General features: G+C 50.1%; 1 protein-coding gene across 1 annotated transcript; it reads left to right on the plus strand.

The window, feature by feature from the left end:
• Positions 1–25,426: 25,426 nt before the first annotated feature.
• On the plus strand, positions 25,427–59,219 carry LOC146839492 (keratin, type I cytoskeletal 19-like). Its single transcript, XM_085651533.1, has 8 exons — positions 25,427–26,361; positions 38,030–38,112; positions 38,764–38,920; positions 40,521–40,682; positions 40,783–40,908; positions 41,297–41,517; positions 43,908–43,936; positions 58,201–59,219. The coding sequence occupies exons 1-8, from the start codon at positions 25,888–25,890 to the stop codon at positions 58,221–58,223; spliced, it is 1,275 nt and encodes a 424-aa protein (XP_085507659.1). The 5' UTR covers positions 25,427–25,887; the 3' UTR covers positions 58,224–59,219.
• The last annotated feature ends 12,870 nt before the right edge of the window (positions 59,220–72,089 follow it).

Raw genomic sequence — 72,089 nt, forward strand, 5'->3', positions numbered from 1 at the left:
AACGAAAGAGGTCAGTTAGAATTTAAAAAGAAAACGTTGCTCTCATAACCAAGAAAAGAGAATAAACATGGTTATGGGAAGCGTTGGAGAAACGTTACTTGTAGAATATGTGTTCTATTGGTCATACATGCAGTGCACTGGAACAATGTTCAGAGTGGGGGTGCTGACCTCAATGTTACATCACTGAAGTCATAGGAATTGTGAACGATGCAAGCATTACACTAAGAACAAATATTGCACATGAGCCACTGCTATTTAGCAGGGCAGTGGTATAGGTGTGGTATGCAGCTGGTGGTTCGTTTTAGAGCACACTGTCGCGAATATATCACCAAAGCGTGGTGTAGCAGCGCACTGTCATTTACAGTCAGCACATTTTCCACTGAAACGCGCACAAAATTCGCACCAATATACTATACTGTTGTACTGATTGAACCGCTTATCGCAAACTATTGTGTGTAGAAATCGGTTTTCTGCTCATATGTACAATTTCCACATCACCATGTAGTGTCTTGATTTGTTTTGATCCTGATAAAAATCTGTGCCCATCTCAGAACTTTAAAAAAAATGTGCGTCATTTGAGCTTATTTAACTTGATATATTTATAACGTGTACAGGAATTTTACTGGTGTACAGTGCAGTGGTACAGAGAAGAGTAGTGTGTTTGTACTCTCTGTTCAGGGGCCGACGCTGCTTGTCAGAAGACAGCGGGGCAATATAAACACCGAGGCTGGAAGCTGCTGAAAGAAGAACTACACATCTACGCTCTTCCTCTCCGACGCCATTGTTGTCCTAACATCACCGCTTTATGTATTACTAAGTGCAAGTCCCTCTGGACCTATGCATTGGACAGACTGCCAGTTACATATTGCGACAGAGGATTGTATCAAATAACCCTTGTTCTGGTGTTGTTGCCATTGCTACTACTGGTGAGTACGCCATGCCAACTGAATCAAGCTGCTAAAAGCCAGTCAGCAAATGTGAATTCTGTAATGTCGCCTTATCTTAATACAAGCTTATATGGTAAAGTTAAAGGTCGTTTGTCGAATGCTATATTTTAATTAAACTTAAACTGTTCCGATCATCAAAAAGGAGAACAGTATTACAGGCCTGCGCATGCGCACATACGCAGAGTACAAGTGACGCAGAATCAGCGTCTATTTCAAGAGTCCACACATCCGATAAAACGGACACCAAGACCTCTGGCAAGGATGGCTGGAGCACACGCTTGAGTGTGAGAGTTTACATTAGTAAACCCTCTCAATCATTTCTGGGCGACCCATGTTCTTCTGATAGATCATCCCAGGCACATCTGAACCCTGCCCTCTGGGCTCTCGGTGATGAAACCTTCAAGCGTAATGAAAACCCACCATCAAGAAAGAAAAGAATCTGAACAACACCTGCCTCCAGGGGAAGCCACGCCCTTGATTGACACCACGCCTTGGAGCGCTCCAGTGCTTCCCATGTGCCATTAGTGCAGAAGCCCTCCTGGAAGACTGGACAGATTAAGCAAACTCATCTTTAAGATCCGAGTCCTTCCCTTTCAACCTCCACACCCTCAGTCTTTCCAAGGAATCATGAGGGTGAGGAGGACACTGCAGAGGAGATGGGGAGATTGAAGCAGAATCTCTTGCGACACCATTGAGATCAGAAGAGGATCCCAGCAAGAGATAGGGCCATGCCAGAGCGCCGGCGACACCATTGAGATCAGAAGAGGATCCCAGCGAGAGTAGGGGCCACGCCCGAGCACCTGCAACACCATCATTGAGATCAGAAGAGGATCCCAGCGAGAGTAGGGGCCACGCCCGAGCACCTGCGACACCATCATTGAGATCAGAAGAGGATCCCAGCAAGAGATGGGGCCATGCCAGAGCAATCAGAACCACTGAGGCCATCTGTTCCCTGACCCTGATCAAAAACCCAAGAATCAGGGGGAAAAGGAGGAAAGCCATGAGGGAGTCCTTGAGGTCAGGGACAGGAAGGAGCATCCACTCCCCATGTCCCCTTTTCCTTCGTCCTCAACAAAAAAGCATCATACGGCGGCTCTGACGAGACACACGCAAAAAATACGGTTAGCAGACCCCCCCCCGCTTGACAAATTCATGAAAAATGTATATCACCACCAATGTTCCCTCTAATTTTTTTCCTCTGTGTGCGGCAGCCAAGGCTATGTGCGCCAGGAAGCTGACCACACACGTGGGTGCAGCGACAAATATCAACTGGAGATTGTGTGAGTATTCGTGTTAATCGCAGCACCAGTCATGTGTTGCAATTAACATAAATTCTTTCTCAGAGGCACACAATGTTCCCCGCACGGGGATGGCCTTAGAGCTGGTGGCGGCTTGTGCGACAATGTTTGTTGCCGCCCATCAATGACCACCCTCGCCAGTGATTCCCTCACTATTACCCTTCAACGGCGCCCCTCAAGTCTCCGTCACCACACCCTCTGAGATGCATTTAATTTGTTTTATAACGTCTCTCATACCAGTGTAGGGTGCACTTTACATTGCACACACATTAAACAGAGACAATCATAGGTATGAAATCAGTGTATACGAAATGTTACATATGACAGATGTGAGAAGTTGGCCTGGTATATGATGCTCACTAGTTAAAGTGATCACCTTGTACCATGCCAAGCAACCCTTATGGTGTGGTTGTAAGTCAACCTTTTCGGACTAGCTGCCCTAGTGGTAGCGTAGGCTAAGCAGTCTTTGAGGCTAAACTCGTGATGCGTGTTAAGCCAGCTGTTTTACCAAATGCAACCCCCTTTTTATACCAATGAAAGGACACCACACAGATATATATTCAAAATATATATGTATTTATTTCTCAAAGTAACCCCTAGTCTCTTTATGAGCAAAGGAGCACAAATCGTCAAACAAGATTATCACAGAATACACAGAAGTTGCACTTTATATGGATAGGCCCTGGTGGCCACTGGAACCATATACTAAAATAGTGGTATAAGTACCACGAACAGAAAAGGGAAAAGGCCTAGGGCCTCTAGAATCGCTGAGCCTACAAGGAGCTAACTTCAGTTAGTGACCAGGAGGTCCACGGGTGGCGTGTGCAGAGCAAATAGTCACACGCGTGCTCCCATAGGTTTCAATGGGTGCGTAAAAAGTACAAAGTTACTGCAAAGAGGATCTTCCGGATGGACTAGGAACTCAAGATTTGGAACACAGGCACTAGAGATGTAATACTACACTTGGGCACAGGTGTGCCAGCTTTACCTCACCCACAGGAAGCGGGTGCATAGGCCTCGAAGTGCGTCGGGTTTCTTCTATCTGTTCCGTGGAGCCTGAAGACAAAGATGCTGCAGGCGGTCGGTCCGGGAGAGATGCAGTGGATCCAAGAGTGGATCGGAGATGTTGAAGACCTGTAAGCAGAGGGGACAGTGTTCACAGTCACTAGCCAGTGACCAGCGTGGCACCAGGTGGGTACCAGGCAATGTCGGGTGCAAACAGGAAGAAAGGTGTAGCTTGTCTCTGCAGCCACGTGGTCCCTGGAGGTCGACGACGTCCAGGAGTCGGTTCACGAGCTGTCCCACGCAGGCTCTCGCTGTCGGCGGTGTCGGCGACTTGATCGAAGCAACCAAGCCTTGGCAAAAGCAATTGTTGTGGAAAACGAAATAAGCTGATAGTTCTCACCAGCAAGGTCAGAGGGACTGCTCCTTTGGAGGGGAGCAAGGGCCAGTCTGGAGCAACCAGACCAGCGGTGTATTTCTTGAAGTTCGTCGCCAAGATGGCTACTAGCCAGCGGGCCAGCAACCGGTTAGGCGCGTCGAGTGGCAAAATGCAGAAGGGCCCCACGCAGATCGTGGAGATGCTGGAGGGCTCACCTTTGGTGCAGATGCTGCTCGGGTGTTGGGCTTCTCAGATCCCAAAGCACAACTTGGAGGGAGCCTCGGTTGTTGCACTTGTCAGCTTGTCGTAGTCGTTCCAAGATGGCTGGCTCCACGTGTCTCGGTGCCTCCACGGGTCTCCTCTTTTCAGGGACTGTGGATCGGGCGGTGAGAGGTCTGGAGGTCCAGGTCTTGTCAGTCTCTGGGCTCGGGCTCCGGCGGGAGGCGGCGGCAAAGCAGACGTTGATTCGCTGGATGGTGCTTGCGTTAGCAAGGTGGTCACTCCCTGACCACAGGGGAGATTGGCTTCAGTCCTCTGTGCAGCAGAGCGTCGAAGTTCCCGTCTTCTTCTTAGTGTTAAGTTGATTCCAGGATGTCTGAAGTCTTAGGACACAGCTCCTACCTTTAAGCGGATTCTAGGGGCCGGACTACCTGCTAGGTCCCTCCCTATGGGTGGGACCAGGAAGGGGGGTGGTTACACCCCCAATCCTTTGTCCAGCTCACCCCAGGCCCGGGACTGGTGTGCCCCAGGACCGGTTTGAACTGGCATATGCACCGAGGCTCCTTGTGAGCCACAGGCATGTCTGGTTTCTTTCAAGCCCTACCTGACCAATACACAAAATCCTGTCTGGGGTGGTGCACGCACCTCCCCTGGCAGGAAACCCTTTGTCTACACCTCCCAAGCTGGAAGGACTCCCAGCAGCAGGAGGGCAGACTTGTGTCTGTGGTGGCAGCATCCATTTTGTGGAGCTGAGGCTATGTCTGATTTTACCCGGGTTTCAGGTACTGTACATGTCGTGTCCCTCTAGAAGGGTGGAATGCTAACCCCGTCGCCAGAATTGGCGAGGGGTTAGTATTCCAATTCGTATGACACCTTACTCGACATGTTTTGATAAAGCCAAACCAACGATAGCATTTAACCGCGAGGTTCATAATGCACTTAAGAGTATATGGTATGACGATATCTGGAAACAGTAGAAGGAAGTTGTTCCGACCACTGCAGACAGGCTCAGCTCATGCCAGAGCACCATCTCACATGGAACCAAGCACTCTGCCTTCAGGATTGTTAAGGCCTGCCATAGGAGTGACTTATAGGTTACCAGGTGTCCCATTTAAGGTTAGGTATAGGTATACTACACCTAAGTAAGAGGTGATTACACCAACTTACCCCAGCTGAGTGATCAGCCAGTTGTGTCAAATTGTTAGGCCACGCCTGGGGTGGCATAATACATGCTTCAGCCCCTGGCAGGCCTTGGGTACACCAATGCCCTGGGTACCTAGTGTACACTGGTACAGGGGCTGACAGGGTGATCCAACCAATTGGGTATGTACCTAGGGTACATGGAGTCCATTTTAAAGAGAGAACAGCCAGGCTGAGATCCTGAATAGCAGGATCTCAGGCCAACTAAGTCGAAAAACCAGCTAGACACTAGGCAAAAATTTGGGGGTAACCATAGTCAGATATCCACCTTCCTACACAACCCCCCCCCCAAACGAAGGGAGATAAGGCTGACCTTGACCAGGTAAGCCTATATTGCCCAAGTGGCCATATAAGGAGGAACCAGCACTGGCATGGTTACCCCCTGTGTCATGGTCCACTAAGCAATCCCTCACCCTAAGGGTATCAGAGGGTCTCCACCATAGGGAATCTCTACCTTTGGTGCGTCTTGGCAAAGTAAAAGGCTGGTGTTGAGATGGAGTACTGAAGTGAGTGTCCTCAAAGTGAGGCCTCACCTTCCTCCAATCCCCCTCCACCATGGATGCCTTTCTTTCCTTAACTGAGTTGCACTGTGCTCTCAGGGTCAGCCTCTGGCTACCTAAAGCTGGAGGCTGGGTCCCTTTGGTGGGCTTACTGGAGGGACAGGTCAGGTCTGGGGCCCTAAGGTCCCATGTTTGCCTGTATCCAACAGAATCCCTCTGGGGGAGGTCCCTAACTACCTGTAAAGGAGATCCCTCAGGAATGTTTTTACCCATCACCTGACTAGGGCTACTAGCCAGGCAATCCTCATTCTTTTGATGGGGGGGTTCTTGTGGACAGGGGCCCTCTTGGGGTCCACTGGCCTCCCTGACCTCTGCAGCCCTGGGCTGACTGAGGCAGGGTAGAGAGAGGCAGGCTACCTGCACCAGACTGGGTCCCACCTTGGAAGGGGCTACTGACATCAGAGGCTCTGCCAGGCCAGGCCTGGCTACCTCTGGGGCAGTTCCTTCACAAGGGGTGAGGTCAGCTCCCTGAGGAGGCTGACTTTTTCCTAATGTCTGGGGAGAGGGAGACTTTTCTTCCTCCCCACTACTCTCTGTTTGTGTGGAGTGATCCATAGTTTCAGGCTTCACTACACCTATGTCAGTCTGAGTATAGGCTGAGACCATTACAGCCTTGCCAACCTTTTCAGGGAGGCACTCAGTTTGTGTTTGAGCTGTGACTGTCACAGCTCTGCCAGTCTCTACAGGGAAGTCTGTCTGTGCCTGGGCTGTGGCTACCACTGCCCTTCCAACCTTTCCAGGGAGGAAATCTACTTGGACAGGGGTTGTGGCTGGCACAACCCCACTACCCTTTTGTGAAAGGCCTACCATCTTAGAATGGGTGTCTTGTTCAACTCCAGCCCAAGCTGAGAGTTCTAAGTCATTCCCCAGTAAGCAGTCTACAGGCAAGGTTGGGGACACTGCCACCCTTTTAGGGCCAGTGACACCTCCCCAGCTGAGACATACCTCTGCCATGGGATGACTGTTCTGTTTGCCATCAATGTTGGTCACCTGGTAGGAGAAACCAGGCAAAAGCTGCTCAGAGGGAACTAGCCAATGGGCCACCATTGTGATGCTAGCTCCAGTGTCTCTGTAGGCCTCAGCTTTTGTACCATTGATGTAGGGCTCCTGTCTGTACCTACCCAAAGTGTTGGGACAGGCAGTGAAGTTGGCAAACCCCATGCCACCATCACAGACAAGAGTATCTGCTGCAGGGGAATTGGCTAAGCCAGGGTCCCCCTGTGTTCCCCAAGTAAACCCACCCAAATTTTTGGGGGCACTCCCACCACCTGGGGGATTACTGCTGACAGTAATAGGTGGTGTGACAGGAGTAATTGGAGGAACAGTTTTGTTTGTAGCCCTTGGGCAACTGCTGTCAGTTTTCCAATGCCCAGGAGTTTTACACTCATGGCAGTAAGGCTTTTTACCTGTGGTAGAGGAGGGAGCTTGGGACCCACCACCCTGTGTGGAGTTTTGGGGCCCTGAGGAAGATTTCTCTTTTGCCTTATCCCCTCCCTTCTCTTGAGGTTTGGTGGTATCTTTCTTTTGGTCACCACCCTGATTCTTAGGCCTGATCCTGGTCCTGACCCATTTGTCTGCCCTCTTTCCCAATTCTTGGGGAGAGGTCAAATCTGAGTCTACCAGGTGTTGATGGAGGAGCTGGTTTTGACAGTTACTTAAAATCTGTTCTCTCATCATCAAATTGTACAATCCTGTATAATCAGATACCTTGCTTCCCAGCAACCAACCCTCCAAAGCCTTAGTGGCACATTCAACATATTCAGACCAGTCCTGAGTCTGTGTCTTCTGGGTGTCTCTGAACATTAACCTGTACTGTTCAGTGGTTAAGCCTAACCCATCAACTAGGACACTCTTCAGGACTCTGTAGTTTCTGACATCCTCCTCCCTAACAGTGAGGAGTCTGTCTCTGCCTCTTCCTTCAAAGGAGAGCCAGAGGATTGCTGCCCACTGGTCTTCAGGAACCTGCTGTACTTTGCAGGCTCTCTCAAGAGCAGTTATCCATTTGTGGATATCATCCCCACTTTTGTAGGGGGGCACAACCTTAGACAGGTTCCTATTATCAAAGACCCTATCTTTGTCCTTAGGGACAATGCTGCCACCAGTGGGTATAGACCCACTCTCTCTAGGTTGCCTAGCCTTCCTCAGTTTTTCTTCCATCAGGGCTACTTCTAGCTCCTGCTTCCTGATCCTCAGCTGGGCTTCCTGCATTCTGGCCTCATGTTCCCTCCTCTGAGGGGTGGTCATCCTTTTCCTGGAGTGACCTTGAGAGCCTCTAGAGCCATGAGAAGCATTGGAGTCACCTGAGCGTTTCCTTTGCCTCCCAAGCCCTGTGTTAAGTCCACTGGGGAGATCCAATGGGGTAAACCCATTGTCAGTCCCCAATAGCCTTAGTTTAGCTGGGCCAAGTATAATACTTGGCACTGGGCTAGTTCTCCCTTCATCATCACTACTTTCTGTATCCTCACCACTTTCCTCCCCTGTAGTATGATTCTCATCTAAGGGATGGCTATTGGAACTGGGTACCTCTGTAGCATCTTCAGAAGGGGGGCCTCCTGTTCCTGACCCTAAGGGGGCTAACTGGGAAGCTTTCCTGAGTTCTCTCTGATTCTCATCATTTTGCAAGAGTTCTCTGAGCTCAGCAGAGGTAGGGTTCTTGGGCTGTTTAAGGCCTCTAAGAGTTGCCAAATGCCTGAGCTCATTCTGGTTAAGGGTAGCAAAGCTGGATGGTGCCCTCTGGGGGTCACTCTCAACAGAGATGGGTACAGTGGACCCCTCTGCCCCGGCCATTGCTCTTAAGTGTGGGTGGATGTGTTGCAATCTACCTACACTTGGGTTTACCTACTAAACCTATCTAGTAGTTGTAGTCAGGGTGTGCTACTCCCTTTGCTCTACAACAACTAAGTTCAGTAGAACTTATGTATATCTAATCTTGTTTTATATGTACCTACAGGTACCTATGTGATCTTTCAATTGGTAACCAAGAGATTACAATGGTAAAACACAGCAAGCTCAAATCCAACCGCTGCTCACCAATGTGAGAAGTTGGCCTGGTATATGATGCTCACTAGTTAAAGTGATCACCTTGTACCATGCCAAGCAACCCTTATGGTGTGGTTGTAAGTCAACCTTTTCGGACTAGCTGCCCTAGTGGTAGCGTAGGCTAAGCAGTCTTTGAGGCTAAACTCGTGATGCGTGTTAAGCCAGCTGTTTTACCAAATGCAACCCCCTTTTTATACCAATGAAAGGACACCACACAGATATATATTCAAAATATATATGTATTTATTTCTCAAAGTAACCCCTAGTCTCTTTATGAGCACAGGAGCACAAATCGTCAAACAAGATTATCACAGAATACACAGAAGTTGCACTTTATATGGATAGGCCCTGGTGGCCACTCGAACCATATACTAAAATAGTGGTATAAGTACCACGAACAGAAAAGGGAAAAGGCCTAGGGCCTCTAGAATCGCTGGGCCTACAAGGAGCTAACTTCAGTTAGTGACCAGGAGGTCCACGGGTGGCGTGTGCAGAGCAAATAGTCACACGCGTGCTCCCATAGGTTTCAATGGGTGCGTAAAAAGTACAAAGTTACTGCAAAGAGGATCTTCCGGATGGACTAGGAACTCAAGATTTGGAACACAGGCACTAGAGATGTAATACTACACTTGGGCACAGGTGTGCCAGCTTTACCTCACCCACAGGAAGCGGGTGCATAGGCCTCGAAGTGCGTCGGGTTTCTTCTATCTGTTCCGTGGAGCCTGAAGACAAAGATGCTGCAGGCGGTCGGTCCGTGAGAGATGCAGCGGATCCAAGAGTGGATCGGAGATGTTGAAGACCTGTAAGCAGAGGGGACAGTGTTCACAGTCACTAGCCAGTGACCAGCGTGGCACCAGGTGGGTACCAGGCAATGTCGGGTGCAAACAGGAAGAAAGGTGTAGCTTGTCTCTGCAGCCACGTGGTCCCTGGAGGTTGACGACGTCCAGGAGTCGGTTCACGAGCTGTCCCACGCAGGCTCTCGCTGTCGGCGGTGTCGGCGACTTGATCGAAGCAACCAAGCCTTGGCAAAAGCAATTGTTGTGGAAAACGAAATAAGCTGATAGTTCTGACCAGCAAGGTCAGAGGGACTGCTCCTTTGGAGGGGAGCAAGGGCCAGTCTGGAGCAACCAGACCAGCGGTGTATTTCTTGAAGTTCGTCGCCAAGATGGCTACTAGCCAGCGGGCCAGCAACCGGTTAGGCGCGTCGAGTGGCAAAATGCAGAAGGGCCCCACGCAGATCGTGGAGATGCTGGAGGGCTCACCTTTGGTGCAGATGCTGCTCGGGTGTTGGGCTTCTCAGATCCCAAAGCACAACTTGGAGGGAGCCTCGGTTGTTGCACTTGTCAGCTTGTCGTAGTCGTTCCAAGATGGCTGGCTCCACGTGTCTCGGTGCCTCCACGGGTCTCCTCTTTTCAGGGACTGTGGATCGGGCGGTGAGAGGTCTGGAGGTCCAGGTCTTGTCAGTCTCTGGGCTCGGGCTCCGGCGGGAGGCGGCGGCAAAGCAGACGTTGATTCGCTGGATGGTGCTTGCGTTAGCAAGGTGGTCACTCCCTGACCACAGGGGAGATTGGCTTCAGTCCTCTGTGCAGCAGAGCGTCGAAGTTCCCGTCTTCTTCTTAGTGTTAAGTTGATTCCAGGATGTCTGAAGTCTTAGGACACAGCTCCTACCTTTAAGCGGATTCTAGGGGCCGGACTACCTGCTAGGTCCCTCCCTATGGGTGGGACCAGGAAGGGGGGTGGTTACACCCCCAATCCTTTGTCCAGCTCGCCCCAGGCCCGGGACTGGTGTGCCCCAGGACCGGTTTGAACTGGCATATGCACCGAGGCTCCTTGTGAGCCACAGGCATGTCTGGTTTCTTTCAAGCCCTACCTGACCAATACACAAAATCCTGTCTGGGGTGGTGCACGCACCTCCCCTGGCAGGAAACCCTTTGTCTACACCTCCCAAGCTGGAAGGACTCCCAGCAGCAGGTGGGCAGACTTGTGTCTGTGGTGGCAGCATCCATTTTGTGGAGCTGAGGCTATGTCTGATCTTACCCGGGTTTCAGGTACTGTACATGTCGTGTCCCTCTAGAAGGGTGGAATGCTAACCCCGTCGCCAGAATTGGCGAGGGGTTAGTATTCCAATTCGTATGACACCTTACTCGACATGTTTTGATAAAGCCAAACCAACGATAGCATTTAACCGCGAGGTTCATAATGCACTTAAGAGTATATGGTATGACGATATCTGGAAACAGTAGAAGGAAGTTGTTCCGACCACTGCAGACAGGCTCAGCTCATGCCAGAGCACCATCTCACATGGAACCAAGCACTCTGCCTTCAGGATTGTTAAGGCCTGCCATAGGAGTGACTTATAGGTTACCAGGTGTCCCATTTAAGGTTAGGTATAGGTATACTACACCTAAGTAAGAGGTGATTACACCAACTTACCCCAGCTGAGTGATCAGCCAGTTGTGTCAAATTGTTAGGCCACGCCTGGGGTGGCATAATACATGCTTCAGCCCCTGGCAGGCCTTGGGTACACCAATGCCCTGGGTACCTAGTGTACACTGGTACAGGGGCTGACAGGGTGATCCAACCAATTGGGTATGTACCTAGGGTACATGGAGTCCATTTTAAAGAGAGAACAGCCAGGCTGAGATCCTGAATAGCAGGATCTCAGGCCAACTAAGTCGAAAAACCAGCTAGACACTAGGCAAAAATTTGGGGGTAACCATAGTCAGATATCCACCTTCCTACACAACCCCCCCCCCAAACGAAGGGAGATAAGGCTGACCTTGACCAGGTAAGCCTATATTGCCCAAGTGGCCATATAAGGAGGAACCAGCACTGGCATGGTTACCCCCTGTCTCATGGTCCACTAAGCAATCCCTCACCCTAAGGGTATCAGAGGGTCTCCACCATAGGGAATCTCTACCTTTGGTGCGTCTTGGCAAAGTAAAAGGCTGGTGTTGAGATGGAGTACTGAAGTGAGTGTCCTCAAAGTGAGGCCTCACCTTCCTCCAATCCCCCTCCACCATGGATGCCTTTCTTTCCTTAACTGAGTTGCACTGTGCTCTCAGGGTCAGCCTCTGGCTACCTAAAGCTGGAGGCTGGGTCCCTTTGGTGGGCTTACTGGAGGGACAGGTCAGGTCTGGGGCCCTAAGGTCCCATGTTTGCCTGTACCCAACAGAATCCCTCTGGGGGAGGTCCCTAACTACCTGTAAAGGAGATCCCTCAGGAATGTTTTTACCCATCACCTGACTAGGGCTACTAGCCAGGCAATCCTCATTCTTTTGATGGGGGGGTTCTTGTGGACAGGGGCCCTCTTGGGGTCCACTGGCCTCCCTGACCTCTGCAGCCCTGGGCTGACTGAGGCAGGGTAGAGAGAGGCAGGCTACCTGCACCAGACTGGGTCCCACCTTGGAAGGGGCTACTGACATCAGAGGCTCTGCCAGGCCAGGCCTGGCTACCTCTGGGGCAGTTCCTTCACAAGGGGTGAGGTCAGCTCCCTGAGGAGGCTGACTTTTTCCTAATGTCTGGGGAGAGGGAGACTTTTCTTCCTCCCCACTACTCTCTGTTTGTGTGGAGTGATCCATAGTTTCAGGCTTCACTACACCTATGTCAGTCTGAGTATAGGCTGAGACCATTACAGCCTTGCCAACCTTTTCAGGGGGGCACTCAGTTTGTGTTTGAGCTGTGACTGTCACAGCTCTGCCAGTCTCTACAGGGAAGTCTGTCTGTGCCTGGGCTGTGGCTACCACTGCCCTTCCAACCTTTCCAGGGAGGAAATCTATTTGGACAGGGGTTGTGAATGGCACAACCCCACTACCCTTTTGTGAAAGGCCTACCATTTTAGAATGGGTGTCTTGTTCAACTCCAGCCCAAGCTGAGAGTTCTAAGTCATTCCCCAGTAAGCAGTCTACAGGCAAGGTTGGGGACACTGCCACCCTTTTAGGGCCAGTGACACCTCCCCAGCTGAGACATACCTCTGCCATGGGATGACTGTTCTGTTTGCCATCAATGTTGGTCACCTGGTAGGAGAAACCAGGCAAAAGCTGCTCAGAGGGAACTAGCCAATGGGCCACCATTGTGATGCTAGCTCCAGTGTCTCTGTAGGCCTCAGCTTTTGTACCATTGATGTAGGGCTCCTGTCTGTACCTACCCAAAGTGTTGGGACAGGCAGTGAAGTTGGCAAACCCCATGCCACCATCACAGACAAGAGTATCTGCTGCAGGGGAATTGGCTAAGCCAGGGTCCCCCTGTGTTCCCCAAGTAAACCCACCCACATTTTTGGGGGCACTCCCACCACCTGGGGGATTACTGCTGACAGTAATAGGTGGTGTGACAGGAGTAATTGGAGGAACAGTTTTGTTTGTAGCCCTTGGGCAACTGCTGTCAGTTTTCCAATGCCCAGGAGTTTTACACTCATGGCAGTAAGGCTTTTTACCTGTGGTAGAGGAGGGAGCTTGGGACCCACCACCCTGTGTGGAGTTTTGGGGCCCTGAGGAAGATTTCTCTTTTGCCTTATCCCCTCCCTTCTCTTGAGGTTTGGTGGTATCTTTCTTTTGGTCACCACCCTGATTCTTAGGCCTGATCCTGGTCCTGACCCATTTGTCTGCCCTCTTTCCCAATTCTTGGGGAGAGGTCAAATCTGAGTCTACCAGGTGTTGATGGAGGAGCTGGTTTTGACAGTTACTTAAAATCTGTTCTCTCATCATCAAATTGTACAATCCTGTATAATCAGATACCTTACTTCCCAGCAACCAACCCTCCAAAGCCTTAGTGGCACATTCAACATATTCAGACCAGTCCTGAGTCTGTGTCTTCTGGGTGTCTCTGAACATTAACCTGTACTGTTCAGTGGTTAAGCCTAACCCATCAACTAGGACACTCTTCAGGACTCTGTAGTTTCTGACATCCTCCTCCCTAACAGTGAGGAGTCTGTCTCTGCCTCTTCCTTCAAAGGAGAGCCAGAGGATTGCTGCCCACTGGTCTTCAGGAACCTGCTGTACTTTGCAGGCTCTCTCAAGAGCAGTTATCCATTTGTGGATATCATCCCCACTTTTGTAGGGGGGCACAACCTTAGACAGGTTCCTATTATCAAAGACCCTATCTTTGTCCTTAGGGACAATGCTGCCACCAGTGGGTATAGACCCACTCTCTCTAGGTTGCCTAGCCTTCCTCAGTTTTCTTCCATCAGGGCTACTTCTAGCTCCTGCTTCCTGATCCTCAGCTGGGCTTCCTGCATTCTGGCCTCATGTTCCCTCCTCTGAGGGGTGGTCATCCTTTTCCTGGAGTGACCTTGAGAGCCTCTAGAGCCATGAGAAGCATTGGAGTCACCTGAGCGTTTCCTTTGCCTCCCAAGCCCTGTGTTAAGTCCACTGGGGAGATCCAATGGGGTAAACCCATTGTCAGTCCCCAATAGCCTTAGTTTAGCTGGGCCAAGTATAATACTTGGCACTGGGCTAGTTCTCCCTTCATCATCACTACTTTCTGTATCCTCACCACTTTCCTCCCCTGTAGTATGATTCTCATCTAAGGGATGGCTATTGGAACTGGGTACCTCTGTAGCATCTTCAGAAGGGGGGCCTCCTGTTCCTGACCCTAAGGGGGCTAACTGGGAAGCTTTCCTGAGTTCTCTCTGATTCTCATCATTTTGCAAGAGTTCTCTGAGCTCAGCAGAGGTAGGGTTCTTGGGCTGTTTAAGGCCTCTAAGAGTTGCCAAATGCCTGAGCTCATTCTGGTTAAGGGTAGCAAAGCTGGATGGTGCCCTCTGGGGGTCACTCTCAACAGAGATGGGTACAGTGGACCCCTCTGCCCCAGCCATTGCTCTTAAGTGTGGGTGGATGTGTTGCAATCTACCTACACTTGGGTTTACCTACTAAACCTATCTAGTAGTTGTAGTCAGGGTGTGCTACTCCCTTTGCTCTACAACAACTAAGTTCAGTAGAACTTATGTATATCTAATCTTGTTTTATATGTACCTACAGGTACCTATGTGATCTTTCAATTGGTAACCAAGAGATTACAGAGGTAAAACACAGCAAGCTCAAATCCAACCGCTGCTCACCAATGTGAGAAGTTGGCCTGGTATATGATGCTCACTAGTTAAAGTGATCACCTTGTACCATGCCAAGCAACCCTTATGGTGTGGTTGTAAGTCAACCTTTTCGGACTAGCTGCCCTAGTGGTAGCGTAGGCTAAGCAGTCTTTGAGGCTAAACTCGTGATGCGTGTTAAGCCAGCTGTTTTACCAAATGCAACCCCCTTTTTATACCAATGAAAGGACACCACACAGATATATATTCAAAATATATATGTATTTATTTCTCAAAGTAACCCCTAGTCTCTTTATGAGCACAGGAGCACAAATCGTCAAACAAGATTATCACAGAATACACAGAAGTTGCACTTTATATGGATAGGCCCTGGTGGCCACTCGAACCATATACTAAAATAGTGGTATAAGTACCACGAACAGAAAAGGGAAAAGGCCTAGGGCCTCTAGAATCGCTGGGCCTACAAGGAGCTAACTTCAGTTAGTGACCAGGAGGTCCACGGGTGGCGTGTGCAGAGCAAACAGTCACACGCGTGCTCCCATAGGTTTCAATGGGTGCGTAAAAAGTACAAAGTTACTGCAAAGAGGATCTTCCGGATGGACTAGGAACTCAAGATTTGGAACACAGGCACTAGAGATGTAATACTACACTTGGGCACAGGTGTGCCAGCTTTACCTCACCCACAGGAAGCGGGTGCATAGGCCTCGAAGTGCGTCGGGTTTCTTCTATCTGTTCCGTGGAGCCTGAAGACAAAGATGCTGCAGGCGGTCGTCCGGGAGAGATGCAGCGGATCCAAGAGTGGATCGGAGATGTTGAAGACCTGTAAGCAGAGGGGACAGTGTTCACAGTCACTAGCCAGTGACCAGCGTGGCACCAGGTGGGTACCAGGCAATGTCGGGTGCAAACAGGAAGAAAGGTGTAGCTTGTCTCTGCAGCCACGTGGTCCCTGGAGGTCGACGACGTCCAGGAGTCGGTTCACGAGCTGTCCCACGCAGGCTCTCGCTGTCGGCGGTGTCGGCGACTTGATCGAAGCAACCAAGCCTTGGCAAAAGCAATTGTTGTGGAAAACGAAATAAGCTGATAGTTCTGACCAGCAAGGTCAGAGGGACTGCTCCTTTGGAGGGGAGCAAGGGCCAGTCTGGAGCAACCAGACCAGCGGTGTATTTCTTGAAGTTCGTCGCCAAGATGGCTACTAGCCAGCGGGCCAGCAACCGGTTAGGCGCGTCGAGTGGCAAAATGCAGAAGGGCCCCACGCAGATCGTGGAGATGCTGGAGGGCTCACCTTTGGTGCAGATGCTGCTCGGGTGTTGGGCTTCTCAGATCCCAAAGCACAACTTGGAGGGAGCCTCGGTTGTTGCACTTGTCAGCTTGTCGTAGTCGTTCCAAGATGGCTGGCTCCACGTGTCTCGGTGCCTCCACGGGTCTCCTCTTTTCAGGGACTGTGGATCGGGCGGTGAGAGGTCTGGAGGTCCAGGTCTTGTCAGTCTCTGGGCTCGGGCTCCGGCGGGAGGCGGCGGCAAAGCAGACGTTGATTCGCTGGATGGTGCTTGCGTTAGCAAGGTGGTCACTCCCTGACCACAGGGGAGATTGGCTTCAGTCCTCTGTGCAGCAGAGCGTCGAAGTTCCCGTCTTCTTCTTAGTGTTAAGTTGATTCCAGGATGTCTGAAGTCTTAGGACACAGCTCCTACCTTTAAGCGGATTCTAGGGCCGGACTACCTGCTAGGTCCCTCCCTATGGGTGGGACCAGGAAGGGGGGTGGTTACACCCCCAATCCTTTGTCCAGCTCGCCCCAGGCCCGGGACTGGTGTGCCCCAGGACCGGTTTGAACTGGCATATGCACCGAGGCTCCTTGTGAGCCACAGGCATGTCTGGTTTCTTTCAAGCCCTACCTGACCAATACACAAAATCCTGTCTGGGGTGGTGCACGCACCTCCCCTGGCAGGAAACCCTTTGTCTACACCTCCCAAGCTGGAAGGACTCCCAGCAGCAGGAGGGCAGACTTGTGTCTGTGGTGGCAGCATCCATTTTGTGGAGCTGAGGCTATGTCTGATTTTACCCGGGTTTCAGGTACTGTACATGTCGTGTTCCTCTAGAAGGGTGGAATGCTAACCCCGTCGCCAGAATTGGCGAGGGGTTAGTATTCCAATTCGTATGACACCTTACTCGACATGTTTTGATAAAGCCAAACCAACGATAGCATTTAACCGCGAGGTTCATAATGCACTTAAGAGTATATGGTATGACGATATCTGGAAACAGTAGAAGGAAGTTGTTCCGACCACTGCAGACAGGCTCAGCTCATGCCAGAGCACCATCTCACATGGAACCAAGCACTCTGCCTTCAGGATTGTTAAGGCCTGCCATAGGAGTGACTTATAGGTTACCAGGTGTCCCATTTAAGGTTAGGTATAGGTATACTACACCTAAGTAAGAGGTGATTACACCAACTTACCCCAGCTGAGTGATCAGCCAGTTGTGTCAAATTGTTAGGCCACGCCTGGGGTGGCATAATACATGCTTCAGCCCCTGGCAGGCCTTGGGTACACCAATGCCCTGGGTACCTAGTGTACACTGGTACAGGGGCTGACAGGGTGATCCAACCAATTGGGTATGTACCTAGGGTACATGGAGTCCATTTTGAAGAGAGAACAGCCAGGCTGAGCTCAGGCCAACTAAGTCGAAAAACCAGCTAGACACTAGGCAAAAATTTGGGGGTAACCATAGTCAGATATCCACCTTCCTACAACAGAGGACTGCAAGGTGTAGGAGTGACATGTCATTCATACTGGTAGGCAGGATAGTTTAAGAAGCACAAACACGGAATTTAAAATGCAACACCATGGTTAGGGTTTCTCTTTAATAAGAATCACTTTGTACCCAAATGAACCCTTTTTGCAACATTAGGAAAATGAATGGCTGAGAAAAAATCATAACCCTCTGATCTCGCTCCAGGAAGAACATTAATCACCGGAGTTATCCGGACATTTTTATTGTTGTATTAAAATTGCTGGATGCAGGGAAAGCGGTAGCAGGTGCTTCCAAAACAGTAACATGCTTGCAAACACCGCGCCCCCAGAAGTCACCCTAGAGCCGGCCCGAGTAGAACAGACCAGGCTCACACAGGGTCCAGTATCGAGACAGGAGCAGGCGTAGCTCTGGCAATGGGCCCGACCCAGAGCTCATTGCAGGTCCGGAAAGGACGCTTGCTTTCAGGGGATTCTAGACTTGCTGCATTTCTTTTGGTAATAGAGCCAAGGCCGGACTGGCCGTAGCGGGCACTGGGCGATTCCCCAGTTGGCCGCTAGGGTGAGGGCCGGATTTGGGCCCCTGGGGGGCCGTTTTTGTTACTGGGGGTTGGCAATTTCGCCCCCCTCACCCATGTAACAAAATCGGATGAAACCGGCCGTGGCAAACTGGTCGCAAACTCACCCCTCGCAAACTCACCCCAGGGGGCGCCAACCGAGCAGTTTGCCAGGGCCGGTTTCGGTTCCCAGTCCGGCCCTGCTGCTGAACGCCTGATCTCTAGCAGTCACAGCCTGGTCAGGAGAGGTGGGTGAGTGAGACAGAGCGCACCGAGGCCGCCATTTGGAGAGTGTGTGCCGCACGGCGCTTTAGACCCCGGCAGTGCAACCGGACACCTGTGCCCCCCTCAGCCTCTCAGCACACGTGGATGGGAGCTGGGAGGTGATAGTTTATTTTAATCTGGTGGAGGGGGCTGTAGAACAACCTCCGACCACATCTGATTAAACAGTGATTTGCAAATAGCGCTCCTTGTTACCAGCTGCTTTACTCTACTTTGGACCGTGGCTTCTAGGTGTTGCAGTTAGCGCTCTAGCGTTAAACGCTAGAGCGCAAGAGGATACTACGCAATGCGTACGCCACAAACGTGGCGTACGCCGATGTATAAATTAAAGGGGCGCGGCCTGATGAGTCAGTCCGCGCTGAGACCAAGACACGTAGTGTGGTGTCCTTCTTTGCGGCTGCGAGCGTGCGCAGCGAGGGCCTCCAGCAGCGCCAGCGGCCCCCACAACACTGGCGACGAAGTACGGGATAATCGACCCCGTGTGCCTCAGCTGCAACCCGCGCCCCGCGGCAGTCCCGCGCGCGCGCACGTGGACCTGACGGCCCGACTGGAACCGGCTCCTCCCCCCCCCCCCGGCAGTGAAGCTGGGCCCCACGTGTTTGATACGACCACCGGTGAGTGCACGTGTGCACCAAATCACGTCCATTTCGGCAGATGAACATTCCTGCCTCCTGCCTGAGTGACTTTGTTTGGCAGCTGTGCCCTGGCTGGGCCCTGAAGCTCTCTAGCCATCCCGGGTGTGGGGATCTTTTGACTCTGCGGCCTCCTCTGTCTACTCCCGCTGTGCTGTGTCCCAGGGAGCCATGGGTGATGATGAGCGCCCCGCCCAGGCGGTGCCACTGCACCCCGCGTCCGGCGTCCTGCCGCCCTTCAGTGAGACTGCTGACCCTGCCACTGCCGCCCCACGCTGGCAAACGTGGATTGGCCGGCTCAATAATTATTTCGCTGGCACCAGAGAGACCGACGGAACCGTGAAGAGGTCCCTGCTGCTCCACTATGCAGGGGAGGAAGTATATCTCCTATTCAAGCATCTTCCTAACACCGGGAACGCAGACGACTATGATGCAGCCGTGACGGCCCTCAATGCACATTTCGACCCACAGTTGAACCCGGATTTTGAAAACTTCAAACTACGCCAAGCGAGGCAAAGGGAAGGGGAGTCGGTGGATGCATTCCACGCTCGACTGAGGGTGCTAGCGGACACGCACCTCGTCGGTGATAGAGCCAAGGAGGAGATCAGAGCACAGATAATCTGCGGCATACGAAGCAAAAAGTTACGAACACTCATCCTCCGCCAACCAAACATCCCGATGGCGGACATCCTGGTGCTGGCACGGTCCCATGATCTGTCCGACGCCCGCGCGGAGGAGATGGAGATGGCGCTCACACGAGGGGCCGGGTCAGGAGTGACAGTCAAAACGGAGCGGGCCGACGCAGTACAGACACGTGAAGCGCCCCGCCGACCGGCGGCCAAGAAGCCTGCGGCCTCGTGTGGGTACTACGGGTATGACGAGCACGGGGGCAGGACGTGCCCCGCAAAAGGAAAAGCGTGTGACAACTGCGGCGTGATGAACCATTTTGCGTCTGTTTGCTGCAAACGATCCACGCAACGAGACCGAAGGGGAAAGAGGCCAGAGAAGAACATGGTGAGACAGCTGTCCCAGCTGTCGTTGTCTTCCCACACCAACTCAGGGTGCAAGCAAGCACACGCCCTGCGGGAAGAGGCAATGGAGTCCGATGATGACGAGGGGGAAACATACCTGGTTTCATTCACTAGAGCCCTCAAGAGCTCGAGAAGACCACAGCCGAGGTGCGACGTCCTGGTCGCTGGATCCCGGATAAACGCCGTGATCGACACGGGGGCGTCAGTCACCGTGATGGGAGTGCAACAGTACAATCGCCTCCGACCCAAGCCCGAGCTCCGACGGTCGAAAGCCCAGATTTATGCCTACGGAAGTGACACACCGCTGCCCCTGGCAGGAAAGATGACGGTGCCTGTGAAGTCGGATGACGCGGAGATAACAATTGACATACATGTGATCAATCAGGAGGCAGACACCCTCCTAAGCGGGCATGCAGCCGAAGACCTAGGGCTGATCGCATTCCTCCGGAAGGTACAAGAATCCCAAACGACCACCCTGCTGGACCAGTTCCCGGAGCTGTTCACTGGCCTGGGGAACATCCGACGACCGCCGGTCAAGCTCCACATTGACCGCTCAGTCACACCCACAGCGTTAAAGCACAGGAGGATTCCCTTCCACCTACGCCCGCTAGTAGAAGAGGAGCTGAGGAGGCTGGAGGAGCAAGGCGTCATCGAGACAGTAACAGGACCCACCCCCTGGGTATCACCCATGGTGATAGCAGAAAAGCCCCGCCAACCAGGCAAGATTCGGGTGTGCATCGATATGAGGCTGCCCAACAAGGCCATCAAAAGGGAGAGACACATCACGCCCACGATGGATGACATAATCGCAGACCTCAACGGAGCCCGGTGGTTCTCCAAACTGGACCTTAATGCGGGGTACCACCAACTAACGTTGGCCGAAGAGAGCAGATATATAACTACTTTCAGCACGCACCTGGGGCTGCGAAGGTACCGACGCCTTAACTTTGGCATCTCCTCGGCAGCTGAAATATTTCAGAACACTATCAGAGACATCTTGCAGGGACTACCGGGGGTACTGAACGTCAGTGATGACATACTGATACACGCCACAACGGTGGATGAGCACTACCGGCGGGTCCGGTCTACACTGACGAGGCTGAGGGAGTTTGGGGTCACGTTACACAAAGAGAAGTGCCAGTTCTTTCAGCAAAGCATCGAGTTCTTCGGATACACGTTTACCAATCATGGCATTCAAGTGGACCCGAGGAAATCCCAGGCTATCAAAAACGCCCCAGCACCGACTTCCGCGTCAGAAGTCCGCAGTTTTCTCGGGATGGCCACGTACTGTGGGCGGTTCATCCCAAATTTGGCTACCACGGCTGAACCTCTCAGACGCCTCACAAAGACAGACACCCTGTGGCGCTGGGGGCAAGAGGAAGAGGAAGCATTCCACGCTATCAAGACCACACTTCTGGACCAAGCTACTCTTGTCTACTTTGATCCGACCAGGAAGACCGAACTGCTCGTCGACGCCAGTCCGGTGGGGCTGGGCGCAGTCCTCACACAAGAGCAGGAACCGGGGAGATGGGCCACCCTGGCCTACGCCAGCAAGGCACATACTGCAACTGAACAGAGGTACTCTTAGATTGAACGCGAAGCACTAGCCATCCGATGGGGCTGCCGGCACTTCCACCTGTACGTCTGCGGGCACCCTTTCACAGTAGTGACAGACCACCAACCATTGGTGCCCCTGTTCAAGGGGACAGCGCCCCACCCCCCCCCCGAGGATCGAAAGGTGGGCCATTGGGTTACAACAATACCAGATGGAGGTGACATATCGGCCAGGTGCGAAAAACCCGGCGGACTTTCTGTCGCGACACCCGGAAAGTGAGGTGACATCCCCGATCGGGAAGGAAGAGGAAGATGAAACCGAAGCACACATCGACCTTCTGGCCGCTCTGACCTGCCCTCGGGTACTAACAATTCAGGAGATCATACAAGCCGGGGAGCACGACGCCGTGTTGGCAAGGACACGGGGAGCTCTTCAAAAAGGGTCATGGGCTGATTTCCTACACACCGCCAATTCGTGGGCAGACGAGGAGAAGAAGGATTTGCAGCAGATTTGGCGAGTGCGGAATGAACTAAGTATGACCCGCGATGGCGTCGTCCTGCGGAGATCCAAGATCGTCATGCCGGCCGCACTGCGCCATCAAGCCACGCTCATTGCTCACAACGGCCATCAAGGGACGGAGAAGATGAAGACCAGAATGAGGGCGAAGATATGGTTCCCGGGGCTGGATGGCATGGTGGACGATGTGGTAAGAAGCTGCTCCGCGTGCCAGGTGACGAGCGGCCCTGAGCCTCCGGCCCCCATCGTGACAGAAGAACCGGGAAGGCACCCATGGGACAAGATTAGTATAGATTTTGGAAGCCTCCCAAACGGAAAAGTGTCGCTGGTGGTTATTGACAGCTTCTCGAAATATCCCGTGGTGGAAGTTCTACCGTCCACAGCCTTCATGTTTGTGGGACCAGCGCTGGAAAAAATATTCACCATGTTTGGGCGTCCCTCGGAGCTGAAGAGCGACAACGGGCCACCCTTCCACGGTCACGAATTCAGGGAGTTCCTCCAGCACCAGGGAATACAACACCGGCGAATCACCCCTCAGTGGCCACAAGCCAACGGAGAGGTGGAACGGTTCATGAGGACCCTGAATAAAGTGATTCGAATAGCCGGCGTGAAGCAACTAGACCCCGAAAGGGAGATTCAGCGATTCCTGGGAGAGTACCGGAACACGCCCCACTGCTCCACCAAACAAGCCCCGTGGTCTCTCATGCTCAAAGGCACCCGCCGCGATGGGCTACCCACAGCCCCTGGGTGGGCGCCCCCACCGTTCGAAGCGGAGCAAGCCTTTCAACGACGGGCACACCGAAACCGGCAGGTGAGCCGGGCCAGAGGCAGTCGAGACCGCGACATCAGACCAGGGGACAGCGTCCTCGTGAAGGATCGAAGGCCGGGAGGAAAATTCAAACCCCGATATGAACCAGGTAGTTGGACAGTGGCACAGAGGCGGGGTACCATGATCACAGCGGAAAGAGGGGTGGAGTCGACCACCAGGAACATCTCGTGGTTCAAACGCATTCCGGAGGCCACTGACCGCGGCCGGGGGGGGCTGAACGGAGGGGAGGAAGAGATCTCAACCCCAGAGCTGGAACCTGGACTGACGCCCAGCGGAGCCAGCAGCGCCCCAGAGCAGAGCCATCAGGCCCCGGCGGAAAGTGAAGCCCCGAACAGCCACCCAACCAGCTCCGGCACTCGTGCCACCGCAAGGTATGGTCTGAGAGAGAATCCCACGCCAAGCAGCCGCCTTAAAGACTTTGCCTGCCAAGCAAGTGAGTGACTGTTATGGACTTCCGTTTATTTTGTTATCCAAGTTGGGGAGGGATGTTGCAGTTAGCGCTCTAGCGTTAGACGCTAGAGCGCAAGAGGATACTACGCAATGCGTATGCCACGAACGTGGCGTACGCCGATGTATAAATTAAAGGGGCGCGGCCTGATGAGTCAGTCCGCGCTGAGACCAAGACACGTAGTGTGGTGTCCTTCTTTGCGGCTGCGAGCGTGCGCAGCGAGGGCCTCCAGCAGCGCCAGCGGCCCCCACAACACTAGGCACTAAATATATTTTCACCTTTGATTCCTTGTTCTCTTAAAATGACAAAACTCATTAAGAACAGTCTGCGGTTGCCACGACGAGAAATCATGGAACTTTTGTGATAAAAGTGCACGTGCATAGTTACACTGAACCCTCCCCTTTTCCGAGACTGCGTTTCCATGGATACGGTGGCCATCATGTTCAATTCGAAACATTTGCTTCTAAATCACGCTCCTGTCCGTTTCATGGCAGAGCCATTAAAATGTCGTTCCTCTCCCATGACACAAAATAGAACTGCAGCCCTCTCCATGAGCTGCACATTTCATGCTGTGACCGACACAGGCTGCTACAGAGAGGAAAAGACAAACGCGCCCTTCTGGATATGTGAATCAGCATTCCAGGGCGCGCGCTGACATCGATTATCGAGTGCACATTGTTTCGCTGCATTGACCCAGGCCAAGGTGAGCAAGGCCTCGATAACAGACTGAAGGGGGCTCTGCACGGGACGAGGGCTGGCACCATCGACTGGCATGAACCGTGCTGGCAGACTCGGCATTAACACATAGGGCGGATGTGCTGAAAATCTATAAAGAATGGTTTAGCAGGAGTGGGGGGCCTTTGGAAAGCAAGGGGCTCTGGGAATAGGGACCCCTCTCCCCCCCTTCTGCAGGACTGTCAGGATCAGAGCCGGACTGGCCGTAGCGTCACCGGCCAATCCCCCGGGGGGGGGGGGGGGGGGGCAGCCGAGTACTATGCCAGGGCCAGTTTTGGTTCCCAGTCCTGCCCTGGTCAGGATTGCAGGTTTGCTCGGGTATGACATGAACATGTTTGCAGTGAGCTTAAGGGTGGCCTTAAATGAATTAATAGTGACTATTGTCATGACTTATGGGAGACACTTTCCCGCAAACTGAGCGAAGGAACTGGGTCTTAGTTTCACGATTACAGAAACTGCATCATTCCCACGATGGCTACGGCTCCTCCACTGGCACCAGACGTGCCCTCCTTGCTGTACTCCTCAGCTGTTATCTCCATCACGCAACTCAGGTACTTTCTTTCACGTCTGTTTCTTGCACACTCTTCCGACCCTGCAATCCATGCATCTGATAATCTCCCCCCCCCCCCCCCCCCCCAGGTTGGTCCTCTGTCCTCTCAGACATTCCTGCATCCAGCTCTCCTGAGGTGTTCTCCCCTCTCCATCCCTCTCAGTGGTTTCAGTAAAGTGTCTCCTACGCCCTTACATCGATCACAGGTATTATCTGCAGCGCTCAAGTACCCTTTGCCCCTGTAAGGCACTTTACTCCATTTTTTTTTCCTAAGAACCTCTCCCTACCTCTGTAACTCTTCCTATGAAATATATTTATTCATGCCATAACTACACTTTCGCAATTGCCTTATTAAACCTTCTAGCTTTCCCAAATGTGCTTGAAAATGTGCTATTTGCTCACTCTTTTCCCCAAAATGTCTAGGGGAAGAACGCCCCCAAACACCCCTTATAAAACTTGGACTCGCTCGTTACAGGTCACTCATAAACTTTTACGCCTCACTGCTTTCAAATGTCACCAGCCGCCACTGCTTGCCACACCTCAGCCTTCACATGCAAAACACTGCCGACTGCAGCAGTCACACCCGAGCTGGCCCGGTGCCCGCATCGCATAGTGTAACTTTGCTGGGTGGACCCCACGGAGGAGCCACGGGGGGGGGGGGGGGCTTTCACTGGGGCGATAGGTGATTTCTCACAGTAGACGCACCTCCCCGCGGCTGCCAGGTAAAGGCGAAGCAGGGCCTATTGTGTGCAACCACAGCTCGTCTATTGTATCAAGGAATGCCACCGCCTTCAAACCTGGCTCTACCCCCCTCTGCCACCCCCCCCCCCCCCCTCCCGTCAGCCACCCACAATGAATCACTCTTGGTCTGCAGCAGGTAAAGGCGAAGCAGGACCTATTGTATCCAGGAATCCCACCGCCTTCAAGCCTGGTGTACCCCCACCTCCACCGCCCCCCTCCCGTCAGCCCCCCACAATGAATCACTCTTCGTCTGCTGCTAGGTAAAGGCGAAGCAGGGCCTATTGTATCCAGGAATCCCACCTCTTTGTCTGCAGCGAGGAAGGAAAAAAACACGAGCTTTCATACCAGCGGGCCAATGAGAAATACCTCAGAAAGTTGGCATGGACGAGGGGGCCGGTTTCATTGCACGAGTGTTTCCATGCCCTCCACACCCTCTGTCGCGGGGATAAAAGGCGGGAGCGGGCTGGGACGGGCTGCACTCCTCCCGCTCTCAGACCAGTCACGGTTGCACCGCTACTGCGCTCCAGGCCGAGCAGTCTTGGGTTTCTGACTTCCCGCCCTTTTATCAGCCTCGTCCGCCATGTCGTCGAGCTACAGCTACAGGCAGAGCACCAGCTCCCTCAGGGGGCCACGCGTGGTCGCCTTCAAGGCCCCAAGTGTCCATGGTGGCTATGGGGGGCAGGGGGTGTCTGTCTCCTCCGCTAGGCTTGTCTCCTCGGGGTATGGGGGTAGTAGTTATGGTGGGGGATTCGGTGGCGGTGTTGGTGGTGGTTATGGTGGGGGATTCGGCGGCGGTGTTGGTGGGGGATATGGAAGCGGTGGTGGTTTCGGTGCCGTCAATGCTGCCGCAGGAGGCATCTTGGGGGGCAGCGAGAAGGAGACCATGCAGAACCTCAACGACCGTCTGGGAAACTACCTGGATAGGGTGCGCTCGCTGGAGGCCGCCAACAGCGACCTGGAGCTGAAGATCCGCGAGTGGTACGAGAAGCAAGGCCCAAGCCCAACCCGTGACTACAGCCACTACTACAAGACCATCGAAGACCTGCGGGACAAGGTAGGGAGCCAGCTGCTGGGTGATAGGGCTCAGAGCACCGGCCAGACCTGCGGGACAAGGTAGGGAGCCAGCTGCTGGGTGATAGGGCTCAGAGCACCGGCCAGACCTGCGGGACAAGGTGAGGAGCCAGCTGCTGGGTGATAGGGTTCAGAGCACCACCCAGACCTGCGGGGCAAGGTAGCGAGCCAGCTGCTGGGTGGTAGGGATCAGAGCACCGGCCAGACCTGCGGGACAAGGTAGGGAGCCAGCTGCTGGGTGGTAGAGCTCAGGGCACCGCCCAGACCTGCGGGACAAGGTAGGGAGCCAGCTGCCGGGTGGTAGAGCTCAGGGCACCGCCCAGACCTGCGGGACAAGGTGAGGAGCCAGCTGCTGGGTGGTAGAGCTCAGGGCACCGCCCAGACCTGCGGGACAAGGTAGGGAGCCAGCTGCCGGGTGGTAGAGCTCAGAGCACCGACCAGACCTGCGGGACAAGGTAGGGAGCCAGCTGCTGGGTGGTAGGGATCAGAGCACCGACCAGACCTGCGGGACAAGGTAGGGAGCCAGCTGCTGGGTGGTAGGGATCAGAGCACCGGCGAGACCTGCGGGACAAGGTAGGGAGCCAACTGCTGGGTGGTAAGGGCACCGGCCAGACCTGCGGGACAAGGTAGGAAGCCAGCTGCTGGGTGGTAGAGCTCAGGTCACCGCCCAGACCTGCAGGACAAGGTAGGGAGCCAGCTGCCGGGTGGTAGAGCTCAGGGCACCGCCCAGACCTGCGGGACAAGGTGAGGAGCCAGCTGCTGGGTGGTAGAGCTCAGGGCACCGCCCAGACCTGCGGGACAAGGTAGGGAGCCAGCTGCCGGGTGGTAGAGCTCAGAGCACCGACCAGACCTGCGGGACAAGGTAGGGAGCCAGCTGCTGGGTGGTAGGTATCAGAGCACCGACCAGACCTGCGGGACAAGGTAGGGAGCCAGCTGCTGGGTGGTAGGGATCAGAGAACCGTCCAGACCTGCGGGACAAGGTAGGGAGCCAGCTGCTGGGTGGTAGAGCTCAGGGCACCGCCCAGACCTGCGGGACAAGGTAGGGAGCCAGCTGCTGGGTGGTAGAGCTCAGGGCACCACCCAGACCTGTGGGACAAGGTAGGGAGCCAGCTGCTGGGTGGTAGAGCTCAGGGCACCGCCCAGACCTGCGGGACAAGGTAGGGAGCCAGCTGCTGGGTGGTAGGGCTCAGAGCACCGACCAGACCTGCGGGATAAGGTAGGGAGCCAGCTGCTGGGTGGTAGGGCTCAGAGCACCGCCCAGACCTGCGGGACAAGGTAGGGAGCCAGCTGCTGGGTGGTAGAGCTCAGAGCACCGCCCAGACCTGCGGGACAAGGTAGGGAGCCAGCTGCTGGGTGGTAGAGCTCAGAGCACCGACCAGACCTGCGGGACAAGGTAGGGAACCAGCTGCTGGGTGGTAGGGCTCAGAGCACCGGCCAGACCTGCGGGACAAGGTGAGGCTCCAGCTGCTGGGTGGTAGGGCTCAGAGCACCGCCCAGACATGCGGGACAAGGTAGGGAGCCAGCGGCTGGGTGGTAGGGCTCAGAGCACCGGCCAGACCTGCGGTACAAGGTGAGGCGCCAGCTGCTGGGTGGTAGGGCTCAGAGCACCGCCCAGACCTGCGGGACAAGGTAGGGAGCCAGCTGCTGGGTGGTAGAGCTCAGGGCACCGCCCAGACCTGCGGGACAAGGTAGGGAGCCAGCTGCTGGGTGGTAGGTCTCAGAGCACCACCCAGACCTGCGGGACAAGGTGGGGAGCCAGCTGCTGGGTGGTAGAGCTCAGAGCACCGCCCAGACCTGCGGGACAAGGTAGGGAGCCGGCTACTGGGTGGTAGGGCTCAGAGCACCGCCCAGACCTGCGGGACAAGGTGGGGAGCCGGCTGCTGTGTGGTAGAGCTCAGAGCACCGCCCAGACCTGCGGGACAAGGTAGGGAGCCGGCTGCTGGGTGGTAGGGCTCAGAGCACCACCCAGACCTGCGGGACAAGGTAGGGAGCCAGCTGCTGGGTGATAGGGCTCAGAGCACCACCCAGACTTGCGGGACAAGGTAGGAGCCAGCTGCTGGGTGATAGGGCTCAGAGCACAGCCCAGACCTGCGGGACAAGGTGAGGAGCCAGCTGCTGGGCGATAGGGTTCAGAGCACCACCCAGACCTGCGGGACAAGGTAGGGAGCCAGCTGCTGGGTGATAGGGCTCAGAGCACCGGCCAGACCTGCGGGACAAGGTAGGGAGCCAGCTTCTGGGTGATAGGGCTCAGAGCACCGGCCAGACCTGCGGGACAAGGTAGGGAGCCAGCTGCTGGGTGATAGGGCTCAGAGCACCGGCCAGACCTGTGGGACAAGGTAGGGAGCCAGCTGCTGGGTGATAGGGCTCAGAGCACCGGCCAGACCTGCGGGACAAGGTAGGGAGCCAGCTGCTGGGTGGTAGAGCTCAGAGCACCGCCCAGACCTGCGGGACAAGGTAGGGAGCCAGCTGCCGGGTGGTAGAGCTCAGAGCACCGCCCAGACCTGCGGGACAAGGTAGGGAGCCAGCTGCCGGGTGGTAGGGCTCAGAAACCGCCCAGACCTGCGGGACAAGGTGAGGAGCCAGCTGCTGGGTGGTAGGGCTCAGAGCACCGGCCAGACCTGTGGGACAAGGTGAGGAGCCAGCTGCTGGGTGGTAGGGCTCAGAGCACCGCCCAGACCTGCGAGACAAGGTAGGGAGCCAGCTGCTGGGGGGAAGGGCTCAGAGCACTGCCCATACCTGCGGGACAAAGTAGGGAGTCATCTGCTGGGTGGTAGGGCTCAAAGCACCGCCCAGACCTGCGGGACAAGGTAGGGAGCCAGCTGCCGGGTGGTAGGGCTCAGAGCACCGCCCAGACCTGCGGGACAAGGTGAGGAGCCGGTTGCTGGGTGGTAGAGCTCAGAGCACCGCCCAGACCTGCGGGACAAGGTAGGGAGCCAGCTGCTGGGTGGTAGAGCTCAGAGCACTGCCCAGACCTGCGGGACAAGGTAGGGAGCCATCTGCTGGGTGGTAGGGCTCAGAGCACCGCCCAGACCTGCGGGACAAGGTAGGGAGCCAGCTTCCGGGTGGTAGGGCTCAGAGCACCACCCAGACCTGTGGGACAAGGTAGGGAGCCAGCTGCTGGGTGGTGGAGCTCAGAGCACCGCCCAGACCTGCGGGACAAGGTAGGGAGCCAGCTGCTGGGTGGTAGGGCTCAGAGCACCGCCAAGACCTGTGGGACAAGGTGAGGAGCCAGCTGCTGGGTGGTAGAGCTCAGAGCACCACCCAGACCTGCGGGACAAGGTAGGGAGCCAGCTTCTGGGTGGTAGAGCGCAGGGCACCGCCCAGACCTGCGGGACAAGGTGAGGAGCCAGCTGCTGGGTGGTAGAGCTCAGGGCACCGCCCAGACCTGCGGGACAAGGTAGGGAACCAGCTGCTGGGTGGTAGGGCTCAGAGCACCACCCAGACCTGCGGGACAAGGTAGGGAGCCAGCTGCTGGGTGGTAGGGCTCAGAGCACCGCCCGGGCAGCCGCTATGCCCGCACACAAGAGGTGGCATCCCTCAATGCTTTCTTCTGTATTCTTTTGTGTCCAGGGTAATCCCAGCCCTTCAGACCGTCATGACTACAGTTCATTCCCATTATAGTGCGCTGGTGTAACTAGTTCAATGGTAGCAAACCTAGACGGCCATAGCAAAAATGCGTTTGTTTCCCATATGAAAGCTGAGGACTGAAACCAGTGTCCCTGGTCACATTGCATAAGGTTGTCACCTTAATTACCTACGACCTGTAGTGAATGCCATAAACGTCCCTTGACCCTGTCACCAGGCAGGTCGCCCCCCTCGCCACCACACAGCCCCTCCTGTGGGCCCTGAGCCCGCGGCCGTCGCTCGCATTGGTTAGGAACTTTATTCCGCTGTCATAGGCCTTCCAGTGTCAATCTAATGCATTCTGAGGGTTGTAATCGTGGCTGATTTCAACTACAGTAACTGAGTGAACAATAATGTACAAAAGGCAAGCCCTGGCCTGGAACTGGTGAACCTGCTGGCATAAGGCATCTGGCAACCTTCCACCCCGCCCTCCAATGTGCCCCCACCCTTTTGGGTAAATCCTCCCTCCATTCTGCAGTACTGCAAAGCTCCGTACCTGGTGTGCTTTTCATGTCCCTCACATACATGTATATATACATATATGCTTATCTACTCCTTTTTTACCGATTGGTGAAGTTGTCATCACTTGTTAATTCGACGAGGCCGGAAGTGGTACCTGAGTAAACTCGGCGCTCCACGCAGGCGAAGGATTTGCTCCAAAATATCTTCTTTTTCTTTGTGTCGTGTCCAATGCCTCCAGCCAGTCTTGACGTTTCATCAACAGCCCCTGGCATGCTGGGATTTTTGAACCCATGCTCCCCATGTTAAATATCAAAACGACATGTCCTCGAGTGACACATGCTGTTGGCTGACAGGCCGGGCGTGGCTGGTGGTGTCACGCGTGACGCGGAAAACCTCGGCACCTATTTGCAAGTAGTGTTGTCAGCTGCTGCCCATCTCCCATAGAGCGCCTGGTGATGGTTCCGAAGTTTGTAAACAGGTAGTGCGCAGGCGCAGAAGAGCTCAGCGGACAGGTACCTTCCGGCCGCCGCCTCCTGCCCCAGGGGAGGGCGGCTTCTCGGCTCGGCGGCCTCGCGTTACCGTTAGCTGCGCACCTGTCCTCGCCGCTCAGGTACAGCTAAGGTCTTTCCTGGCAGCTATGACGTTCCAAGGCTATAAAGCGCCCCGAAGCTGCGCCGCATGAAAAGTCCCTTTACAACGAGAGGAACGACGGTACACCTGCCGCAGCCCCTTTCCATCCATCAGCAGTTCCGTCTGTATTTTTTTCGATTCTGTAGTTTTAGTGCTCTTTATTGCTGTAAAAATTCACATTTCTGGCTTCAAAATGCAAGAAGAAAAAACAGAAGGGGCTAAGCTACTCGCACATGGTACTGTGAAACGTGAGCGCTCCAACCGCCTCTAGGCGCTTGACAGGACACACGGTGTGACTTTAGTCCGCTAGAATGCTGCCGTTTGAGAGTCTGCAATTTAGGCCTGACCGGTGGAGTTATGTACAGGCTCCTTACAGTGCTTCGAGGCCTCAAACGTGTTTCTAGGCACTGACTGCTACCACAGTGCACTCTGAGAACTCCGCTCATTCCTGCCTGTCTGCCTGTTTCCTTTGGTTTTTGGAGCCTGTTCAAGTCGTAACAATATGAATTTCTGTTTTTCCCTCCTCCTTGAACTACACAGTTTAACTTGGCAAGCAAACAGAGGGCCTTATTGGGGCATGGGGCTGTTGCCAGTTTGACGGCAGCCTGGCAAGTGCCAAGAATCCATTGTACTTATTCCAAAAGGGAGTTCATGTAAATATTAATCTAAGCGAAAGAAACCTTAACGCTGGACAAAAATGAATTCATTTGATAGACTTTGTTATTTTATACGTGGAGTGGGGGAGGGAGGCAATGCCACTTTTCGAGTGCCACATGGGCCCCATATATTTCTTTTAACACCCTGCAAATGAGTGTCACTCTTACTTATAAACTATATTAATAAATAGCAGTTAAAGTATGCCAAACACAAAACGTACAAGCCTGCTCTACATAGCCTCAACCTTTGCCTGGTCTCGCCGTGTACTCTTGTCCCCCCATTTTCCACCAGAGCTGCTTACTGTGCCAATGACACGACACTGACTTTCGGGCAGTCCAACATTTTTTAAGCAAACATCTCAAAATATGCCCAGACCTATAGGCACATCCTTGGCGCGCCTAAGGCAAGCCCGTCCATGCCCGTCAGCGTCCCAGATGCGGCCAGCGCCAGCCTCGCTGCCCGGAAGCTCTTGGGGGCCGAGCTCAGAAGGAGCTATTCGGGAGCCACATTACAAGCTTTGGATGTTACCGCACGCTGCCATTCTTATAACTGGGACGTGGCTGACGTAGCGATAGCCGCTTGCTCAGCGTGTGGCTACAAACTGGGGCGGGGTCGTGCTTCTCTGGTCAATAAGGTTAGTTTACCTGATCAGCGGGCCAAGGACCTCTCTATTCTGGCAGCCATGGTCAATGCCCGCTCACTTAGGAAACACTATGCGGATGTATTTGACCTCCTGGAGGACGACTCCCCAGATATGCTGTTCCTAACGGAGACTTGGCTTGATGCCACTTCAGATCCCATCGTCCCTTTTGCCATCCCAGCGGGTGATAAGATCTCTAGAGCCGACCGTCCGGTGGGGAGAGGTGGCGGTGTGGCCATTATATATAAAAACATATGGGAACTTCGATTGGGGGACACTACGGCTTGGGGAGGTTGTGAGGTGCTCCTTGATCTATAGGCCCCCTTGCCCGGCGGGATCATTTCTGCAGACTTGTGGGGACGCTATTGTCTCTAGGGCGGTAAGATTCTTCCACTACATGATTTTGGGCTATTTCAATGTCCACCTTGATCGACCAGACACCAAGGAGGTGATCGACCTGTTGGATATATTACATCTGGCACAACTCAACCAGCATGTCAGCCTTCCCACTCATCAGGCCGGCCATATATTGGACCTGATCTGTACTCATTTCCCTATTGCTCTAAGGGATCCTTGCCCGGTGTCCTTGTCAGATCACTTTATATCCTATTTTTCCTGGAATGTATCCAATGTAGAGACATTGGCGCGTTCTTACCAGAAGCCAGCTTTTGGGAAAATTGATTCACTGGAATCTAGACAGGCTTTGGAACCTTCTAGGCCCATCCTGTCAGGGGAACTTGAGCAGTGTTTGTCGGGGTTTTCTGTCTGGGTGTCTCTTGCGGCTGATTCCGTGGCCTCCCTTCGGCCTGCCAGGTCGGCTAGAGAATCGCCCTCTAAACCTTGGTTTAACTCGGCGCTTAAAGCTGCAAAGCATGATTGTAAGATTCTTGAGCGGGCCTGGCGCAGGAGCGATTATTGCCATGCAGCCAAGCGGAAGCTCAGAGCCATGCAAAAAGCATATTATGAAGCCATTGCATTGGCTAAAGGGCAATTCTTTGCAGCTCGTATCGAATCTGCCAGTAACAACTCCAAAGAAATGTTTGCCATAGTGCAGAGCTTCACGTCTCCGCTGGCCCAATCGAGTGTGACTCCATCTTCACCTGCCTAGTGTAACACGCTCTCCTGCTTCTTTAGGGATCAGGCTATCCAGGCAACATTTCCTTCTGGCGATGGCAACAGTGAGGGTTCTTTGGCAGTGCATCTCGTTGCTTCCGCCCGCTCTCTGTCAGCATTTAGATCAGTTGACCCCTCGGAATCTCTTAAAATTCTCATGGGGCTTAAGTCTGGCGCGCCTTCGGACTCATGTTCGGCCAGGCTTTTGGCAGCAGTGGCGGAGAGTGTGAACACAGAAGTGAACTCTATTATCAATATGTCTCTCCAGACAGCTGTTGTCCCTCAGGGTTGAAAGCAGGCGAAGATCTTGCCACTCCTTAAAAAACCTTCTCTGGATCCCCTCAATCCAGGGAACTACCGGCCTATCTCCCTCCTCCCGGCTATAGCCAAGGTATGTGAGAAGGTGGACAATAAACAGCTCACAGAGTATGTGGAAAGAGGGGCAGTCCTGCACCCAGCTCAATCAGGGTTTCGAGCCTCTCACAGCACTGAGACTGTCTTAGTAGAGGTGTCGGAGGCCATTCGGGAGTGCCTTGACGCCGGCGGGAGAGCGGAATTAATTTTGCTGGATCTCTCGGCAGCGTTCGATACGGTCCCACATGCACTTCTTTTGGCCCGACTAGCAGGGATTGGTGTGTCGGGAGCCGTCTGGGGTTGGCTCAGGTCTTTTTTGGAGGAGCGTGTTGAGCAGATTTGGTTCCCTCTGTTCTCCTCCTCCTCTCAGTTGGTTACTACCGGAGTCCCGCAGGGCTCCTCCCTTAGCCCTCTCCTCTTTAATATCTATGTCACTCCATTGATATATCTGGCAGAGGAGCTTGGGGCAAAGGTTATGGCCTATGCGTACAATACCCAGCTGCTCTTTACCTGGATAAAGTCACAGACTCTGTTTCAGTGGCGCAACAGTGCTCAGCCTCCATTTTTAAATGGTTGGTGGACGCACAGCTAAAGTGCAATGAACAGAAGTCCGAGATCTTCCTATTTGGTAAATTCCCCTCTAATTTCCGAGAGCAGCTGTGGCCGCCTGACTCTCCACTGCCCTCAACCACTGGAAAGTCCGTAAAAAACCTGGGTGTATGGTTCGATGAGAGTCTCTCTTTCTCGACACATATTAAGAAATTGGCCGGCTGCTGTTTCGGCCTTCTTAAGACTCTCAGGAACTTTTTCCCGCTTCTTCTGCAGGCGGCGAGAGAAACAGTTTCGCGTGCTCTGATTTTGTCATGACCAGATTACGCCAATGCCCTCTATGCTGGCATTCCTGGCTACCTGCTGAAAAGACTACAGGTGGTTCAGAATATGGCGGCCAGTCTGCAATTGGGCATTTCGGCGAGGATCAGCATGCACCATCAATTGCGTTCCCTTCACTGGCTCCCTGTGGTGGACAGAGTTAAATTTAAGTCTTTGGTTCTGGCCCATCGTGCTCTCCACGGGTGTGGCCCCCTCTATCTTCAGAGACGCTTCTCCTTCTATGTCCCTTTGCGAGCTCTTCGATCTATGTCCCTTCGCTCTGCCCAGGACCATCGTTTCAAGTATAAGAGGCTAGGGGGCAACTCTTTTGCTGTGAAGGCCAGCGTGGCCTGGAATGCCCTCCCCCTTGCCATGCGATCTATCCAGGACCCAGTTGTGTTCAAAAGGAAATTGAAGACTCACTTCTTTGCTTGATAGTCTCTCTCATTACCCCTTTGGCATCGCGCCGGGACACTCATGAGTATCCAAGCGCGTTATGGATGTAACATAACATAGTGTGCAATAAGAAACTACAAATCCCAGCATGCTTTGCATTGAAGCACATACCAAAGGCTGAAAGTCCCACTCTAGATTTAGGGTGAGGCGACACCTTAATGGTTTCATCGACTGCTTTGGAAGATGCTGCTTTTCTGTGCACGAAGCAACACATTTTGACCCACAAGCATTCAGCTCTACATCCAGTGACACTTACCCACCACCAGCATACACAGTGCAACAACAAAGGCGCATCCAAACTGGACCCATGTCATGTCTGACTCTTTCAATAAGTCCTTTTTTATTTATTAACCAGATTGCACTCTGGGACTTGTAGTTTTAGTTTGAGCACTGTAAGTATGTAATGAATAGTTCCACAGGGCGAAGTGTCGCTGCCTAAATTGGACTGGCTGAGGGGTAACCCGTGGAATAGGGCCGGTAGGCGGCGCGGCAAAATTAGACAAAGCTGGATGTGGTGTAGGTTTTTAGAGTGCTTAAACAGGCAGAGTTGTCCGACCCGGCCTCTATCAGCAGCCAATCACCGTGTACTTAAGAGGAGAGCTGCCTTTGTGCCCGTGCGTGGGTTTCCTTCGCGGTTCCCCTGTGTGCACTTGTGGGCGCGCCCTGAGTACACAGAACCTGGCAAACATCCCAAATCCAAGCTTTTGTCTGCCTCCCCACTCCCTCTCCTGCCTCGCTCTGCTGTCCTCCGATCTGATTGGCTCACTTTCTCCCGGCGGTCTCGTTATGATCACAAGGGTCATTGTTTCCTTAAAAATTAAAAAAAAATCTATAGAAACGTAGCAAGCAAATCTTTGATGATCTGCCTGTTGAGCTGAGCAGAGCAGAGCAGATCGGGCAGGTTGGGTGGGTAAGAAGCAGCCCAGCCCAGCCCTCTTCCTCAGAGGAGATCCGGGGCAATGAATGAATGAAGGGCAGGATGTGCGCGAGGCGGACCTGCACGTGAAGGGACTGGGGTGTCCACGATGACGGCGAGACTCATGAATGAATGAAGGGCAGGATGTGCGCGAGGCGGACCTGCACGTGAAGGGACTGGGGTGTCCCCGATGACGGCGAGACTCATGAATGAATGAAGGGCAGGATGTGCGCGAGGCGGACCTGCACGTGAAGGGACTGGGGTGTCCACGATGACGGCGAGACTCATGAATGAATGAAGGGCAGGATGTGCGCGAGGCGGACCTGCAGCTGAAGGGGCTGGGGTGTCCACGATGAATGTGAGACTCATGAATGAATGACATCCTCAGCATATTTTGGCCTTTTGCTGTATTTTACCACAACCACTAGGTGGAGCCCTAGGACTTGACTTTTCCTATTGTCTGCATCCAGATATAATGTACACACTTTCCTATGCAGTCTGTCCCAGCCCTACAGAGGAATTTTAGAGACTACCATTTTAGTAAATTCTCCCAGTTACTGTACTCAACGGGCATGAGATATATCTATTGAGGCTTACAAACTGGTAAACCAGCTCTGTGAACTAAGAATGAGGCACACTCTCCTACAAGTAGTTCAGACCACTAATGCATGCGAAGCGTCTGAAATAGGAATTCCAATGCAATCTTGGCATTCATAGACTCCAGAGTATGTCAATGTGAGGCACACTCGTCTGTAGAGATACCTGATTTCTTGACAGGCCTGTGAGGATCAGTAGTGGATAATCAAACACATTTCAAAACTTGTACCTTTGAAAGGGCGGTAGGGCTGGGGAACTCTCAGTCACATCAGACAACTGATAGGGCGAGGGCAAAGCCGGTCACGTGTCCGGCTTGAAGTCAGGTAGGCTTTGAGCAAGAGTCCGTCCCTGGACCAGCCCTGTAGAAGATCAGCGAGCCTGAGTCTGTGTCAGTCCCGGTATCTCTGCAAGGCCCAAGCACACTCCAGGCAATAGCATTGGTAGGTCAATAGGCCTTGGGGGAGTCAGTCTTGTTACGCCAGGGCCACAGTGAGCCTAGGTTTTAAAGCCGGGAAGAGTGGGTAGCATGGCACAAAAGCAGCATGCCAAGCTGCCAATGAACAGACTCCAGAAGATCTCTTCAAAGGATATGAAGATTCGGGTTGGCGTCACTGGCATAATTCTCTCTAGCATTGGCGCTCAGAATTAAAGCAAAATTACGCGTAATATGCGTAATTAGCTGAGAAGCAAAATACAGTATTTAGCTGTCTTTTCTTAGTTGTAAATGCACCCTGGCATCCAAATTGGGCCCTTGGATGCATTTTGTGCTTAGAAAATAGCAGTAAATGCTGCAGGACACACACAGCAGTAGCCTAAAGCCGCCTGCTCTCTCTAAGATCATTGTTCATGTCCTCTTACAGTAGGATTTTTGACCCAAATTACTCTTAATCACTCAAGCTGGCATAATCGCATCAATGTGCATCACAAGAGTAATGCTTAGATACTAAAGTTTCTCTGGCATTTAAAAGAGTTCGCTCCGTCCTGGCCCCATGAAGATATCCCTGACGGCCAGGCACATTGGGAGGGTGCTACAGGCAGCGGGCACTGTTGGGCGGGCAGTGGGCACAAATGCTCTTGTATAGGGATGTATCAGTAGGCCCAAATGTTCCCACTCGCCTGGAAGGGATTCACTTCACTTTGGATACTATAGAAAAACATCCGACATGCACAGTAAAAGTATTAATTCATGCATTTTTTGAGATCCATAAGGTTCTGTTCATGCTAACGAGGGGTAGTTGGCAGAGATGCCTATTGCGAACGGACCCTCTTTTTTACTCCTCTGCTGTCCAGCTCTTGACGCTTAAGGTTTCGTATCATTTGTTTCTTTACTAGATCTACAATGCCACCATTGACAACTCCAAGGTGGTTTTGCAGGTGGACAACGCCCGCCTGGCAGCAGATGACTTCCGAAGCAAGTGAGTATTTACCACCTCTTGGCCAGCAAGCACAGGTATGACATTAAAGGTCATCTGGGTGAAGCCTTCAACCCATGTAGTCTCATTAGATAATTCAAGGTGGGGTGGGCATTCGGACCCTCACATTGACATGCATGAGAATCGACACAACACGTGTCCCTAGTAAGACGTGTACCCAGCATGGTTTCTTGAAGGCTTTTCTGATTGAAATCTTGCACCTTCGAGCTATGGGGCAAAGGATCTTAGTTGGAAAGGTTTTGTTTGGCCGCCATGTCGTTGTTTTCCATCCCCTTTTACAGTCCCCCATACATTTCAGAGGCGGGCGACAGTCACTTAAACACTTTATGTCCCCACGCTGCTCTGGTGGCGATCACCGAGGCGGACCTCAAACAAACGCAAGTGGTGCCTCAGTAGAATGTACAGATGCCTGGATTTGTGAACACAGGGTGATGTTCCCCTTTCATGAATCTAACATTTTTTAACCCTGAACAATCATTTTTCCCAAAAGAATTTCTTAAGTGGTCATGTCTGTTATAGTTCGGGTTTTGGTAATTGTACCTGTGGACCAGAGAGCCTACATAGACCCTCAGGAAGCAAGAATAACGTGCGATTGCTTCACTTGTTTCTGATTTCAAATCTGTCTTTCCCAAGGTTTGAGAATGAGCAGGCTCTCCGTGTCAATGTGGAGGCCGACATCAATGGACTGCGCCGCGTCCTGGATGAGCTGACCCTGTCCAGAACTGACCTGGAGCTGCAGATCGAGAGCTTGAAGGAGGAGCTGGCCTACCTCAAGAAGAACCACGAGGAGGTGAGCTCTGCCTGGCACCGCGTGTGAAGGCCTCAACGGGGAGCAGGTGCCTCAAGACTAGCCGCCTCTAGAGCTAGCAAGCCCACTGGAGGCCTGAGTTAGAGAGGATGCTGGCAATGGTAAACCCCCCCAGAACACCCTACTTAGAGTTCCTTGCATGCCAACTATCTCACGGTAGAGGCTCTTCAGCTTTCATCAGTATGCCAAGGTAACTCTGTCACAAATCACACCTCTGTTGACAATTCAAAAACGAGCCCATGGCAAGACCCTCTTGCAGTATCTCTTTCCCAATCCTTTTCAGCTTCTCCGGATATTATCTTGCGTTGTCAACTACAGCCCACTGCTATACATGTCTTCACGCTCCTTGTTTCATGTGATGCATCATAATACCATCTCGTCCAAGCATGCTATATAAGAATATTAAATAAATAAATATTGGTAGGCACACAGCCCCATCTAGATACTTCCAAATCTGGCAGACTGACCTTTGTGAAAGATTACACAGGACAGGGTGACAAATGTTCTTATCACAGTTGTGTTGGGAAATTGGTCTCCACATAATAAAGAAGCTAAGTATGTGGCCACTGACAAAGTACAATCGCTATGGGTGCATTTTCAATGTCTATATTTATGATGAAAATTCTACCCGTGCCTGACAAGGCATTGGAGGATTAGACACCAGAGGTTTCAGTCAGAGCGGCTCTTTCATTGGTGGATGCAGCCGTGGTGCGGAAGAAACCCCGAGCACACCTAGACAGAGAGTTCTCCACCTGTGTGGATCTTGCTAGAGGAGGTAAAACCTCTGTCATTGAGACTGAGACAGTCGTCCCTTAGCTTCTTCTGCTGTGATCAAGATGATATGACGGGGCCTGTTTGCCGAATACACCAATCCATTTTTTAGCCAGTGGTATATTCAGCCACATCACTCAGCAGCACTACCCCATCTGCCCCGGAGTGGAGATTCAATAAGAATACTATATTTCCCTCTGATAGGTTGGCGAAGCGGCCAATCTGCACATATGACAGATAGAAACTCCGATGCCGAAACCGTAGTTGAGGCAGAGCCCATGAAAGACTGGGGAGAAGATGTGGCCTAATGGCTAGGGGGCCAACCTTAAATCTGGGGAACCAGGATCGAGTTTCGGCAATGACCCTCAACATCAAATCACTTAATCTCCCCATGCCTAACAAAAATGTTTCCTTATATAACACGACTGGTGCTCATGTAAAGCGCTCTGATACCTGGTACCTTTAGGTCAAGCTCATGCTATATAACCCCCCCCTCCCCAAAAAGGCTCTAGGATAATATTATTTTACTGGCTACTGCTAGGATTAGCTAGGATACCTGTATAGGTTCTCTAGTGTCAGAGTTGGGAAGTTTGAGAACCACTCAGAAAACACCCAAGGTATTCCATATAATCTAAGGGCAGGCACACCCAACGTGGCCCGCTAGAAGGCCCTGCCTTGAACATAATCCACCTATCGGTGTAGGGCCCCTTAAAACAACTTGCATTCCCTGTCTTGGGGGTAAGCATTGGGCTGCATCTTTCATCAGTAATGTATCTGATCCATCTTTAAATATGTTCCACTTTATTTGCAGGAGCTTATGGCTCTGAAGGGACAAGTCGGCGGCCAGGTCAGCGTTGAAATGGATGCTGCTCCAGCTGTGGACCTGGGCCGTATTCTTACGGAAATGAGGGACCAGTACGAACAATTGGCCCAGAAGAACCGCCTGGACGCTGAGGCCTGGTTCTTGAGTAAGGTAAGGTACCACCAGTCGTCTACCAGAGCAAGCGAGACTTGTCGTTTCACATCTAACGTAACTTCTTCTTCTCTTTCCCAATATCCTACTTTATCCCAAGTCGGACGAGTTGAACAAGGAGGTGGCCACCCACACGCAGGAGGTGCAGTCAAGCCGGACAGAGATCACCGACCTCAGGCGCACCATGCAAGGCCTGGAGATAGAGTTGCAGTCACAGCTTAGCATGGTACGTCCTTTTTGCTGGTAGCTGGAGATGTCTACACTCAAAGCCCCTTTCTCTGGGTTAGGGGTCTTATTATGAGTTCAGGGTTCTACAGCCTTGCACACATCTTCTCGATTGCCTAGCTGAACCTGGGCACAGTCTTGTAGAGGAAAAGCATATGAGATTTCAAGAGTTTTGCCATTAAAACAGTAGGGCTGGGGTGGCGTCCTGTTGACAAATGACTGTCTCTGTTAAACAGAACCTGCATTTGAGGGGAAGTGGTCTGCATTCCCTTTGCAGCCTGTCCGACACTGACATGGTTCCACTTTGCCCTCTCCTCCCGCCAGATTCCTCAGTCAGAGATCCTCCTCTGTGTGTGCTAACAGAAGTTATTCTCTTCTCTTTCTTGTAGAAAGCCTCCCTCGAGGGAACCGTGGCAGAAACAGAAGCCCGCTATTGTGCCCAGCTCCAGCAGATCCAGGGCATGATATCGCAACTAGAGGCCCAGCTTGGCGACCTTCGCTCAGACATGGAGCGCCAAAACCACGAGTACAAGATGCTGATGGACATCAAGAACCGGCTGGAGATGGAGATAGCCACATACCGCCAGCTGCTCGAGGGGGGCGATGCCCAGTAAGTAAGACTGGCTGATGTGCAGTGTTGTAGCCATGAGGGTATAGAGCATACTAGAGGGGCTTTCTTGTCATATCTTATTAGAAATTAACCTATAATGCTTGCATGTGAGCATGGAGGGGCTGCTGGTCCTATCACATTAGAATTACCTTATTAGAATGCTTGCATCCCATCGCAGATGAAAGATCGCCCAGGCCGATGGGTCAATCTGTGAGAAGCCACTTCGTCCCGAAAACTTTATAACTCCAACCTATTTCGATTGGGGTTTGATTTGTAGCACTAAAGGGGTTATTTAAAATCTGGCAGATGTTGGACATTAAAACAGCATGTGCAGGGTGTCCAGCCCACCCTATTTAGAGTGTCTACAGGTCCACAAACTCTAAATAGGGCATATGGGGCATCTGCCAATTTTTGTTAGATGTCCTGCTTGTGCAAAACTCTAAATAACCCCATAAACATGTATTAGTACCCACCTAGTGAAAAGTGTTTAAACATAAAATGTCCACCTGCAGGGCTCTGTCTGTAGCTTGAAGGGGTAAATGTGACTTTAGTGATGCCCTGTAGTCAGGTAATGGCACAATAAGGCTTCTTGTAACCTGGGCAGCCATTGTCATTCCGGAGTTTTTATTGTGCAACAAGCACCCCAGGGGTTGTGATCTTGCTTCACTTAAGTGCAGCTTTTGGGAATAAAATGTCAGAAAGCAAAAGTCTGGAAGAGGAGACATCAGGAGCGGAACATGTCTCCGTTGCCCGGAGTGATCGAGAAACCACATCCTTGAGGATATGACCTGGCGCTTTAGTGCAGTGGCTTCTCCCTCAGTGGGCAATGGTTCTCTCCCTCCATGTGCACCTCTTGAATCCCTTCCCCCGCAGAGGGTGGGAGACCCTTCAAACAAACCCTCTGCTCACCAGTTGTAACTCCATGCGCGGCCTGCTCTGTGGGATCCAGAGCCTGGTCCGGTCATCTTTAGCACTTCTAGCTGACCATTGGTCCATCGATGCTCCCCTCATTCCTTCGTGCTCGGGATTGGTAGACTCACTCAGGCTCTGTGGGATCCATAGCCTGGTCCGGTCATCTTTAGCACTTCTAGCTGACCATTGGTCCATCGATGGTCACCTCATTCCTTCGTGCTCGGGATTGGTAGACTCACTCAGGCTCTGTGGGATCCAGAGCCTGGTCAGGCCATCTTTAGCACTTCTAGCTGACCATTGGTCCATCGATGGTCACCTCATTCCTTCGTGCTCGGGATTGGTAGACTCACTCAGCCTCCGTGGGATCCAGAGCCTGGTCAGGTCATCTTTAGCACTTCTAGCTGACCATTGGTCCATCGATGGTCACCTCATTCCTTCGTGCTCGGGATTGGTAGACTCACTCAGGCTCTGTGGGATCCATAGCCTGGTCCGGTCATCTTTAGCACTTCTAGCTGACCATTGGTCCATCGATGGTCACCTCATTCCTTCGTGCTCGGGATTGGTAGACTCGCTCAGGCATGTGTCTCCTCTCCAATTCTTTGTTTTTTGGAAGTGTCTGGAAGAAGGTTCCTGCCCCACAATATGTACCAGGGCCCTGAAAAGTTGCCGCACTTCGCTTCTGCACATATTTTAAAATCTAGTTAATCCCACCGCTAATTTCAAGAAATGAGTTTAAAAAAAAAAGAAGAATGTTGTGACCAATTAATCTTTTTTTTTAAAAGAAGAATTTTGTGACTGAGCTAGCTAAAAAAATATTTGGTGGGTATCTTGTGTGACATTTGTGTGAGCCGTTCATTGTCCACATTCTGTGATTCATCAAAGCGGGCAAACTTCTCAGTTGTACGCAGCGAGGAAGTGAAATTTACACAAATTCACTGATAGAATAAACAGTTCGCAGACATAATTTCTACAACTCCTTTTTGGCGACAGGAATTTATGTATCAACATCACCCAGAGCAAGAGAGAAAACATTGTTTAATCAAACCTTTGGGCCCTGGCACTTTAAAGACTACTTATTTTTGCCAGTTTGGGCAATGCCACCACATCGTCCCAATTCTCGGCTACACCTCTGATAAATGTTTGCTCTTCCTCCCCATACAGCCCCATGAACTGCTGCAGGAAGTGGGCGGTTACTTTTCTGCCCCCCAATCATCTCTGCCAAGTCCTTTCTAGGTGCCCAGTTCATGCCCTCAGAAGGACTCCAGGAGTTTGCCTGAAGGGCTAGAGTAGCTTTGCCAGGGACACTCTGCGCTTTCGTGTGATGTAAATTCGAGGTCCTGCTGCACGTGTAGGCCCCTGGAAAGCAGACCGCGCCCTCTGTGTGTGTGTGTGTGTGTGTGTGTGGGGAGGGGGCAGGGGAGGGGCCTCGCGGGATTAAGTGCCGAGAGTGACACGTTTCTATGCTCTTCTCCCCGCAGTGTGTCCGGAGGCTCGCAGTCCACAGATGGTAAGCATTCCTCTATACTTAATCTCACATTTACAAAACGCAGCCCCTTCCGGGTCACTTTGAACAAACGGGTATATTTGGTAAAGCTAAGAACATTGCATAGCGCTTGAAGGACTCGGCTACCTTCCCAGAGTCCCGCATTTCTGGTTTAACTGGCCTTGCTCATGAGATAATGGGAGGCAGCCAGGAGCACAGACCCGGGTATTCAGGGCTTTAAGTGGGATGAAAAACGGTGGGGTCTCTCAAAGGGGCGTGGCCAATGTAATTAAGAGTGTGGCTTAAAAATCCGTAAATTACAAATCTGTACTTTTTCATAGTGTGCCCGACTCGTATTTTGCTGTTTCTGTTATTGCATTCAGATATATGATACAACAAGTAATATCATACCTACAACAAGTCAGGACTATTGGCTTTGTCAATGGTTATTAGCTGCATCATATAAATAAGTAGCAACTATGGCTTGTAATTAATATTGAAAAAGCTAACACTTAAAGCCCTGGTGACACCACAATGTTGCTGCTCCTGAGTTTCAAAAAGAGAAGGGAAATCCAGAGAGAAAATGACTCTTTAAAGGATTCCACTTCCTCTACAACCCTCATGTCTTAACATCCATTTGCGAGAAGTGAGCAGCGCACATCGACGTGCCAGCTGTCCCTGTAGTCCGGGGAAAAACAGACCACCTGTGCCAGGGCACAAAACAGAGCCCGATAGAGACCCGTTTCGAGGCCCCTTTTTAAAAAAAACGGAGACCCGGCCAGAGGCGTAGCTAGAGCTTGTGGCGCCCGGGGCTATCTCGCAGATTGCCGCCCCTGGTGAGGGGGGGTTGCTGGGGAAAAAAGACAGCGACCACTTGAAAGAGGTCCGAGAGACACATAGTATCGCCGCTAATAGTTACCTCGATCATTTAAGTTACATGCACATACATGACACGCTCCAAGGCTACACAGTTGAATACACCGGTGACTGGCCGTACAAAAGAGAACACACAGACTGCATGATCTATCTGGGGGCTCAGAAAAACCACATGTGACATCCATCAGAGAGCTGCGTGAATAATTACCTGGTTATCCCCTCAGCACAATGCAAACATGCACATACATGACACTGTTCAAGGATCTATCATCTACAGCGGACATTAAATGACCATTCATCATGGTCCCCCCATTAAAGCACTGCACTTTGTGATCTGCATAAGACATGTTCTTTGCAGCGGGCACATTAACCCTCTGTGCTACCTTTCCAGGAGTCAACCCTTCCACTAGACAAAACTCCATCTCTCTCTAGGAAGAACATTAATCACCAAAGTTATCATTACATTTTTATTGTTTCTGAAAATTGCTGGAGGCCAGGAAGGAGGCAGCAAATTTTTTTCAAAACATAATATACTTGCAAACACTACGCACCCACCCAAAATAGGTACCCAGTGAGGTCACACCGCTAGAATCGCCCTAATCTGCTCAAGGTTCATGTGACCTCAGTGACAGAGTGACAGCGACTGGATCACTGTTGCTCTAGGGTGTGCTGCTTCGTAGGCCTGCCTGCAAGACTGGAGATGAACTTCAGTATGGATTGTGGTGGACAGGCCTTCAAGGGTAACCCACAATAGACACCACTAGGGTACACCTGCCTGTGCTAAGACATCAAGCCTTCTAAGGTCTAGTGGGGCCTTCTACGGTCTAGCATGGGAATGTGCTCCCTCAGTAGAGTGGTCTGGTGGACTGGTCATGAAGGCTGAACCCAGTTCCCCAGTTCCAAATTCGACAGCTCTGGCCATAGTGCCACATCCTCTCCCCCACTGAACACCATACTTCCCCACTGAGAGAAACTCGCACTGCCTTCAGCTACAAACTAATTGTGCCCGCTATAAACACTTGGATGTGGCTAAAAACAAATTATGCACTTGATAAGAGTAATATACTGCCTAAAAAAAAGTAAAAGCAACCACTCATAGGGAATGCAAGATTAAGTAAAGCATGTGAAATGTAAGCAGAAACAACATGGTTACCTTAACGATCTCTCACTCACTATTCAGAAAGCAGCGAGTGGTTTCACCTGAAAAGTTATGGACATGACTAGAGGGCCCTGAAGGGAACAGTTTCAATATCCATTGCTTATATCCTTACAAAACGTAAGCAGTATGGTATAAAAAGACCACATCCATAAACACAGAGCCATGGCACACATTGTGATTTCCAATCCAACCAACAACCAGGTAATGCAGTACCTCCAGGAATGGTACACTCTCCCAACCTGGGAACAACAATGCTGTTCAAAGAAAGAAGAGAAAACGAAAGTAGCGCTTCACTGGCAAACTCTGTGATGCTGGTGTATTTGGATGTAAATAAAATCAATCTGGCCACTTTGCAACCCCTCTGTCTTACTTTATTTTGCCCCCCCACCTCCCTTTCCCACGCTAGCAGCACCCCTCAGAGAGAAAACGAGAGAAAAAGGGCATCTCTCGCAAGCGTGTTTCTTTTTTGGATCCATTTCACATGAAAGCAACTGCAATTAGCACGAACCAAGCGCACAAACCAAGCGGAGCCTAAAATAAAACATTTCTCCTCCCCCCAACATTGTGCCCCCACCCTACCTAACCCACCGATCGCAAAATACCCCCCTCCCCAGCCCCAAAACTCACCTTTCCTCTCCGACGCGCAGGAAGCAAATGGCTTCCTGCGCCTCGGAGAACAAAGGGGAAACATCCATGACGTCAGCGCCTGAGCCGCGCTGACGTTATTGATGACGCGGGGGGAGGCAGGTGAAGGTCTTCCCCTGCCTTCCCAGTAAAAAAAAAATAAAAATAAAAAAAATCGACCACTGACGGGGGGAGCGCCATCGCTTCCCCCGTGGGTGGGTGTCATGACGTGCTGGACACGTCATGGGCACAGCGCGACTGTGCTCCATGACGTGTCCAGCACCTCATGGGCACACAAGGGGTTAATGGTTGAATTTTGGATTATTGTGAGGAAGAACATTTTTTCCAAAGGTTTTGCGACTGATAGTTGACGCAAGAGTACGTGCAACACATTTTGAGCATTACACACTTGTGCTGTTTGGGGCAGACACCCGTCACAGCTCCAGTCACAACATTGGGCAGAGGCATCAGGGTAAGCTCCGCACTCTCTTAGTGGTGTTGCAGCCACCATATCAGGCTGATTCGCCAGGATGTTCACTGGGCTGGAGCGAAGCTATCGGCTCACGCGTCCGCCTTCTTCAACGTTGTTGCCACGCCCCTGCTTTCAACTTATCTGGGTCAGGAGTCATTCCCCATCAGAGAATATGTGCCCAGAGAATTTGCTTGGTCTTGTGAAACTCACACTTTGCTGCATTCAGAGTGAGGCCTGCATCAGCAAGTAACTGACACACTTGTGTGAGAGCCTTGCCATGCTCCTTTCGTGTTGTCCCAAATTCCAGTATGTCATCACTGTAATGCAAAGCATGTTCAACAGGTTGAATTACTTGGTGCATTACATCCTGAAATATTTCAGCAGCCGAAGACACTCCAAAACTCTGTCCCTTGTATCTGATCAAAAAAACATGAGTCGAAAAATTGGTAATGTACCTTCAATTCTCTTCCAGCTCGAGTTGATGGAATCCCTTGTTCAAGTCAAGACTTTGGCTCCATTTAATTGCATAATCATGTCCGCTATTTGGGGACCAGGATGTCTTTCTCTTGATTGTTTTGCTGGTCTGTCGCATATAAACACTAATGTGCACTGCACCTCCACTGTCCTTTTTTGAAAACCACCACTATGGACGAAATCCATTGCATAGGACCAGTGCACTGGCTGAGATGATCTGTTATACCTCTGTGATGTTGCGGGATTTGCGGGGCCTCTCTAGCTCCTGCCGTTCCGTTTTCCCGGGGCGATTTAAGGGTAAACGCCGTTGTCCGTGTTGTGGCTGGACGCCTTTCTGGACCCATGTTAATGTTCCTCGCCCTGCAACGGCTGGCGCACAGCATCTTTGTTTGCTGCTGAATACAAGGTCGGTAGGCTGCCATGCCCTGCATATTTACGATCTCCTTGTTAGGGAAAATCCCCTTTGCCTGCTACTTACCGAAACCTGGTTGGGAGAGGCTTCTAATCCGGATGTCTTCTCAGCCATTCCTCCGGCGTACAATATCTTCCGGCAGGATAGAGTGAAGGGTAGAGGCGGGGGAGTGGCGGTAGTGGTGAAAAAGAGCGTTTCCTGCTCAGTTCTTCCTCTTAATTCCATCGGGAGCGCTGAGTCGCTCGCCTTCACGCTCAGACTGTCCCCGGGCCAGGCCCTGAAGGGGTTGTTGGTCTACAGGCCACCAGGCCCTTTGGGTTCCTTCCTGGAAGATCTGCAGACAGCTGTCTCTGAGTTGGTGCTGACCTCACAGCACTGCGTCATGGCTGGTGATTTCAACCTCCACCTTGACGTAGCGGATGACTCGGATGCGGTCAAACTGTTGGATATTACATCTCCACTGGGATTGTTACCGTTCGTGTCGGGGCCAACCCATGAGAAGGGGCATACCCTGGATCAGGTGTTTTCATCTGTCCCTCTTACGGAGGTTGACACCCTGCCGGTGCTCTGGTCCGATCACAGGCTGATCAGATTTTCGGTGCTGGAGAGTGCGCGGCCGGATACCAGTGCCTCAGTCTTGTCTAGACCGACCTCGAGAGCGCTGCACAGAGTGACACCTGACATGCTGGAACAGGCGCTTCTGGATCACCCATGCCATCTTTCGGGCGATCTGGATAGCGACACTGAGGCTCTGCAGCGGTGGCTCATTGATAGGCTGGACGATCTGGCCCCCAAGGTAGCCCTCCGATCCACGGTGGCACGGCAATCTGCACCATGGTTCACGGAGGCTCTTCGTGTGGCTCGCAGCCAATGTAAGGTGGCCGAGAGGGCCTGGCGACGTTTGTTTGATGGGGAGGCTAAACTCGCCTACAAAGGCGGTGGTGAAGGCCTACCATCGGGACATTCTGGGAGCTAAGAGGGACTATTTGGCTAGGAGGATCGAGGCATCCGCGAACTCCTGTAAGGAGATCTTCACCATTGTGAAGGAGTTCACGACCCCTAGTTCCCAATCGCCCCCTCTAGTTTCTTCAGATACGTGGGCAGGTGATCTGGCCGGCTTCTTCACTAATAAGATCAAGGCGATTCAGGCCTCCTTTGTGGAAGGACCGGAGGATGGAAGCGGCGTCACCGGGGCTGGGTGCGGATTTCCGCACACACCGACGGCGGTGCTGTCTGATTTTCCTGCTGTTTCTAGCGAGGTGTCCAGGCAGCTGTAGGCCAATTTGAAATCTGGCTCGCCACTTGACCCCTGCCCCGCCAAATTTTTGGCTGGGATGGCGGAGGTGGTGAATCCGCTGGTTAATCCCATCCTCAACTCCTCGCTGAGGGAGGGGAGGGTCCCCAGCTCTTGGAAGAGAGCGATGGTGATCCCCCTCCTAAAGAAACCGGGTCTCGACGTCGAGGTTCTGGCCAATTATAGGCCAATTTCACTTCTTCCGGCCCTCACGAAGATCACGGAAAAACACGTCCACGGTGTCCTGTCGCGCTTTCTGGAAGCTAACAATCTGCTCCATCCATCTCAATCCGGTTTCCGTCCTAATTTTAGTACGGAAACGGCATTGCTAGAGGTCACTGAGATCATCAGGGAGACTCTTGATGTCGGCGGGAGGGCGATGCTGGTTATGTTAGATCTATCGGCGGCCTTCGACACCGTCCCCCACAGGGCGCTCTTAGCGAGGCTTTATGACATCGGCCTTAGGGGGACGGCGCTCAGGTGGTTTACATCCTTCCTTGAAGGCCGCCGCCAGACGGTCTGGGTTTCCCAGAGCTCTGCCGAGATGCCGCCATTGGGAGTTGGGGTTCCACAGGGATCTGTGTTGAGCCCCACGTTGTTTAACATCTTTATGTCCCCTTTGGCGGCCTTGGTGGAAGCATATGGGGCCCAGATCATCTCTTACGCCGACGACACGCAACTCCTCTTCACATGCGGGAAAGACCAGGAGTTTGATGGAGGGAGAATTCGGGACTGTCTTACATTGGTCTTTGACTGGTTCCAACGGAACAGTCTAAGGGCCAACTCGAGCAAGTCCGAGGTTCTGTTTTTTGGTTGCGGTGTCGATCCGGAGTGGCAGCATTGGTGGCCGTCCGACATGAGCCCTCCTGCACAGTCTTCCTTGGTGGCTAAAAACCTGGGTGTCAAGCTGGACAACCAGCTATTGCTGCGAACACACATTCTGGGTCTGGCTGGCACCTGTTATGGAATTTTGAAAATGCTCCGTAAATTCCTGCCCCTGCTGTCTGAGGAGCACAGGCGTATTACTGTGCAGGCTCTCGTCGGTTCGAGGCTTGATTATGCTAATGCCCTCTTCCTTGGCCTCCCTGATTACCTAGTTCAGCGCCTACAGGTGGTACAGAACTCTGCCGCCCGGGCTATCTTTGGCCTGCGTAGACGAGCCCGAGCTTCCGGGCTGCTTCAGGCGCTACATTGGCTGCCTGTCCGGAAGCGGATCCAGTTTAAATCCCTGACTCTGATGCACAAAGCCCTGTTTGGATCAGGGGCTGGATACCTGCGGCGGAGACTAGCCTTCTATCGACCAGTCCGCTCCTTGCGCTCGGAATCCCTTTACAAAGCGGTGGTCCCTCGGGTGAGGAAGGCCCGCACGGGAGGGCGCTCTTTCAGCTGCAAAGCCCCACAGCTGTGGAACTCGCTTCCTCTTTCGCTGCGCAGCACTGTCAATCTGTTCCAGTTCAGGAAGAGCCTGAAGACCTGGCTTTTTAATCTTTAGGCTGTTCTTATTGCTTCAGTTTCAGTTCTTTTTCTCATTCTTTTGCTGTGTTGTGTTATTTTTATTCTGAGATGCAGGTGGAAAGCGCCGGGACACTCTTTTCGAGTAGCCGTGCGCTATAAAAGAACGCTGTAACATAACATAACATAACATAACATAACATAACGTATTGCTCAATTATTTCGTGCTTCAAAAGCATTTTCTTGAGTTTTCCTAAACCATGAAACAACAACAGGAACTCACTTACTATTTCAGACTAAGTTAGAAGGTTGTAACTGAGAGATATCAGTCATATGTCAGCAGCAGTGGCAAAACTGAGCAGGCATGCACTGGATGAAGTTCCTTGGAGGACATGGACAGACACTTGCATTGATGTAATTTTGTGTCGCATGGTTGCTGTGAAGGACCCTTGGCTTTGCAGTGGTTCGGAAACAGCCCAAGTGTATACCTGTGTGCCTGATTGAATGGGGTGAGGCACAAGGGACAGGCTGTTAAACGTTTACCCAGGCATGATGTTCATTGAGGCACCACTGTCTATGATAAAAGTTACTGGTTGATCATTCACTTTCAGTGTGATTTTGCGATACATCCAAATGAAGTTTGCTGTTTTGTTTGGTGAACTTCTTTTGAATTGTAGTCTTCTGTACAAGCAGCTAATCCTGCATGTTCATGCCGCACTTTGTAGCTACCATTAACACACACCCATCTTCTTCATCGTTACTCAACTGCGATGTCGAGGATCCTTTGTACGATGAGCTTATCAACCATTCATATAGTCTTGTTCCCATTAGTTGAAGTTGATGTTGCTTTTTTGATTTTGCGGGCATGGCAAGAATGTTTCTGGAATCTTTGGGCACCCATTTTCTCTTCTCGCGATGACAGCATGGTGGTGACCCCTTTTATAAATCTAGCCATCTTCCTCGGGGTCAGGTAGAGTCTATGCAACGTAAATAAGTGATTCCTCCTTATGGCAGCCAGCTTAACTGTTGAGTAGAGAAGACGCTGAGAGAGATGCCCTACCTCCGGATGCTCCTCTACTGGTGACTAGCCCTCCCATGGGTGGAGAGAGATTTTACTCTCTGTTGCCTTCCTTTGCTAATTCCCAATACCATACAGAAACTTCCTTTCTTAAGGGCTTTAAGTCCAACATCTTCTCATCGAATTTCTGAATCCACTGACTAACCCACCTCTGCTTTTACCCCCATGAAACTATGTGCAAGTATTTTTACCCAGAGAGAGCGCCTTTAGTTTTCTCCTGTATGGCCTCACAGGAAATCATACAAGTGCCTATCCTTAATTCTTCCCAGCGCCTAATACCCTCGTTGGTCAATGGTAGGCTTAGCTTATCCTTAAGTAAGGGAGAACCAGGCAATTACCAAAATAGGGGCATACCCAGAATAGTACTCAATACCTAAGATGTTTTAGATTGAGTACCAAACCCCTGAGAAAGCCCACAACACATTCAATCTCACCTTCTTGAAACATCTGGAATCACCAAATTCATAGAGGAAACCATCCTTCCCTACAGAGCTCAGCATAGTTGTATATAGCATCCCCCTGCTGAAGTCATCCGGACAAGATAACAACATTCTAGAGTTACCAAATTGAAAGGACATATAGTGCAATAGAAGATCTGAGAATGAAACCCCACTCTTTTCTAATTTTCTTCTCAGTTTCTTCCAACTGAGTCTGGCTCCCTTGGAGGCTCAAATATAATTTGCTAGTCTGACCTGTATCCTTGCTTGACAATCCTTAGGGAATAGAAGAGGGACATTATTGTATAGGCATGTTACCTTGGGCAGGATCTTCATCTTAACCAGATTCGTCCTACCGTATAGCGGTAGTAAAAGATGGTCCCATCTTGCTAAAAGTCTGTCAATTTCCTTAATCACCCTATCTAAATTATGCTTCGGCACCTGATCTAATTCCTGCACAACTTTAATACCCAGATAGATGATCTTAGTCTGAGGAAACACAGTGCCACTTTTCTGATTCCGAAACATCACCTCTGTTTTATTCTTATTGATAGAGTAGGCTGTGAAATCACCGAAGGCATCAGTAATTTCTCCCATTCATGTGACTGTCCTGCTGGGAAAACTCATGTACAAAATAATGTCATCTGCATACAAAGCAACCTTATTTTCAAATCCCCGAAACTCAAAGGAAAGAATGTCAATGTCTGTTCTGAAAGCCTGAGCTAGGGGCTCCATGTATAGATCGAAAAGTAAAGGGGATAGTGGACATCCATGTTGGGTTCCCCTCCAGATGTTTATTCTCCTAGTCAGATTATGAATGCGGGTTGAATGCCAGCCACTGCTAAAGCTTTCCACAAGTAAGCTCAAAAGACCCTATCAAATACGTAAGCCGCATCTATTGTGACTATAGCCAAAGGGTCTGAGTTTGCAATAGATATGTCTCTTGATGAAATGAACAAACGGGTTAGGACAAACAACTGCCTTCCTGGCACAAATCACTTCTCGTCTGGATGTCTTATACCTGCTACCCGAGCTAGTCTTCTTGATAAGATACCAGTAAAAAATGTTATATTCATAGTTCAACAGGGAATTTGACCTATATGAATCCACCTTCTTTGGGTTCTTATTCAGCTTTAGGAGTAAGGTAATTATGACTTCATTCCACAACAGGGGGTATGTGATCTCCTAGACAACAACTCTCTCCATATAGCAACTATAACCTCCTTCAAAGCTTTATTGAACTGTCCCTGGAGTGCATCAGTGCCTGCTGCTTTCCCACTCTGGGTTCTATTTATTTGTGGAAGGATTTTTTCCTCCAAGATGGGGCTCAAGAGGACTGTTGTTCCTTTACAGAGAAAACTGGGAGCTGCACCCTCCTTAACCACTCTCTTAACTTTGCTTGCTTACGGTTAGTTGTCTCTGTGTAAAGGTCTTCAAACAACTTTACTATACACACTTCTATCTGATCTTGATCTTCTGAAGTATTTCCCTCTTCATTCACGATTAGTGCCTCAATGTGGTTCCATCCTCTGTCTATTCTTGCCTTCCAGGCAAGCAATCTTCCTCTCCTCTTCCTGTATTTAAAGTGTACCAACTTGCTCGCTTGCCACTTTTCTCTGTTCCTCCTCTCTATTACCTGCCCGAAACTCTCAAGTTTCTCAAGCAGCAGCCTATGCTCAGCCGCTTCCACCTCCTCCTCTGACTACTGTAGGTCCATTTCTAACATGCTAATTTCTTCCTCAAACCTTTTGTCCTCCTGCCCTTTTCTTCCTTTCCAAGCCCCCTGCTTGCATGGAATACCTCAGACAATTGCCTTGTATACATCCCCTACTTCCAAAATACTGCTGACTCCTCCCTTAATATCTTAAGTATGTCTGTATCTAAAAGTAGTGTTCTATTCAATGTCCACCTAAGTTTGACCTGAATTTCTGGCAAACCTATCGCCAAAACACTGCTAAATGATCTCAGCAATACAAAGGAATGTGCTTAATCTCCTTGACATTGTGTAATACTTATTTTTCTTCCTTAAAAGAATCTATCCTAGCATAACTGCAATATCTTTCATTAAAAAAGTGTACCCCAGTTGCGGCTAGTGACATTTGAAAGTGGTGAGGAGTAAAAGTTTGTGATGAGTCCCCAGTGGCAAGAGAGCGAACCCGACCATCATAAGGGCGGTTCGGGGGAGTTCTCGCCCGAAGTGTTTTTGAAAAAAAAAAAAAGAATGGGCAAATGGTGTATTTCCAAGCAAATTTGAGAAAGCCAGAAGGTTAATAAAGCAATAGTAAAAGTGTAGTTATGACATCAAAAAAGAGATTTCATATGATAATGAAGTAGGTAGCTGCTTATTCAGCATAACCACAGAACTTCATAACAGACTTTGAGATAACAATGCTGAGTACCTCACAGATTTCTTTATTTATTGATATACCTTTACAAATGAAGGGTCTCATTTATGAGAAGTGACGCATTGCTGCGTGAAAGCAGTGATGCGTCACTTCTCAGTGCGCCCTCCTTGCGACATGATGGATGCGTCATATTTACTGTATGATGCATCATGTCGCAAGGAGTTACAGATACATCAGTATTTCTGAAGTATTCGTAGATTGCGCTGTGTCACTTCTACAAGGCTTACTGATGTGGGAACGCCCACCCGGCATACATTATACCTGACGCAGGTATAACGTAGCGCAGGGGTTGACAAAGTGACGCATCTGCTTAGATGCGTCACTTTGTAAATAGGGTGCAACAGGAGGCATGTTTTACTCTGCCGATGCGTCACAAAAAGTGACGCAACGGAAGTGAAAACTGTCAAAGGCCTCATAAATAAGGCCCATTATACCTGACTCGGGTAGAATGTAGCGCAGGGGTTTGCAAAGTGACGCATCTGCTTAGATGCGTCACTTTGTAAATAGGGCGCAACAGGAGGCATGTTTTATGCCGCCGATGCGTCACAAAAAGTGACGCAAAGGAAGCGCAAATCTGTCGCAAGGCCTCATAAATAAGGCCCGAAATCTACTTAGGAAATACAAGTTGTGATTTGTCAGACTGAACACGAGAAGGCAAGGAATAAACTTCCTTGCTGTCTCATTGTGTCCAGTCCGACAAATCACAATAAAGGCGCATTGGCTGCCAGCTCAAGTATATTGAACTATACTGTTTATTTTTGCAGACTTGATATTACTTCTAGTCTTTATTTGGGCCTATTGCAGACACCTGTGTCTGCACTTAAGCAAGAAACAAGTTGGAGTTTTGAAAGTCTGCCAATTAGCCCTGCCAAAGGAGCACAAAGGCTAGAGACATGCAGCTCCTTTCGATTACAGGCACGTGACAATACCGAGTCAGCAATTAAATTACATTGCAACTTCAAAATCCCACAAACATACTGGCACTTTACAGAAAGATGGGACCTGGAGATGGCAGCCGCCATGCATGTTGCGTTCCATGTCATCAAGCAGCCTCTGTGTTGACATTAAACGGGACATGCCTCAGTAATGAGCATTGAAATCGCCCTTTGCTCGTCACATTTATTTCATGGATGGTGGGAAGCCATAGCGAAGAAGAGATTTCAAAGGCACACAGACTTTTCTTAATGCCAGGTTTCCCTCAACAGTTGCATGCGTAGTGTCTAGAACTTCAAATACGCGTTTAAAATATGGGGTCATAAAAAGGTAGAACAGGCAAACAGTCAGACAAAGCTGTGCATCGGTTTTGAAACGTGAAGCTGATCTAGTTTACTTTAACAGCATTTGCTAAGTCACGTATAGATTATGCGTTAATAAGTTTAAAAACGGGTACAGGTGAGCGTTAACAATAAATTAATTATATCATACCAGGACTGGTACTGTTAGAGTATGCAAATACGAGAAGGTTCCAGGGGCACGACAAAACTAGAGAGGTGCTGTTCTGAAAAGCAATAAAGGTATGGGCAAAAGTAATTTAAACCTAAAGAAATTTAAAGCAAAAAGGGTCTTTCATAACCTCTGTACATAGTACTTATTTTACAACGAGGGAAAAACTCCTTGACTTGTCCCGAGTGAAAACATTCACTGGCTGGCCCATTTAAATTGCTCCACTAATCACAAGCACGGAAGGTGTACTTGCTTCCCGTGTTAATTATTCCGAACGGGGTTATCTGAAAAGGGAAACAGAATAGGCCGGGGTGTCAGAGTTAAAACGGCCCGACTTCTATCTGTCAAAACACCGAAAATGATGTAAAAGTCGGCTTACCGGGAGATTAATTCAATGGCTGCATAAATAACCTCGACATCCGTGGAGACTGGCGCCAACAATGCGTAAAGCGGAAGTAAACGTGCTGCATGAAGCGTAACCTACGTGATGGCCATAAACAACAGATATTACGGGCAGATATCTATCAGGTCAAAAAATGCTCCAAAGTGCGAACAGACTCGGACCCGTCTGTCTAATTAATGGTAATTCCGGGACAGCTGAATGAAGCCGGGGACAGCAAATAAAATAAACTCCAGCGACTAAATCGAAATAACAAAATAGCAAAGAACCACTACCGCCGGCCGCTACCGCCCCTGAAATAGTGCCGCCTGGGGCGGGCCGCCCCCACCGCCCCCCCCTAGCTACGCCACTGGACCCGGCCCACTTCAAGCCCTGCGGGTATTAATGACAAAGTGGCTCTCCTATCTGCCTTTGTTCCCTCTCTCACTCCTTTTCCTCTCCTTTGTCTATACCTTTCTCACTCTCTCTTCTGCTTGTCACCTCCCTCACTTTAACTTCATATCTCTCTCTACTGTTTTGTCTCCTTATTTGTTCTCTTTATAATCTATAGCTCACTTCGTGCACACTTCCTCTCCTTCACCTTTTTGTCTTTCTCGCTCTCACCCCGTCCCTCTCTTCTCGGTCCCATCAATCCCCTAACTTCCTCTGTTTCCTAATAATTCTCTCTTCCGTATATTTGTCACTTTCTTCTCTGTTTGACCCAATCTCACTTCTTCTCAGCTTTTTCTCCTCCTTTCTCAATCTCCTGCCCTCATCATTTGTTGTGCTATATGCCCTGTGTGGCCCGCTCTTGTGTCCGCAGCCCATACTTCCCAACCACGCTGGGTCTCTTTCACCAGTCCCATCCTTCTGGTCCTCAAGTTTGCAAAAAGTGGGGCACATTACGATGCCGGTGGAACCGTCACCTACAGGCCATCAATGGCTGTCTCACCGACATACAGCCCTTCGGGCCGACCACCACATTACGATGCCGGTGGAACCGTCACCAACAGGCCATCAATGGCTGTCTCACCGACATACAGCCCTTTGGGCCGACCCCCACATTATGATGCAGGTAGTTGGACCCTAAAATCTCAGAGCACAGACCGCCGCCTCCAACAGGATCTACTAATCCCGTTGAGGCGGCGGTCAGAATCGTGATCCCGAATGGAGGCAGAGCCTCCAGCTTAAGCACAGCCGCCATGATCACGATTTCTCTTTCCAAATGCCTTTTCATGGTGGTCCCACCACCATGGATAGGCAGACGGAAACAGACTTTGGAGGGCCCAACCAGCACCCTCGTCCCCCCCACACGTCCAGGCACCGTGTGCACCACATGATGCCTGGCACACGGTGCATGAGTGTTTGATAAATACCCTTTTCTACTGCGGCTTGTGCTGCGCCCCTTTTCCGGGCCACAGGCCGCAGTAGAAAAAGCCATTTTCCGACTTCCTGCATGGCGGTCTAATCAAAATATGGCAGGTGGGACCACTGACTAATGTTGGGCGGTCCTACTCCCGCGGCAATGACCGCCATTGTAATGTGGCCCACTGTTCTGTTCCGTGTTCTATTTACTATATAATGCATAGGCAGATGCATCTCAAGTACATATGTGGTACATTAAAAAAAGTGTTTCCTTGGACTCTTAGGACATATCTCAGAAGCACTGAAAACAACCAGAAAAAGATCTGTTATCACTAATGTAGACGTCCCTTCTACCAATCAAAGCGAAATCAGTCCTAAGGTGTGAAATCCTAACATCTGCCCTTTTTTGTCACTCTAGGCTCCAAGAGTGGGGGCAAATAAGGCATGCCCCTAGAGAAAAAGCGGGAGGAGCCCAGTTCCAAGAGCATACCAAAGACCCGGAGGACTCAGATGAGAGAAGAGACAGCATTTGAACTAAAAAGAAAAGAAGAAACATCTAGGTGGAAGCCAGAAAACATGAACCTAGATGGACATTTTAAGTCTCACAGTTTGGTTTCCAAGCATGAACAAGGTTCAATAACGTGATTCCAAGTCAAAGGTTCCTGGCGATGACCTGAAACTGCCGGCCATTTTGTTGAAATGATGACCCTTTTGAACTCTGTTGGTGCATTAGTCTGTCAACTACTATGGTCTAAGCACAGTGTTTTGTTTTTATCACTCCCTCAACCAATGGCTTTTCAAGAGCCTGTTTAGTGGAATACTGTCTCTAAAAAGCATGGCTGTTTTGCATGACTTGTTTGATACAAGTAAAACCATTGGCAAAGCCAATTTGTTTGGCTTTTCCTTCTTAGTTTTTTCCATGAACAAAGTTTGTACAGATCTGTCAAACTATTTACACTCCCGCAAAGTGACAGCTGTTTTTTAGGGTTATCCAGCTGTGGTCCAATGAGGTGAATTTTTGGGAGAGTGGGGAAGTTTAGAGAAAGACTGAACGCCTTTATCTGAAGGGAGGCATGTGTCATGAAGGGTGAAGGTGATTTAAAGGCATGTGATACTCTCCAGTGATGGTGAGTTGAGAGGTATAGTTTGCATTATGTGATTATTTCAATCAGAACATAAACAAAGTACTATTTGTTTTATGCCTTGGCACAGTCACACTAAGCTTCCTATTATAGGAAATGTTGATTTCCACGACTTTCAGTCAAGTGGCATTGAGCCCGTCCATTTAAACTACTTCTTATTACCAGGAAGGAGGCGGTGCTGACCCATCACTGGGTAATATGTTTCCAGAGTTGATGAAAGCGTTATTGTTTCCAATACATATATATATATCTGTTTTGGCTGTCTAATAAAAATCCTTCGCTGGGCTCCCCCAAACCGCAATTCATGTATGTTATTTTGTCAGAATGAATACCCGTTCCAGACCCGTACCAAGGACAGACATGCCAGCCCTCCTGATTCAGGCGGGAGACTACCGATTTGAAGGCTAGTGTCCCGTCTCCCGTCTCCCGAGTCAAGCATCCAGAAACCAGATTCGACAGGCTGCAGCAGGAATTACAGAATGACCTCCTTCGGGTGCTTAAAATAACTCAAAGTTGAGCTAAACTGAGAGCTCAAAATTATGTTGTCTCTCCAGCCTTTGTTTTCCTACCAACATCCCGTAGTTGTGAATATATTATTGCCTGACCCAGCCCAAAAGCTATTGGCTTAGAAGTGAGCTTGGGCAGGCCCTGGATTCAGGACTCCGGGAAAAAATGTATTTACCTGCCTCCGAGTCCTACGCCCTGCGTAATAGATGATACCTCGACAAGAAAAAGAACTCACTGATGACAGAAATGTGGCTTCCGGGATGATGAACACACATCATGTGACCAGGTTGCAGTCATGGCGGCCTAGGTCATGTCATCAAGAGCATCCAACAGGTGCCTGGCGGACTGAGGAGCCTCATACCTGGGGCGGATCTGACAAGAGCGTTCTCTCTGCTCAGCTTGTCCTGCAGCTTCAATTCGTCGTGGTGAGGCGACAGGCTGTGTTGCTCTTTCTTTCTTCCAGTGCCCCTTTTCCTGCTGTGTTGTCAGGAATAAATACTAATCCGTTGGTTTTAAAGGGGGGCCGCGTTTGTCTGCCATGGCCACAGTAAACTCAGGACTCTGTAGATTAGAAAGGCTGTGATAAGGCCGGATTCTTGCCTACCTGGTTATCTCCAAGAATCCTCTCAGGTCGCCAGGATCTTTTTATCTGCCAAATAGCGTAGAGGGGATAAACACAATTATCAAAATATATCTACCACGATTAGACTTCATTTGGAAAGGACCACTGACTCCGAATCTAAAATGTGTAAGATTTTATTACAACCAAAAATAACAACATACAAACACCTCAACGCAAGGTGCAAAAGATAAATGGGCACTAGTACAAAAGCGAGCCTACGCAAAATTCTCATTCGGCTTAACACAAAGAGAATCACCGACTCCAAAATCATCAAAAAGGCAATTGTAAGACCAATGTCTAAATTGGGAATCATTAGTCAAGGAGGGTAAAACATTAATCTGTCCCTACGCTAACTCTAGGGTGACATCCCTACTTAGCATTCCCATCCCAGGCAAGAGAATCAAGCAAAAGGTGTCAGAATTGAAGACTCCCTTAAGAAGTACATTCACTTAGTCAGAGCTCGTTCTAAGATGCTCCTTCTAGCTTCCCGTCTAAACCTCATCTGCTCAACCCACGGGGCACTGTCCCTAATACAATACCCCAAAATCAGAGGACACGCCCTTCGGCACACCTCTTCAGCCAGGTCTTCTCTCTGTAATTTTCCACAAAGTTGTCTTGCATCCAACGACAGTTAACTTGGCCTTGGGTCTCAGGCACCTTGCGCAGCAAAAGTAACAATCTCACATTCCAATGCACTCCCCTGTTGGCTTCTCACAGCATCCTAACTCCTAAAACAAAGATCTATTCTCTCTAACGAGCTAAATGTCCTTGCACCTGCAACAAAACATGGGAACGAAAAAAGCCATTTCACATCTTTAAGATTTTACATTTCCCTGCAACCCAAAGCCTTTACCAAGGGAATCCTTTTCGGCCTACAACATTAGCTAACATAAGGAATGAAAAGGCCTTCTCTTTTGACATATATGTGATCAGGCCTTTACAAAATTAAACACTCTATTAAACCACACTCTAAGCATTAGTTCATTATTTTCATATACGTGAATAAGCAACCTACACGTAAAACTTTAACACGGCACACGTTTAGCCTAATACATTGCATTGTACGAAAACTAATGATTATTCGTTTTGTTGAATACATTCACAATAACTTGCAACGATGATCCTCACAAAAGCATTATTACATTTCTAATCCCCTCTAGGTTAAACGATTACATCAATACATTTCTATGACACTTCTAAACATACATTTATTAATATGCGGGTGCTGTCTAACGGTGAATATGATGCACCCCTACAAATTTCAGAATCTTACAACGCTCTATCAGTTCCCCCCTTTGATGACAAATGTCATCACACCATCACAACCACATTCCCTTGGAGAAAGAACCGACCTAAACAGTGCTTGTCGCCATTCTATTCTGTCGAAACCTCTCCATTCTCTTAAGATTCTGGTATTGACTGTCCTGCAGTCTAGCCATTCGCCTCTCCCTCGCTCTAAGAGCTCTTTCAACTCTGTTTCCTCTGTACCATTTACAGGCTCTAATGAGACCCCACAAGCAGATCACACAAACCACAACAATAATAAGAGGCTTCAACACAAATCCAAGGAATCCTTTTTCCAAGCTCGCAAACCAACTTCCCACACGACCGAATCCTTTACCAATCTTCTCCCACACACCCTCTTCAGTCAAATCCGCAATCTCTTGGTGAATCGTGGTAATGTTGTCAATATATTTCTCCAGATCTTTGCTGTGATCTGGAATATACGTGCAACATTCCTGAAGTTTCAACAATTTACAGACTCCACCCTCTTTTGCCAATAATACGTCTAAAGCAAGAAGATTTTGCAAAACCATAGTCCTTATCGACAACATCTCTCCATCTACCAACAACAAAGACCTCGCAGTATTCATTGACAACTCATCAACTACAGTCGCCAACTTTCTTATCTTCACATCATTCAAAACCACACCCAAACTTGGTATCCTAACTCCAAAGATATCACCAATCAGGGCTCCTGCACTTGCAGCTTTCCGCACCTTAGAATGATATCCTGTCTCCAAAAGATTCAAATCTTCTGCATGATAAATCTTCGGGAAAATAATAGCCAAGTAACATGTACCATACCAATTCGCAGGCAACCTCACATAGGCATTCCTTCCGCACACAAAATACACAGTTGGAATCACTTGCACCGGACCTTGCAAAAAAATCTTAGCAGAGTCCTCCATAGTAAAGGTATGGTCACACGTACTCTGTCCTACCGAAACCTTTTCATAGTATGTCTGTGGACATCTCACACACAACTTCCCCTTCTGCATCTGATCTAGCGCTATGGGTCCATAACTCCCCTTAGATCTGTGCACTCTCTCCTCATCGGTCCAATCTACTGGACTCTCTCCTGTATTTCGTGTCTGGGTTAGTTTTCTATATCTATCCTCTATCTGAACAATAAACTTCTTTTCAGTTTCCGACAATAAGCATGTTTAGATTATGTCGGTGAGCATAAGCCGTATCCAAACTCAACGTTGGTATGAAATACTTCCAAAGTCTGTCCTCTGACTTATAATAATCGTACTTATTCAAATGCTTATAGGCCGGTACTTCAGGAAGTACTGCATCATAATTGGAAAATAAATACTCAATTTGTCTTCTCTCATAGAAGATGCTAAGCAATAAGCTGCAGGAAATCCCATAGGTTAATGGAAGGTGATGGTATCTAATACCCTCATCTACGAAAGAAGGTAGCTACATGCACACATAACAATCTTTCGCATCCATTGCATCAACATACTCATACAACAGCTTTGCATAAGCATTAAGCTTAACGTCACTTCTAGACAGATCTATGTGAAACCTACGACTCTCTTCAAGTATCAAAGCTCTTTTAGCTCCTATAGTAACCTCTTTCTGGCTAGAGGTGGTAGGTGTAGGTGTCCCCTGTACCTCCCCCTCCTGCTCATGGTAAACTATATATGAGGCTACAACTACCGCAACTATAGCAGCTATCACTACCCCTAAAAGTGTACCTATCACTAATTTAGCTCTACGATGGGTTTTTCCAGCATCTGCCATCTTTGCAAAGTTCTGAGAATTTCTGTTATAAGTCTCTTTCTCATCCGAGTTTTGCTTGTCAACCCAGTTCACACAACCCCTTGAAGCTGGAAGTCCCCTAGCAATTTTCAGTTCCTTATTTATACAGTCCACGAGAAGACTTTCCTAGCCCTCTTTCAGTATCTTGACGGAAAGTCCCTAACTTTATTCTTCTTCCACTCTGGCCTAGGTTATCTTCTTCTTTTGGACCTTTATGTACAACAAAGGGTTTACCTTTAGACCAGAATGATATTCGCTCCCAACAGCTCTAAAACCTCTTGCAAAATCTCAAGACGAAGGATCACCAACTCCTGGAGTGGTGGTACAATAGCAAAAGTCAGAAAAACCAGCGTCTCCAGAATCAACTCACAAACTTTACTCAGAAGCGGTGGATTTGGAATATTGAGGATCAGTATTCCTTCGATTTCCAATCCCGGAACTCTCAGCAACACTTCTATTTTCAAGTTCGGCGAATTGCTGATCAATGTCCGGGATCTCAGCCTCCCTGTGCTCGGTATGCCTGGCATCAGTCACAGCGTATGTCCACTCTGGTGAGGCGTACCTTTGATACGGTACTCTCGCTCTCCTTGACCTTCTCAGGTTAACTCGAGCTTGCTCTTCGTCACTTTGCTCAGATTCAGACATTTCAGAAACTGGGGCAAGATCTCTTCCAAGTGCCAATCTCAAGTTTACCTGTCTCTGGTTCACGGGCCAAACTCTCTCTGCTTTAGTGGCACTTCTGCTCTCCCTTCGTGTACCCTGTGCACTACTTCCCTCTTCAGCAGAATTTGACTCTACTCCACCCACAGCAACACTTTCTTTGTCTGAGTCAAATTCGGGGCTTCGATTTGCACAACCCCTTTCAGCTCGGTCTAGTGCATAACCAACTGCATCAGCAACCCTCATAGCTTGGCTTGCCCTCTCAAATGGCTCTGCCACCTCAGCTGGATTTTCATTCACGAGAGGGGCTGTATCTTCCAAGGGTGCTGGAACTCTACGGTATGGGAGACATGCACCCAGTTTGGCAGTCCCCCACACTTCACTGCCGTGTTCGTAACCAGTATTACCTGGTACGGACCACGCCAACGAGCATCCAGGCAACTCTTCCTCGCGTGTTTACGCACAAGTACCCAATCCCCTGGGCATAAGTCGTGGCACAGGTCACTCGCGGCTGGAACAACTGCTGCTTGCACCTGCTGAGACACAGAACGGACTACGTCAGCCAAGCCTTTTCAGTAGTCGAGAATCAAGTCACATGTGATGTTAATTAAAGCAGTGGCAGGTATCGCTGGCAAACGCATCGCTCTCCCCATAAGTATCTCGTGGGGCGACAACCCAGTCCTCCTATCGGGGACACTACGAAGACTCATGAGAACTAAGGGTAGTGCGTCAAGCCACTTCAGTGATGTCGAAGATGTACAGCACCATGTATCAATCGTGCCATTGGGTTCAACAAACATTCTGGCAACACAGCTCGTCCATCGTTCGAAATCCATACATCCACATCTCCCTTTTCACATCCAGCTCGTATCCAACTGTCTTGCTCCTGATCAGTAACTTCATCCTGCACCAGTTTTAGCTCCTCCCATGTATCAGCCATGGTCAACATCATGCTGAGATCGGTTCTTTCTTGGCTCTTTTCTACATGCCCTTCAGTAAATATGCATTCATATTCTGCACAAAACCGGGCAACTTCATCCGCGTAGCTATTACCTCGCGACACAAAAGCATTCCACTTGCTGTGCGCAGAACATTTGACAACCGCAATTTCCTCTGTACATTGCAATGCTTCCAACAATTGTCTCACATATTCCCCATTTCTGATGGGTGAACCAGAAGATGTCATGAACCCTCTCTGTGACCATAACTGTCCAAAATCATGAACGACACCAAACCCGTACTGACTATCGGTATAGATCGTTACCAGAATGTGGTCAGCAGCCAAACAGGCACGCGTCAAAGCAATGAGTTCAGCCACCTGTGCAGAGTATACTCCTTCTGAACAAGCGGCTTCAACCACTCCTGTGATGGTACATACAGCAAACGCTGCTCTCAGTCGACCAGCACTGTCTCTTAAACATGAACCGTCCACAAAGAAAATTTCATCAGGGTCTGTGAGCGGCTCATCAACAATGTCTGGTCTCGGTTTGGTGCACAATTCAGTGACATCGAGACAATCATGGTCCTCACAATCTTCATCATCTACATTTGGAATAGGCAACAACGTGGCAGGATTTAAAACAGAACACCTCTTCAAAGTCACATTCTCTGCAGCAAGTATAACTTGCTCATAGCGAGTCAATCGATTGTTTGTGAGGTGCTGTGTTTTAGTCCTCGTCATCAACAGTTCAACAGAATGTGGCACATAGACTGTAACCGGATGGCCCATTACAATGCTCTCACATCTTTCAATACTGACACCTGTTGCAGCAACGGATTTGAGGCATCCGGGCAACGCAGAAGCTACTGGATCTAAAGTAGCTGAGAAGTAGGCAACTGGTCTACGGACACCTCCATGACTCTGAGTCAAGACTGCCAAAGCGCAACCTTCCCTCTCGCAGCAGAATAAGGCAAATGCCTTATTGTAATCAGGCATCCCCAAAGCTGGGGCACAGCACAAGGCTTCTCTCAGCCTGAAAAATTATCTCAAACAGTCTTCGTCCCATGGTACCGGATCACTCACATCCTTGCGCGTCAGCCGTTGTAAAGGCATCGCTTCAAAGGAGAAATTGGGAATCCATTGGCGACAGTAGCCAACCATCCCCAAGAACATTCTGACTTCTCTCTGAGTGGTAGGCACAGGCATATTCATAATAGCCTCAATACGATCTGGTGACACCTTTCTCTTGCCCTTCTCAATTCTGTGACCCAAATACCGCACTTCACTCAGGCAGTCCTGTAGTGTGCTCGGAGACACTTTGTGTCCATTCTCTGCCAGATAGTTTAGTAGGGCAATGGTATCGATCCTGCAAGCGTCTTCAGTCTCTGACGCAACAAGCAGATCGTCGATGTATTGCTCCAGAACGGAGTTCTGCGGCAACACAAGACCTTCAAGATTCTTTTTCAAGATCTGATTGAAGATAGACGGGCTCTCCGTATACCCCTGTGGGATACGACACCACGTTAACACATGATTCTCCAGCCGAAAAGCAAAAAGAAATTGGCTCTCCTCATGCAGAGGAATCGAGAAGAATGCTTGGCATAAATCAATCACTGTGAACCATTCAGCTTCACATGGGATCTGAAACAAGATCACAGACGGATTCGGTACCACTGGACAACACGGAACGACTATCTCATTAACTTTTCGCAGGTCTTGTACAATCCTGAACTTCCCACTTGGTTTCTGTAGTCCCATGATAGGCGAATTGCATGGGCTACCCATGATCTCCTTTAGAATTCCCTGCTTGATCATCGACCCGATTACAGGTTTGATCCCTGCAATAGTTTCAGGCGACTATACTGAGGCGTCCTAGGAAATTCTACATTCGGCTTGACCTGAATTTTTACTGGGTCTATGCCTTTGACCAATCCAATCTCTTCTCCACTGATATCCCACACATCAATTGACACAGAATCCCTCAAATCAAATGGAAGTTGCTCCACTGTCAGCACTGGATACATTTCTATGCACACCCACTGATTCGCAACCTTAAAGGTCGCATCATCATCCCTCGTCTGTACTTCTACTCCCTTTGGGGTACAATAAATGGTGCAATTCAGCTTGCACAACAGGTCTCTACCTAACAGGCAAACTGGACTAGAATCGTACACTACAAACTGGTGCCGATCTCTGAACTTTCCGATCTTTACCGGAATTGGCTCCGTCAATGGACTAGTCAGTTTCTTGTTCGCTACACCAACGACTTGGATTGACTGTCCCGAAAGGGGTAAGTCAGGGACTACTGCAGATCGTACAGTATACCGAGTAACGCCAGTGTCAACCAAAAAGGTAGTAGGGTGCCCATCAATGTCTGCTTCCACAAAGGGTCCCCTCTGATCTACCTCTAAGACTGCTCCAAGCGCGCAGTCCTCTTCCTCTCTCGAGCACGGTCGTGTCAACGGGTCTGAACCATATTCCTCACTCCCTTCAAACATGGGCATCTGTAGGTAAGTACGGACTCCCTGTTGCATATTCTGTATCCTAGGTGGTTGAGGAACCTGCACCTGCGGAACACCAGACCCCCCTTTGACCATCTTCGGTCGAGTCACTGTAGGGACCATGTCCGCCACAGGAACCTGAACTATCTCTCCTTCTTGCTGTATCTGATTCAATGGGTTCAAAGGACGCTCACGTTTCCAGTGTCCGATCTGGTGACAAAGATGACACGCAGTGGTCTTTTTCAATGTCGCCACATCCATTCCTGTCTTATGATCAATTGACTTTGGTCTTCCCTGACCTTGAGCATTCTGATTTCCTCCTTGATTATTTCCCTGTTTTCTTCCTAAAGTCCCTCCATTAGGCTGTCCCTGAGCTGTTTGCATCTGGACAAGCATCAATTTGTCTTTCAACTTCCTGCGCTTTGATTCTATCTCATCACTACAGTACCTAGCATACCGTAAAATCTCAGCCACTGGCTTATTCTACCAACAAATCAAATGCTGCTGTATCAGGAGACTAACTTCTGTCCTCAATCCCAGTACGAACTTCGAAACAAACTGTCCCATGTCCTTCGTGTCTAACACGTCTAATCCACTGTACTGTTTAAACGCCTGCAAAAGTCTCTCATAAAACTCATGCAACGTCTCTTTTGGCTCTTGCACCGTTTGATCTATCTTCACCCAATCAATGTCCTGAGGTGAGAGTTTCGACTTCAACCATGTGATCACCAGTCGAACTTTTTCATTACTATGGGCGACGGACCATTCGAGATTGGGTCCCTGTCAGGCTCTGAGGTTGGGCACTCAACAGCAATTTTACATGCTGACCATAAACCACAATGTCAAATAATGTGTTCAAATCAACCCACAACACCTTCGAGATTTTGACAAACCGATCAACTTGCTTGTACCATTCCACAGGCTTCTCCCTTAACTGAGGAAAATCATTTGTGAATGCAGCCAAATCACCCGTACTCCACGGTACATGCACATATCCTCCATTCTGCACCTCTCGTAACAGGAAATCCCCTACCTCCGTCATCCCTCCACCTGGGGGTGGCGTCTCTCCTATCGTTCTCCTCGAACTTTTCTTTTTGGACCATCTTTCTTCCCACTTATCAAGCATGATCCATGCACGCATTGCTATGATCAAATCCTTGATATGAGTTCTCAAACCCATGACTCTCTTTTCTTCCAATTCCTGATCACTATACTGCAATCTATGACTTCGTTGCAATGATTTCGTTTTGGACAAGTCCACATCATACTTTTTGGCCAATTCTGACAACTTTGCATGTGCAGTTCGTGCCTTGCGAGTCACATCCTCCGCTACAAAGAGTAACTCATCTTGTTCGTACATGCATGTTCTCTCAAGAGGCAAATTCCCACTTATGATCTCATCTACCTCTGCCTTTAACCTCACAACATCTAACATTTTCCCCTTCAGGGCTCCCTTCAGTGCTTCCCTACAAGCTGCACCATCCCTTTCATCCTAATCACCTTCCCGTTCCTGAGATCTACCCTCTTTTGACATACTCATAGGAACTGAACGATTCACTATTGTGTCTCGTTCACTTTCTGCTGTTCTCACACTCTGATTCTGATTCCTCACTGGCGGTGCCCACATCCGCAAATCTGATCTTGACTCGGCCAAAGACCTTGGCCTCACTGGTCTCGACTCTCCCTGTCCCCTAGAGGAGTCTACAGTAGCTGGCATGGCGTACTCCATTCTAAAGGCTTTGGAGTTTGCTCCATTTCGCTCACTGATCCATCTCCTTCAATCACACTTCTCGTTCCTACAACTGACTGCACTGAGCTTCCAACTTTCTCTTGATCTGGGTCGTAAACAGAAACAATGGGTTCAATGGTGACCGGTACCTTTAGAGCATCCAGTAACCGCGCACCTCTCCCAACCTCTGTGCTGCCTACAGGCTGGTTTCTAGTATTCTCAGCTCCTGTCGAGATCTTCCCTTCTATTCTCACTTCCGACTGAGTCGGTACTCCACTTTTCCCTTCTGACTGAGCCGATTTTCCCTCGCAAAGATCGGGATTGTATGGAGGTGGTCTCTCAGACAACAGCCTCTCTAGTAGACTATCATCTGTATCACTGTCATCATCATCATCTACACTCTTTACCCTTGAGCCATCAGTTTTTACCAATAAGGGATACAACCTGTCTCCTATTGTTTGCACTCTCCACCTTTTCTCTTCTGCATCCCATCTTGCATTCTGAAATGCCTTAATCGACTTTTTCACCCTCTCCTGACTTCGATCTCTTTTCCTATCATGCGCTGCTCTAATCCACGCATGCAATGCTTCAAACTGGGTTGGTCTCGGCAAAGGTCGTAGTGCCGCCATCACAGGTTTCAACTGATACAACACTTCCAATCTAAATGAGCCATATCGCGGGAAAGTTAACTCTCCTTCATTCTGGGTCATCTTATGCCAATTTTCAAGCCAAATTATAGTATGCAACCCCACATTTCTTTCCTTTTAATGCACTGGAGTATCTTTGCTAGGGGCCTCTTCTCCCCCACGAGTAACCACATGTTTGTCACCTCTGCACAATTCTCGGAAAACTTTAAAACACTTCATGATGAACAAATTTCAATTGCACACAATGTTTTCGCTTACTTCCTGATGTCAAACCCCACCAATAACAGCACGACTCACACCAACCAACCTATCGCAGCGTGGCACCTTCTGACGTCACCCGTCCTCCGTTTGCAGCAGTTCCCCTCCTTCACAACTCACGTCTCACCCTTGCATTCGTCCCATTCATTCGCTGAAATAACCGTTTGTCCCAAACAAGTTACTTCTCTGACTGTCCGTCTACAGTCTCTCGAAGTTGTCGACCTCGGTTGGCAACTGTCTGTCCACGTCCGGCCAGACAATCACCTCTGATAGGTTACAAATACTCAAATTCCACGTACAACAACCCACGACCAGAGTCGGTTTCTCACGCACTCACACATTCGCTCCCCGTATCTCGGTCCAGGTGATCGATGACGTCTCACGATCCCCTTTCGGTGGTCAACAAAATCTACCTCGGGTGTCTTCTACACCACAATCGCTTAAGCTACTCGTCGAGCCTAAGACTTTCCCGGGCTGCGCGCGCTCACAGCCTGATCTCACGATCACTCAACATTCACTGCAACTCCGCAAGACATCACACAACAAAACAACACCTTAATCTACAAACATTTCACCCTATTCATACTCACTCCTCCACGAACTGCTGCTTTCCGCCGCACCGATACTCTCCGTCAATCTCCATCAACCGCCTTCGTCCGCTGCTCGCCATCCGATGAGTCACCATCACTTGACTTCTATGGGCCTCAAGGATCTCTTATCCTAATCTAGATCTCCCCTCGCTATCGGAAATAACCATCCTACTCTGCTACCAACTGATAAGACCGCGGATTCTTGCCTACCTGATTAACTCCAAAAATCCTCTCAGGTCGCAAGGATCTTTTTATCTGCCAAATAGCGTAGAGGGGATAAACACAATTATCAAAATACATCTACCACAATAAGACTTCATTTAGAAAGGACCACTGACTCCGAATCTAAAATTTTTAAGATTTTATTACAACCAAAAATAACTGAACATACAAATACCTCAACACAAGGTGCAAAAGATAAATGGGCACTAGTACAAAAGCCAGCCTATGCAAAATTCTCATTCGGCTTAACACAAAGAGAATCACCGACTCCAAAATCATCAAAAGGCAATTGTAAGACCAATGTCTAAATTGGGAATCATTAGTCAGGAAAGGAAAAACATTAATCTGTCCCTACGCTAACTCTAGGGTGACATCCCTACTTAGCATTCCCATCCCAGGCAAGAGAATCAAGGAAAAGGTGTCAGATGTGAAGACTCCCTTAAGAAGTACATTCACTTAGTCAGAGCTCGTTCTAAGATGCTCCTTCTAGCTTCCCGTCTAAACCTCATCTGCTCAACCCACGGGGCACTGTCCCTAATACAATACCCCAAAATCACAGGACACGCCCCTCGGCACACCTCTTCAGCCAGGTCTTCTCTCGGTAATTTTCCACAAAGTTGTCTTGCATCCAACGACGGTTAACTTGGCCTTGGGTTCCAGGCACCTTGCGCAGCAAAAGTAACAATCTCACATTCCAATGCACTCCCCTGTTAGCTTCTCACAGCATCCTAACTCCTAAAACAAAGATCTATTCTCTCTAACGAGCTAAATGTCCTTGCACCTGCAACAAAACATTTCCCTGCAACCTAAAACCTTTACCAAGGGAATCATTTTCAGCCTACAACATTAGCTAACATGAGGAATGAATAGGCCTTCTCTTTTGACATATATGTGATCAGGCCTTTACAAAATTAAACACTCTATTAAACCACACTCTAAGCATTAGTTCATTATTTTCATATACGTGAAAAAGAAACCTACAAGTAAAACTTTAACATGGCACACGTTTAGCCTAATACATTGCATTGTACGAAAACTAATGATTATTAGTTTTGTTGAATAAATTCACAATAACTTGCAACGTTGCTCCTCGCAAAAGCATTATTACATTTCTATTCACCTCTAGGTTAAACGATTACATCAATACATTTCTATGACACTTCTAAAAATACATTGATTAATATGCGGGTGCTGTCTAACGGTGAATATGATGCACCCCTACAAATTTCAGAATCGTACGCAGCTCTATCAGCTGCACGCTTACAAATCTGGTCCTTTGCTCCGCCTCTCATGTCCAGTTCGGGCAGTTGGCATTGTCGTGAACACTTCATTAAATTCTGCCTCCTCATCTAGCTCACTGCTGTACCGCTGAGATCATCAGAAGGGAGTTGTAATCTCCTGGATTCTCTTATTGCTCTGGGGTCCTACGCAAAAG

This window comes from Triturus cristatus, chromosome 4_1, assembly GCF_964204655.1.
Source record: "Triturus cristatus chromosome 4_1, aTriCri1.1, whole genome shotgun sequence".
Classification (NCBI taxonomy): domain Eukaryota; kingdom Metazoa; phylum Chordata; class Amphibia; order Caudata; family Salamandridae; genus Triturus; species Triturus cristatus.

What these genes read in the sequence shown, in the direction of transcription:
- LOC146839492 (XM_085651533.1), top strand. Translation starts at nt 25,888, where the DNA reads ATGTCGTCGAGCTACAGCTACAGGCAGAGCACCAGCTCCCTCAGGGGG. An exon ending in TCAAGAAGAACCACGAGGAG is followed by an intron (nt 38,921 to 40,520) that starts GTGAGCTCTGCC and finishes CTTTATTTGCAG; the next exon opens with GAGCTTATGGCTCTGAAGGG. An exon ending in TGCAGTCACAGCTTAGCATG is followed by an intron (nt 40,909 to 41,296) that starts GTACGTCCTTTT and finishes TCTTTCTTGTAG; the next exon opens with AAAGCCTCCCTCGAGGGAAC.